General features: G+C 45.6%; 9 protein-coding genes across 9 annotated transcripts; 2 read left to right on the top strand and 7 right to left on the bottom strand.

Annotated features, from left to right (window-relative positions):
- Positions 1-8,300: 8,300 nt before the first annotated feature.
- On the bottom strand, positions 8,301-11,580 carry LOC117860657 (serine/threonine-protein kinase-like protein CCR4). Its single transcript, XM_034744027.2, has one exon. The coding sequence runs from the start codon at positions 11,345-11,347 to the stop codon at positions 8,744-8,746; it is 2,604 nt and encodes an 867-aa protein (XP_034599918.1). The 5' UTR covers positions 11,348-11,580; the 3' UTR covers positions 8,301-8,743.
- A 793-nt stretch (positions 11,581-12,373) lies between these two features.
- On the bottom strand, positions 12,374-19,357 carry LOC117860658 (uncharacterized). The gene is made up of 8 exons (XM_034744028.2): positions 19,159-19,357; positions 18,193-19,015; positions 17,997-18,074; positions 17,062-17,299; positions 16,541-16,619; positions 14,364-14,505; positions 13,554-13,856; positions 12,374-13,155 (listed from the first exon to the last, which is right to left on the bottom strand). The coding sequence occupies exons 2-8, from the start codon at positions 18,964-18,966 to the stop codon at positions 12,940-12,942; spliced, it is 1,830 nt and encodes a 609-aa protein (XP_034599919.1). The 5' UTR covers positions 18,967-19,015; positions 19,159-19,357; the 3' UTR covers positions 12,374-12,939.
- Positions 19,358-19,666: 309 nt separating this feature from the next.
- On the bottom strand, positions 19,667-22,901 carry LOC117860659 (auxin-responsive protein IAA25). Its single transcript, XM_034744029.2, has 3 exons — positions 22,791-22,901; positions 20,003-21,512; positions 19,667-19,902 (listed from the first exon to the last, which is right to left on the bottom strand). Exons 2-3 carry the CDS (start codon positions 20,632-20,634, stop codon positions 19,845-19,847), a joined length of 690 nt encoding a protein of 229 aa, XP_034599920.1. The 5' UTR covers positions 20,635-21,512; positions 22,791-22,901; the 3' UTR covers positions 19,667-19,844.
- Positions 22,902-29,507: 6,606 nt separating this feature from the next.
- LOC117861115 (adenylate kinase, chloroplastic) lies at positions 29,508-32,831 on the top strand. Its single transcript, XM_034744605.2, has 7 exons — positions 29,508-29,756; positions 30,011-30,106; positions 30,198-30,326; positions 30,419-30,553; positions 30,763-30,909; positions 31,492-31,566; positions 32,387-32,831. Exons 1-7 carry the CDS (start codon positions 29,565-29,567, stop codon positions 32,483-32,485), a joined length of 873 nt encoding a protein of 290 aa, XP_034600496.1. The 5' UTR covers positions 29,508-29,564; the 3' UTR covers positions 32,486-32,831.
- Positions 32,832-34,056: 1,225 nt separating this feature from the next.
- Positions 34,057-40,245, top strand: LOC117860693 (ubiquitin carboxyl-terminal hydrolase 27). The gene is made up of 6 exons (XM_034744069.2): positions 34,057-34,156; positions 34,632-35,255; positions 35,422-35,718; positions 36,214-37,284; positions 37,742-38,249; positions 39,010-40,245. Exons 3-6 carry the CDS (start codon positions 35,580-35,582, stop codon positions 39,251-39,253), a joined length of 1,962 nt encoding a protein of 653 aa, XP_034599960.1. The 5' UTR covers positions 34,057-34,156; positions 34,632-35,255; positions 35,422-35,579; the 3' UTR covers positions 39,254-40,245.
- Positions 40,246-41,232: 987 nt separating this feature from the next.
- Positions 41,233-43,963, bottom strand: LOC117861113 (uncharacterized). Its single transcript, XM_034744603.2, has 8 exons — positions 43,654-43,963; positions 43,147-43,282; positions 42,806-42,875; positions 42,623-42,716; positions 42,314-42,527; positions 42,011-42,152; positions 41,639-41,809; positions 41,233-41,560 (listed from the first exon to the last, which is right to left on the bottom strand). Exons 1-8 carry the CDS (start codon positions 43,901-43,903, stop codon positions 41,366-41,368), a joined length of 1,272 nt encoding a protein of 423 aa, XP_034600494.1. The 5' UTR covers positions 43,904-43,963; the 3' UTR covers positions 41,233-41,365.
- Positions 43,964-44,586: 623 nt separating this feature from the next.
- On the bottom strand, positions 44,587-47,067 carry LOC117861114 (DExH-box ATP-dependent RNA helicase DExH10). The gene is made up of 2 exons (XM_034744604.2): positions 46,882-47,067; positions 44,587-46,087 (listed from the first exon to the last, which is right to left on the bottom strand). Exon 2 carries the CDS (start codon positions 45,934-45,936, stop codon positions 44,980-44,982), a length of 957 nt encoding a protein of 318 aa, XP_034600495.1. The 5' UTR covers positions 45,937-46,087; positions 46,882-47,067; the 3' UTR covers positions 44,587-44,979.
- A 122-nt stretch (positions 47,068-47,189) lies between these two features.
- On the bottom strand, positions 47,190-53,732 carry LOC117861111 (phosphatidylinositol-3-phosphatase SAC1). Its single transcript, XM_034744602.2, has 16 exons — positions 53,562-53,732; positions 53,265-53,469; positions 52,557-52,722; positions 52,239-52,461; positions 51,998-52,074; positions 51,457-51,644; positions 51,108-51,205; positions 50,189-50,322; positions 49,970-50,104; positions 49,321-49,690; positions 49,001-49,122; positions 48,748-48,867; positions 48,345-48,575; positions 48,071-48,259; positions 47,833-47,944; positions 47,190-47,742 (listed from the first exon to the last, which is right to left on the bottom strand). Exons 1-16 carry the CDS (start codon positions 53,640-53,642, stop codon positions 47,491-47,493), a joined length of 2,703 nt encoding a protein of 900 aa, XP_034600493.1. The 5' UTR covers positions 53,643-53,732; the 3' UTR covers positions 47,190-47,490.
- Positions 53,733-54,411: 679 nt separating this feature from the next.
- On the bottom strand, positions 54,412-59,628 carry LOC117861180 (TOM1-like protein 5). The gene is made up of 10 exons (XM_034744696.2): positions 59,469-59,628; positions 59,068-59,285; positions 58,691-58,769; positions 57,319-57,417; positions 57,125-57,238; positions 56,577-56,734; positions 55,716-55,791; positions 55,465-55,550; positions 55,111-55,266; positions 54,412-55,034 (listed from the first exon to the last, which is right to left on the bottom strand). Exons 2-10 carry the CDS (start codon positions 59,166-59,168, stop codon positions 54,689-54,691), a joined length of 1,215 nt encoding a protein of 404 aa, XP_034600587.1. The 5' UTR covers positions 59,169-59,285; positions 59,469-59,628; the 3' UTR covers positions 54,412-54,688.
- Between the last annotated feature and the right edge of the window lie 604 nt (positions 59,629-60,232).

The raw sequence follows: 60,232 nt of genomic DNA, 5'->3' as shown, positions 1-60,232 counted from the left end.
TGGAGAAGGAGATGCATGATTTGGACTTAGATCGGTGCTAAATAAAGTGAAAATAAATCTTTCAATTCCTGACAAACAACGGTATTGTCCTATAAATAATACAGTTTAACTGAACTGGGACCTGTCATACAGTTTGTTTTTTCAACAGGATTGAACTGGATTGCATTGCAGCAGCTTCTTGTCACATGCAAAATAAGCATCCATATTGAATAGGATGTCTGGGTTCTACGCCATCTTGATCGTCTATAGTTGGCTCAGTCAGTCGCAGTCCTTCCGTCATTGTTAGAAACAAGAACACGAGCAGAAACAAGAACAGTCAGTGCTAGATGAATGAATGGACCGACTTGGTCGTGAAATACTGAAATGGAAGTGTTTCACATCACGCACGAGGCACGAACGGCTAATTTGGCACCTGGTTACGAGCGCTCAAGATTATCATATATTCATATGTAATCTAGCACATGGATGAATGCTCTCAGGCCGCCCGGCTCTGACGACATGAGTGGAGGAAATTCTAGGTCTGACAGCATATCACTGAAAAATCAATCCACAGGATGCAATTGTCAGTCCGTCAGAGAGTAGGGACTTGGATCGATCGGATGCATTACATTCATGGACGTTGGCATATATCATGTTCCTTCATCTTCATCATGCTTTGAATTTGGACTTGAGCTAGATCCATTACCATGTCCATGCATGATGTGTACATACGTACGTTTTCACACCCCAAATGGCTGTTTTATTTTCTGAGCTGAACAGAACAAGCACGTACGCGTATCGTTGAAATAGAGGGTACTCGATCCATCTGCGTATGCAACTCATCTTTGAATACATGGGGGGTTGGTTATAGGAAGCTTGCCCAGTTGCTCCTGTGCATGCATACGCGGAAGGACGACAAGCCGACGCAAGAGTTGACGTAAGCACATGCATGCGTGTTCGTCTTCTTTTTCCTTCGGTTTGGACTCCATGCGTCCATTACCATGCATGCAATTGATGCATGTACACACTCACGACGTACTCACCCAATGGCGCGTTTCAATTTTCAGCTGACCAGACTATTTCAGCCCGGAACAAGGGGGTCTTTAATCCCTGGAACCAAACACCCCTAAGTACCGTGTAGACCAGCACAACTTCCGCATGCATATGCAATTGCCAACTGCTCACATTGCTATTACAGCGTGAGTGGTGACATCATCAACACGATGCTACATCTGAGCTCTCCTAATTAACCCGGCACACTTATTTAGTTTCATAAATAATGGTAATTCCTCTAGCTATCAATTTGATGAAACCTAAAATATATATTTGACTTATGTTAATGATTTTTTGTAGAGATACCCTCCGATCCATATGTCATAAGGAGCTAGTAGTCATACATAAAAATATTTCCTTGGATCAATTCCTTCTGTGTTTGTGAACCTTCAGAACAGAGAGAAATTAAAAGCAGCCAGCCAGGGACGCTGAGATCAATGCAAAAGCTAGCTGATAGTAGTAGTAGTAGTATCTCGATGCACGTATCATACGTTGACAAAAGAACATTTGAATCTATCCTACGTTGACAAAGTCACGACTACAGTACTGCCAAACAATTGACAAAAGAACATTTGAATCTGTCATACGTTTTCACTATGTGGATATGCATGCACGTACCGATGCACGACACGAGCAGCTAGCAGGTGCGATCGATGTAGGTTGTAACTTGTGGACAGCACGCACAGTGCATACGTGTACGCATGCACCGTGTATGTGCAGGCATCACACAGATCGCTTGAGGTACATGTAGCTTTGACTGCTAGTTGCCTGTGGCATACGGGTACTTGGATGGCAACCGTTCGGCTCATCTACCACCAGCCTAACGGCTCGTCACAACTTTCAGTTCCCATGCATGATGAACCTCTCATCAGATTTTGTACGTCCTTTTCAATTCTTGTTCTTGTCGTAGCAGGGCGTTTCTTTTTTCTCCTACGCAACTAGCTAGTATGACTCGTGTACAACTTAGGAGGATCACACGACCTATGTATTGGAGAGTTCAACACGATTGGAGTTGCATGTACGTTTAGGGTTCGTGCACTGGTTAGTTGCTCCTTTTTCTCTGATACATTCCAATCACTTCCCTTGTGCTACACTATTAGCTAGCACACATCGTTACAAAAAAATAAAAACTATAGTATGCGACGGTTTCTTTTTCAAAGAAACATCTCACCTAATCATAAAGCCATGGAGCTGGCTATATCACTTGCAAGTTCGTTGCTACCTCCACTAGCAGAGAATTAGCTTTCGATGCGCCCCCTTTTGTCCCGGTTTAAAGTTGGTCCGGGATAAAAGGTTTACCAACCGAGACTAAAGCTCTGTCACTGGTGGGGGGCTCACCAACCGGGACCTTTTATCCCGGTTGCAAAGGCTAGTGTGAAAAAAAGATCCTGAGAGGCATTTTATCCCGGTTTGAAACACCAACCGGGATAAAAGGGTCGAGAGCCTTTTATCCCGGTTTGTAATACCAACCGGGATAAAAGGGGGTCATTTATCCCGGTTGGTGTTTCAAACCGGGATAAAAGGGTCCCCAACGAGGTCACTGGAACAGGACTAAATCCCTCGAACCCTTTTATCTCGGTTTGTAATACTAACCGGGATAAAAGGGGGTCTTTTATCCCGGTTGGTGTTACAAACCGGGATAAAAGGGTCCCCACGAGTTAATACAAAAAAATAGCATCCCCTATACAATCAGATGTGGTGTGTAGGTGGGATGGCAAGGAAGCTACGCGCGAGGTTGGAGGTTGTGGGTTCGAATTCCACGCAGCGCGCACGCGCATATTTCGCGTGTGGGGGGGCCTCCTGGGAGCTTGGATTTTTTTTTTTGCAGCGCCGGCCGTGGTGAACCCGTTTTATCCCGGTTGGTATTACCAACCGGAATAAAAGGGGGTCTTTTGTCCCGGTTGAGTGACCCGGGATAAAAGACCCCACCTTTTATCCCGGTTAGTTTATCCCGGATGGATTTTCAGGATATTTGCACCCTACCAACCGGAACTAAAGCCCAATTCTCTACTAGTGCTCGAACCCCATAGAAGTAGTTGGCACATCAGCCTGGATAGGTTGGAGTTAATTAAGAAGGCTGGCTGGAATATAATCTCAGTGCATTATTAGTAGTCTTATTCATGCTATCTCAATTTGTTCCAAATTAAATATAAGATGTTTCAACTTTGTCTTGAGTTGTTACATTTATTAAATTTTGGTTAAGTTCATAGAAAATATATATATTGACATGAATGTGTAAAGATGCCAAAAAATATAATATATTACCACCGATCCGTCGTCTCATGCAGTTGGTGACCCAACGGAGAAATGGTTCATGCATGCACACGGATGGAATTTGTTTTGAGGCGGCCAAGAGGCAACATGCATGAGTACCGGAGGCTGCTGGGGCTTAATAGTCGCGTGTGTTAGTTGAGTCTCACGGCTCCCTGCTGACGATGCAAGCGACGACGCAACAAGAGCAGGAGGAGCAGGACAAGACGCACTGCATGCATCAATGCCATGCAAATGCAAGCCTTTAAGTGTTACATCGCTGATGGAGATTATATTAGGAAATCACTAAGGCACCGTTTGGTTCTTTAGGAGCTCCTAAATTCCTATCACATCGAATGTTTAGATACTAATTAGGAGTATTAAATGTAGACTAATTACAAAACCAATTGCACAGATGGAGGCTAATTTGTGGGACGAATCTATTAAGCCTAATTAGTCCATGATTTGACAATGTGGTGCTACAGTAAACATGTGTTAATGATGGATTAATTAGGCTTAATAGATTCATCTCGAGAATTAGCCTCCATTTATGTAATTAGTTTTATAATTAGCTCATATTTAGTCCTCCTAATTAACCTCCGAATATTCGATTGTGACATGAATTTTAATCCGGACTAAAAATCCAAACACCCCCTAAATATATATAAAACCGCTGAACGTTGTGATGACCTGGCTAGCTAGCTAGCAGCTGACGACCAGCAGTTGCCACGTGGATGCAGGTAGCAGCTAGCCGAGGATAAAGCTAATGTGAAAGGACTGCAGCAGTTGCAGTCGGTAAAGCTAATAATAATGTGAAGAAAAGAAACTAAAGAACCTTGTAAGTTGCTTGAAACGGACAAACTGTCACACATCCCAACCAATACACATTTGCGGCAGTCTAAAGAACTTTTCGGCCCCAGCAGATTGCCATGTAGTAAATAAAACGCCAGGAAAAAGAATTAATTGTGTTGTATGTGTAGCTGTGATTGACATGAAATCCTTTTCGAGTTCTTGCTGGTCAGTACGCGTGGCTATAGCATGTACTGGTAGTAGTCGGCATGACCGGCAACCGCGTCGAACGACAAGCTAGGGAGAAGAACGGATCGGATCGGATCGGATCAGGTCAGGTCTCCAATTACAGCTAGCTTCGCGTTGACTTGATCCGTCTTGTTGCACCAGAGCTATGATAATCCCGGCTTTGCTTTGCTTTGCTCTGACCTGACCTTGGCCGGATGGCCCCAGGAGTTGACCATGTACTGTGTATCGTAAGTGCCCACGCACAAACACAAAGAAACTATCAACAACACAGCTTCTCGTTTTTTTTTTAAAAACGACCTACAATTAGCACACTACTCGGGAACGACCTACAAAGAAACATATATGCACAATTAAAGAAAAGTCAAAACGATCTGCAGTTTGGAACGGGGTGAATAAAATACTAGTGTGTTTTATGTTTGATATTTTCTCTCTTTGAAGCTACATCGTTTAATAATTAATTTTGTAAGCGGTAGTTAATTAGAGCCTTCCTTCACCGAATGATTAATTCATGTTTCTCGGAATAATGTGATTTTGGTCTCCCATGGAGCGAGTTTTGGAGAACCACATGTACATCTACCATCGGTATTCAATTCCATGCGTAAGCTGCAAGGAAATGAATTTGCTAGCTGTCACGACTTTTTCTAGACAATTAGCACACTATTAGCTAGGCTAGCATATTGATAATTTCCAATCAAGTGGACTTGAAAATTGTTATGAAACAAAAAGGGACCGCCATTCTCGTTTTCCACCCTCTTGTTATTTAATCTAGAAAAAATAGTGTACATCCCTAGCTACTACCTTCTCCCAAGAAAGAACGTCATTTCAGATATGCCTTTAGTCAAATCATTTTAAATTTGATCAAGTTTATTATGAAAGGTATCAATATACATGTCATTAGATTCATCATGAAATATATTTGCATGGCATACCTATTTGATGTCATATTTTTTAACGTTGATACTATTCTCTATAAATTTGATCAAACTTTAGATAATTTGACTTATAATAAATTAGAATGACACTCTTTTTGGGGCGGGGTGAAGTTTGTTTCTTGTGCCACAGGAGCTGCTATCATTCTCGTCTTGCCATAATTTCCTCTTAGGCCTTCTTTAGTGTGTCCCTCTGAATTCTTCGATCTAGAAGATAGTAACTTTCAACCTGCCTACTATTCTTTCTCATTAATATTAAACAATTGCAAATCTTGCCATTCTCAGGGGAGACTTGAGAAATTATCATTTAGATTTCCATGTGCCAAGTGCCGGCTACATAAAGAATGCATGCTCTTCCATGAAATTGGGAAAAATAGAGATCACATGACGTTGCTAATCGAAGAGAAAGCTATAGTGTTGTTGTCTGAATTTTGTCACATGATCCCCGTGAAAGGTTGAGGAGTTGGATGGTCAATTCCAGAGCCCGTGTGGCGAGTGTCAAGAAGCTAGTTGTGTTGCAAGAAAAGAGGAGGAAAGATTCGCACCACTTGATACCTCTCACATCTAGTAGAAGTTGGAACTGGAAGATGTCAATTAAGAGGCACTGAGCAAAGGACTAATCCTTGCCAAATGCAACAAGAAATCTAGAATGAGTAAGCTCGATGCTTACACTAGCCGGCGATTACCTAACCTGCCCCACCTTTTTCTTACTAGGCGAGGCTAATAATCGGTAACTGAATTTTTTTTGCATTCATTTCGAGATTGATGTGGATAGTTGAATTTTCCTTCAGATTTCGTTGCAATAATGTTGCCATTTGTCTTGCTTCCATCTGGAGGGCTTGTATTTTTCTTGTTGCATTGCATCCAGTTGTTGGTCCGAACGAACTCGATCAAGTCGGCAGAGTCAGTCAGTCGCCTTCGTTCCGTCCTTGTCGTCAAACAAGAACACGCGCGCTTGTTTTTGCATTTGGATGGAGAATTCGGCGATCGTGGCTTGTCTGTACGTCTGTGACTGACCTTGTCAGCTCTGAATAACCACCAAACTTAATAGTAGTAACAACAGCATATGAGAACGCAGGCTCTGCAGGACCCCTGTCATCTAATGCAGTCACGAGCAACAGGCCAACAGTTGGGAAGAACGCATAGTGTCAGTGAGACGATGCTTGGGCTGATCACTCACTCCATCAGGTATCAGCTATGGGTTCTGAAACCGGGCAGGCAAAAGGTTCTGGATCATCACAGGCCGGCCGGCCTTGTATCCATAACCTGAAGCTGACAGCAGACGAATGCTAGCTACAGTAGTGAAATTAGCTTGCATTGCAGCGGCACTGATGTTAACTTGATGGAACAAAGCAAGAGACGGACGGACCGGGGTTGGAAAACGACGCTGTCGCCAAGATCAGATTATAGATCAGCTTTCGTGTATCAGGAATATTGGAAATTTGCAACAGCAAATTAAAGCTCAGCTCCTGATGAGTGACAGAGAGCTATATAGCTTTTCCTGAAACCGACATCCATTCAGGAAAAAATTCCGCCATGGTGCTGACGTTTTTGTTTTCAGCTCTGAAAATATGAGTTCTTTTTCATCGTTAATTTTCCTACCTACTTTCCTAGAATTCATCATGAGCATGAGCATAGAACCGTGGGTGATGACCATTGTACGTATGAAAAGGACTGTTGATTGAGGGGTACTTACTTGTATAACAAAAGCCGTGCGTATTTGGGTATCTTCTGACTAGTAGATGTGAAACGACTGAAACAGTTGCAGCCGGTAACTAAAAGCTAATGTGAAGCAAAGAACACAAGGCCAGAAGCTAGCTTCCAATTACCGAAAGCGCGCGGAGAGAATTGATTGAATTCCGATCCCCTCTCGTCGATACGAGACGACAAAGTCTGAAATCCCAATACGCGGCAATCGATTCCATGGAACGCCGCAAAAAGACATTCTTTTTCTGTCCATCCCTCTCTTCTGTTTCCTTGGATTGGGGATTGCTACTCCGTCAGTGAGAGACAGGGACAGGCAACCGAATGCAACCGCGTTGCGAACCGAGGAGGAGCACAAGGGATCAGAGAGAGTCTCCGATTACAGCTAGCTTTCGTCTGGTGCGTGGTGGCGTTGACTTGCTCTTTGCCTGGATGAAACTGAATCCCGGCTTTGCAGGCAGGGCTCTGACCTGGCCCAGGAGTTGACCCTGTGTGCCCACAAATTGGAAACTACTTGTCACCTTGGCTGTATTTACGCATCTTTTTTTTGTTCAGCTATCTGTCACCTTCTCTTTGCTTTGTTTTGAGCCGGTCTAAGTGTGGATGGAATCCTAGCAAACTACCGTATTAGACTTGTTTTCACTTGCCATTGCCACCCTCTTCTCCTTTCATATTGCCAATTTCCATGGTGTTGTGCTAGCATGGTGCCACACCAGCACTTGCACTAAAAATTTTTCTTCTTCTTCTTCTTTTTTTTAACAAATGGTGTGTACGAACAAGCGTATTTACATGAGTTTGGTTTGAAATGTTCTCTGTACTTGAGGTGTATAGATGGTTTGGTGAGCGGTTAGGGCCTCCACCAAATGCCTGTAATTTCATTGACAATTTGACACGGATGTTTCCAGCGAGGTTTTGGAGAAACATGCCATCGGTATTCAATTCCATGCGTAAGCGTCAAGGAAAATTTCCTAGCTAACCTCCTTCCTTCCTTCCTTCTAGCATATCTCTTTCTCCCTCATTAGCTACCTGTCACGACTTTTTCTAGGCAATTAGTAGACTATTAGACTGATAATCTCCAATAAAGTGGACTTGATCCAGCTAGAATTCTTGTGAACATATTCTAATCCTTATGGAACAAGCAAAAAAAAATAAAAAGAGAGGGGGAAATGATTGCGGCATGGCCGATTCATTCAAATCCATTGAATTCAATTAGCTATCAAATTCTTGCAAACAAATAGTTGCAGGAGATAAGGAATTTATTAAATGATCAAATCCATATATAAACACAGCTCGTTGCTGGCAATGCGAAATTATTTGAACAGCAAATTAAGCAACAGTTGTGAGAAATTCAAACAAATGATTGTGAGACTGATGATTGCAACCAATCAATCTCCATGTATATAGCATGTTTGCATAACATCATCAGTTGGTTGGATTAAGTACAGTTGCTGCAACAGCTATACACATTTTCTTCTCTAACCTCTCTACCAACCCCAAGAAAACAAAAAGATTAGCTCCATCATCTACTTACAACTCACCCACTACTCCTATCTTCTTCTCTACTCTACATGTCAGATTTTGTCAAACGCTCACTCAGATTTTTCTCCCTCCTTTTGTTTTACAAATCAAAACTTTAAATTATAAACAATTAACATATATGAGACACATCAAATCGATGATCGGTCGGTCCGTCGATGAATTTTTCTCTCTGTTTTCCCTTTTAAAAATGTTTATGGACAGCAACTAATTCAACCTCCTATATCAATATTTAAAAAAACAAAAAAAAGATTTTACATTGTCGAGTGAGACCTGCCATGGCTGCCCGGTCGGCTCGGGCCGTGGCTGAAGCCGAACCCGGAGCCGAGTTCGCGCGTGTGGAACGGGCTCGGATCATCGGACTCGGAGCGCGACCGCGACCGCGACAGGTCGGAGCCGCCGTGCCGGGAGCCAGCGGCGCCGCCGGCGGCGGCGACGACGGACTCCTCGCAGAGCGTGACGGCCCACTCGAGCTCCGCGACGACCTCCGACATGACCGGCCGTGCCCGCCCGCGCGGCCGCACGCACTCCGAGGCGATCTTGGCCACCCGCGCCACCGCCTCCACCTCGTGGCCGCGCGGCGGGGGCACGCGGTCGTCGAGGATCCTGGCGATGCTCCCCGTCTCCACCGCCGGCACGGCGAACTCGATCACGTTCCGGGGGGACCCGCTGCCGTCCTGGCTGGTCCGGTGGATGGCCTTCCGGCCGGTGACGAGCTCAAGCAGCACGACGCCGAAGCTGTACACGTCGCTCCGCTCGGTGAGCTCCTGCAGCCGGTAGTACTCCGGGTCGATGTACCCGACGGTGCCGGCGGTGGTGGAGGACGAGGCGACGGCGGCCGCCGCCGCGCCGCCGCTGGCGAGGGAGAGGCCGAAGTCGGAGACCTTGGCCGTCCAGTCGCCGTCGAGGAGGATGTTGGACGGCTTCACATCGCGGTGGATGATGGGCGGCACGGCGTAGCAATGCAGGTACTCCACGCCGCGCGCCGCGTCCAGCGCCACCCGGAGCCGCGCCTCCCACGATGCGAACAGCGGCGATCCGTCGGTGGCGCCGCCGTGGAGGTGGTCGTGGAGCGCGCCGTGGGGCATGAACTCGAATACCAGGATGCGCTCGCCGCGCTCCTCGCAGAAGCCCAGCAGCTGCACCAGGTTCCGGTGGTTTACGCGCGACAGCAGCCGGAGCTCCGCTCGGAACGCGCGCTCCGCGTCGAACCGCCGCCGCCGCCGCCCGGTGCCACCGGCGCCACGCTCGGCGCGCTTGATGGCGACCTCGCGCCCGTCGGGGAGCTTGGCGCGGTACACCGACCCGAAGCTGCCGCTCCCTATCTTCTTCTCCTCCGCGAAGCCGCCGGTGAGGCGCGACAGGTCCCGGAGCGTGAACTCCTCGCACCCCAGCGGCTGCGGCCGCGGCCGCAGCGGCGACACCTGCGGCGCCGGCATCACCATCGCCTCCACGTCACGGCACAGCCGCCGCGACGACGACTCCCCGAGCCGCAGCGTCTTCTTCCTCTCCCTCTTCCTGAGCGCCACGAGGTAGAACGCCGCTCCGGCCACTGCGAGCACCGCGGCGCCGGCGCCGGCCACGCCGAGCGCGACCGCCAGTGTCTTCTTCTTCCTTGCTTCATCGTCGTCCCCCGGCGCCGCCGCCGGCTTGCTCATCCCGTTGGCGATCACGATCCTCGACGCGTTGAGCTTTAGCGGGCACGGCTGGCAGACGGCGAGCTCGGCGGCGCCCTCGCCGCCACCGTTGCCGCAGAGCGCCCCCGTCCCCGGGATGATGCCGCAGGTGCAGGTCCGCTGGGGCGCGCAGGCGCCGGGCATGGTGGCGTTGTAGACGAGCCGGCCGCCGCCGAAGCGGTCGCTCTTCCCCCAACACAGGACGGAGTAGTTGTACTTGGTGATGCCGCAGACGGCGTCGCCGTCGGCCTCGATCGCCACGAACTCCGTGCTCCGGTACTGCTCCGGCACCGGCGCGCCGCCCCAGCACCGCGCGATCCCGCGGCCGTCGAGGATGCAGGTGGTGTCGTTGCCGAGCGCTATAGCTGACATGCTCGCCGGCAGCTCGGCGGGCGGCACCACGGGAACGCCGTCGCCCCAGCAGGCAAACCCGCCCTCCGCGTCGACGGCGCACGCGTGGCGGGGGCCGGCGGCGACGGTCCTGAAGGCCGCCGGCGTCGGCATCGCCAACGACGGCGCCTTCATGCCGCCGTAGCAGGTCATGCTGGTGTTGTCGCGTTTGGGGATGCCGCAGAGGAAGTCCTTGCCGAGCGCGATGCGTGAGAAGTCGAGGCCCTTGGGGAGCGTTAAGTCCTTCCACTCCCAGCAGGTGGGGTCGTGGTCGTCGGAGAGGCCGCAGACGTGGGCGCCGCCGGCGTTGAGGGAGCGGAGCGAGGGGCCCCAGTAGAGGCGGCGGCCGATGGGGCGGGAGCGGTTGAAGGTGGCCTCCTCGGAGAAGGACCACCAGCGCATGGCGGCGTGGCCGCCGGCGGGGGCCATGAGGCCGCAGAGGAAGTCGGTGCCGGCGGCGATGGCGTTGTAGGGGATGTCGGCGGAGGGGTACTCGAACTGCTGGCCGTCCGGGAGCGAGGTGCAGTGCAGCTTGGAGCTGGACCCTCCCGTGGCCGCCGCATCGCCGCCGTTGGTGTTGGCGGTGACGAGCGCGCAGACGAGGGTGGCGTTGGGCGCGTGGGAGATGGCCACCGTCGAGAACTGCCGCGACGCCGAGCACACGCCGAGGGCGCCGGCGAGGAGGAAGAAGATGAGGGGGAGAGGAACAAGGCTCGTCGTCGGCCTTCGTGTCACAAGGAGGAAGGGGAAGGCAGAGCGGTGGCCGGCACGGGCATAGCAAGACATTGGCATCCGGAGGGAGAAGACGACATGAGCGGTTGAGGCAGCCGTCGCTTGGCTCCCGCGGTGGACGCCGGCGGCGGCGGTGGCCGTGGCGCGACGCGAGAGGGAGGGAGGTGGGAGAAGGAAGGAGAGAGTGGGTGCGGAGGTGGCGCTTTGCTTTGCTTGGATTTCGCTTTTTGTTTCTAGTAGGTGGATGGAGGGAAAGGAACGCGGTTCCGTGGATTTTTCTATCTGATAAAAAAAATTAAAAAAAACTGCTAGAGAGAGAGAGAGAGAGAGAGAGAGAGAGGAGATAATGAGTTGATGATGAGGTTGCAGGTTTTGGGGTTGGTTTGGTAGACTTGACTTGGTCCGTTGAAATTCAAGTGCCTCTACCTGCAAACCAGTGCTGATGTGAATCTTGTCCTATACTTGACAGAGGTTTCAAACCATTCAAACATTTCTTTTCTACTGTTAACACAATTGTAAAATCATTCATGAAGAGTATAGAACCCACGCACAATCAAATTGCGGATCGATACGGACTTCCCTTCCCCACGGAATATGGTGGAATCGACACGGATTTCCCATCTCATAGTTCCTTTTCCATTGGACGGTGGACACCCGGGTTCGAGCCCTAGACTGATGTGGTGCTGTGTCACCCTCGATCAACCCACCATGGAAACCCAGTGAAGGGATCATGGATGAACACACACATGCCCTTGGTTTCATTTCACCACCAACCATTTCCAGGAGGGGTCTTTTTTTGGCGGTTAAAATGGAAAGAAAGGGATGGAACATACTTGCCTGCAGTACACTGCACTCGAGGTTTACTACCTCAGCAAGCCAACTATCTGTACTACCAAGTCATTAAAAAAGAGAGTCCTTTTCAAAAAAAATTAAAAAAGAGAGATTCAGTGAGGATTACGGAATGCTTAAAACATCCTTCAAGGATGACACAAATTTCCTACTCGCACACTGGAAACCAAACCCAGCACAAGCGTAAAGCGATAAGCAGAGGCTTTATCGCCAGTGAATCGGAGAAACCATACAGGATGAACCACATATGCCCAGGCACCATTCACAATCTTATCAAAATGATATAATATAGTCTCACGGCACCTCATTGGAGTAGGTGACAGTTTTAGGACTAACTGATTCCACAAGTAATTGAATATTCACTGCAATATTCAACTCTCAATCATGTACCCCGATCAGACTTCTGTTTGTGTTTGGGGAAAAGAAGAAGCATCTTTTTTTCCCAGATCAGGTGGCGGTTGGGGAGAAGAATTTGTCCAAACACTAAACAAATCCTACAGATCCTCCAATTATAGGGGAAGTTCAGGCCAACCCTATGCCAGGGCGGCAAGGAATGGAGCCACATGTGGCTACCGCAATTAGCCCGATACAAAAATCGCAGAGAATTTCGGAATCCATGTTATAATAGACAGGCATGCCTCAACTAATCACACGCCTACATCAGACCAGATCCTGAGCTCAAAGAAAACGTATAGACTAATCGACCTCATCATCCCAACCAGTTTCCACGTCTTCAGGGTACAGCTTTGCCAAAGTCTGCCTTGGAGCGGCTTCTCTTGAAAGAAAACCAAGCGGTGAAATTCCTAACGACGCTTCATTAACTCTGCCATGGCTGCATGCAGGGGGCTCTCCTTCATTGGAGCTCGGCGCCGGGGACGGAACAGTGAATGGCGGACCCCGAAAGTGGAGCTCGGGTTGCTGGGGAAGAGGCTCGCACAAAGTTGCTGGAATGCAGGGTTCAGCTGCAGCATGGGATAATCCTCCTCCATCTCAACCTCTTGGCTGGTCTCTATCTGTGCCTGTGATGACATGACACAAAAGCTGAGCTTAGCCTTTTCTGCAGATTCATAAGCATACAACAATGACTGTGTGCCCACTATACTGATTGCTGCCTGCTGGTAGTACTTATTAAGATGTCGTGCGGGTGATAACAAAGAGAAACAGAAGAGAGTGCAGTAAGCTACTAACAGCTGTACCGACAGGGCATGTGAGTGGGACCAAAACTGCCCAGATGACATAAGAGCGGACAGAGGAAGAGATGATGAATGAAGTCAAACAGTTAATCAATTGATCCCATCCACTACGCGATATAGCTTAACTTTTTTCCCCTATTAATCCTAGCATATTATCAAACAATAGCAACATATACATGGAAACAAAATGCTGAGGCTACCCTGGAAGTCTAGCTATAGTTTACCTTCTGTTGGTGATTCTCAACATCAGAGTACTCATTAGGCTGAGTGGAAGTATGCTCTCCATTACTGTTCATATCTCTATACTCAACCTGTTCTTTTCCCTCAAAATGTTGTCTAGAACCCTCATCATCATAGTCAGGATGCGGCAAACTAGATGGCCGATCACTGGAGAATTTTCCAACATCTTCCATCCGAATCCCAGAATCATCTGCTTCCACTGTCTCTTTGTACACATCAGTCCTTGGTGGTTGCTCATGGCTAGAGGAAGTATCATGACTGCCAGGATGATTAGCACCAGAGTTTCCCTGACATGCAAAGCATATATTAGCTCAAGGAGAAGATGGTCTGCTTGCCCAGAAACACTTTTAGTCCTTTATACACTGAGAATGAGAACATCCAATACAGAAAAAAAAACACATTGACAATGCCATAACTAAGTCAACGGTGAGAAAAGCTCTCATTACACAAGCCAAAGATGATACTTTGAACAATTCAAGCAGACATAATACATACAGAGCATCATTTCGATATGTAAGCACTAGAAACATAAAATTACAGATAACAGAGGCATGGTTGTTTCATTGAACAGTGTTATATGAGTGTGCTACTCTCATGCTATGTAAAATTGCAGATAACAGAGACTTCGTTGTACTATTGAAAACAGTATGATATGGGACTATCACGACACCACAGTGGCAGCAGAAATATGGAGAAATAAAAACTAGCGCACAGTAGGGAAGACCCTTGACCAAAAAGCATAAAACATGCACAGTCCAATGTATATGCAAACCAAGGATTTAGATCATGCTAACCTCCATGTCATGCTGGTCAGAAGTGTTACTATCCATCGCAGCAGTTTCATTATCTACAACAGCCAATATTTCATCCCTTTCCTTCTTACGCCGTGTAACTTGACAAACCGCACATATGCAGTCACTTTTGTGGCGATCATTCCTGCATTCATAGACATCATGTAAGAACACCAAACAATATAGTCACTAGTTCCCTACTGTTCTCCTTAAAAAAAGGGGGGGATAAAATAAAATAAAAACCACTAAATATCTTCTGTAGTGTTATAGTACCACTGCACTTTCTCAATAGGAACACCATTGGGAAAACTCCAGTGTAGAGAGGAACAAATATATGTGCTTAGTGTTGATTAGTGATGGTCTAAATCAAGACTCCTTTTCAGTGGCCATGTTACAAGAGAAGTATAGGTTGGCTAGCCAGCTAGGTAACAATTCTCATTGATCCACTATCAGAAATGCAAATGGAATAGCACCAGAAGACCCAGAAGTCCTGATTCAGTGACCATGTTAAAAAGAAAGAAATGCATAGTTCTCTTATGCTCTTTGAATATCACAGTTCTCCACCTATCCTTCATTAAATTACTAGCCAATGTGCTCATGCATTGCTTGGATTTTTACATAAAAGACTATTCTAAAAGCCAAATCATGCAAGTTTTCTAGGTTATCAATAATGCTGTAATGGAATAGTGAGGCAGTTTACTCTTCCCAGTTTATATAGAGATTTGTAGTGCATATTTTAAATGTTTCCAAGTAATATGTTGCAATGCTGCCATTACAAACAAGAGCAAAAATCATAAATCATTCTCCACAGGAAAGGAAAAATATAGAAGTGCTCCCTTGCAATGCTTACTCTCACATTTTCTTATCTACATAAATAGCTCCAACACCTAACATATAAACTCATGACACCTTGAAGCATTCTAACCTGGACGCGGGCACGCGCAAAAGTTACCAAAAAATTAATTCAATCTCACAAAAATGTCGTTGAAGCAAAATAGGAGCACCACATCTAACATAAAGTAGAAGCACTGATATTTCCACCAAACTAAACCTGGGAGGAGGTGGGCCCACTGCTAAGTAAACAAATCGAAAAGTCCCTGAAACTGACAGGGATCCAGTAGTTTTCTTTCTACCTCCTTCAGTCCCTCTCCCCTGCAATGGAACTCATGCCACTGCTGCTAAATCCACTGAAATCAACAGCGGATCTCATCACCCACCATCAAAAATGAAAGCCCGCCATTACCCCTTTGCCATGCATCCCATTTTCCCCCTTGATTAAGCTTTTACGTTTGCCCAATGTTAAAACCTAGCCTGTGCTTACATGCTCCTCATCGCCAGTTCAACCGCCGGCATTGCCGGCTGCTTGGCCAGCCGAGTGCTGCGGCGGACCTTCGACATGTCGTAGGTGCGGCGCCTCATCAGGTCGGCGTCAAGGGCCGCAGAGGATGCGACAGACCCCGCGGCAGGTGGGATTTAGAGGGGGGGGGGCAGTGGTGGCGGCTAGGAGTCCTAGGGTTGTGGTTTATAGAAACAGAAACTTCCTTACATATCCTTGCCTAATGCGCTCGCAGCCTGACAGCACATTGCGTGTGAGCCTAAGCATAACCGAAGGAACAAACTGCCTATCTAACAACGGCGCTATCGTCAGGACCCTCATTTGACCACCTCAAACTTTACTATTTGGGGTAGCATAACAAGGTGAGAGAGGGAAAAGAGATGGACTGAGAGAGGGGACTGAGATTGCTCGCTCGGAAGGCGTCACAAACAATTCACACGTGAGGGTAGCGCACCTGTTGGTGCCAGTTTCATGTGAGGGGATGGTGATGTAGAGCACCATGACAACCCCCACCACCATGGCTGAAACTATTAAAGTAAAAGACATCCAAAAGCATCCCAACCCAAAAAGGAAATTTCATTCCAGCACTTGACACAGGACTAACAAAGCTGCTGACAAACCGTTAATGTTGCAGAATTCCTATCATTCATGCTCTAATGGGGTGGTCGTCTTTTTTCCCTGTCAAATATTTTCCTTAATTCCAACCTCTCATTATCAACAAACTATACATCGCAAATACTCCACTCTATATGAGTGATGAAGTTGCATGGCATATCAGCTTCCCATAGTTTAGCCTCTAGTTGAAAAACTTGCATGCAGATGTCAGAATAGATTAATGACGTACCCTGGCCGTCGCCTTTTGTTCTTAGACTTGCTTTTTGAGTGGCCTTTGGCATCCTCATCTCCAGTATTGTCATTGCCACCTACACAACATTTGGGTTATTACATATTTGAATACATGCACATGTAAGTGTAAGAGAACTATAGATGTGTCGAAATAAATGACAATTGAGTGTAAGAATAGTTTTCCATTGCAACAAATTGTGTGCAAGAACTATAGATGGGAGTGCAAAGATAGCATCATCAATTCATTGTAGTTAAAAATTTCCCAAAATTTTCTGGCTACATGCACATTAGATGTGTCTAAATGAAGCAATAAGCTTTGTTTTCCCCACAGCTCACTGAAGGTTTCAAAATAACTCATAAATGCTATGCATATGAATCAATGATTAAATAGACATTGATGGCATATATAAAAGATTTCAAAGTTGAAATCGCAGCAGTTGACAAGAATCAAATCAAGTCAAACATTGAATGGAAGTGAATTAAAGACAAACTGGTAGCTGTCAGATATCCAATACTTACCGCTGTCTGGCACATCAGAATACAAGCCTGCTGCCAACCAATTTTTCATGAAGCCTTTCTTGACCCGTTTCATAAGCTCGATTATGTAATCACCTTTACTGTTGTACTTGGTACAGTTATCCCATATGAATTGCACGTCCTTATATACATCCTCTGAATTCATATACTTGTCACCACGTTCCAAATTTTTACATATTGTGCCAAAATCCATAGGAGTATCAATAATATCAAAGTAATCCTATAAAGTTGATAACTGTTAGGGTTGGGAAACAGGTAAGCGAAAGAAGAGGGAAAAATATTGTTCCAATTGCAGTAGATCTAGAAGCATATGCTTATATAGCTACGTACTTGGGTTAAGACATAAAGTAGAGAAATCCGTGAAACAAAATGAAAAGAAAAACTGCAACTGAAGTGATCTACATTTGCAGTTGCAATAACTTCTTGCCCTCTTATCTATGTTCCATATATCACAATATGCACCTGGGGTGCAGGACTGTTGTTACAGGCAATGCATCTACCCCGCAGGGTTTTGCTTGAAAAGTCATTAAGAATAGGTAAAGCTTTCGTCCTAGCTAGATAGATAAGTATTCCCATGATAAAATTCTTATTACCAGTACTGAGAAAATAAAATCGAATGTACTACACCAAATTTAGATTTCCAAAAATAGAAGTAGAAATACATGTAACACAGGCAAGAGAAACTCAGGGAAAACGACAAACTGAATACACTTTATGGAAACTGTTACGCCATAACTTCTCGGAGGATGAGACAACTAAGCGTTTCATTTCACATGTACTACTTGTGCAGGCTAAACTACTCAACGCCCTGAGGTGGTTTTGCAGGGCAGTTTTGCCACGCTGGACAGGCAAGCCATGCTTAACAGATGCGGCATTATGGTACATTTGAAATGAAAGAAATAGCACAAAATACTCACAGGTATTCCTAGTGCAACAGGATCCACTGGAATGTTGAACGGCTCAGCAGCGTCCATCTTCATGACTTTCTTAATAGCCTGAAAAACAAGTGCAAACAAACTCTCAGTATAACCTTTATGCAGATTCAGCAGATCTCTCATAGGTAAAACTTGGAGGGTCAATAGACCTAAAAAAGGTAAGCCGAATTCTACTCACTTCAAGTGCAGCAGACAGCTCTTTCTCATCACGCTGACGCTCTGGTGTAGACTGCTTTTCCTCCAACTCCTGCGAGCTCCTCGGCTCCACCGTCTCCTCAGTTCCTTTGTTCTCCGAAACAGCTTCCTGCTTGCTCGGAGGAGGCTCATCCACCGGATCAGCTTTCCTATCCGGGGTGTTGTTCCCTATAGAAGCTAACCCCACCGACTTGATCTTGATGCCTCCCACTCTCCTCACCACCTTTTCCTTGTCCGCATCACTCGTCTCCGATCCCTGCCCGTCCGCTTGCTGCTTGTCTGTAAGGATAGCAGCCTTCTCCGCTTCAGCCTCTTTGGCTACCTCGGGGACGGTTGCGGTTTCAGATTTCGCAGCGTCAGCGGCCGGCGCCTGAGCTCCCGAAGAACCCTGCTGCTGCGGGGGCGGTGGGTCTACCACCTTGGACGACTTGAACTTGAGCTTCACGCGGCCGTACACGGCGCCCACTTTGGGCTTGGCGTACGGTATGTCCACCGGAGGATTAACTGGGGCGGCGGGCTTCTGCGGTGGCTCAGAATGTGGAGGAGGTGCTACTACTGCCGCTGGTTGTGGTGGTTCAGGCGCTGGTACCGGTGCTTGGGTGGCAGGCGGGGCGCTATCCTCCTCCGCCTGATCTGGCGTGCTGTTGGTCGCCTCCGTGCTGGGGCTGGACGGGGTGTCCGGCGAGGGGGACTCCGCCGCGGCGGACGCCGGAGCGGCCTTCTTCCCCGCTGGCTTGCGGCCGCGCTTGCGCTTCATCCTTGCTGGTGACCAACAGCGATCGAGACTGGGATCGACGGGCGCGGCGCTGCAAATCGACGGGGAGAAACAAACATTCGGATTCAGATTGCGCGCGGAAGGTGAAGGAATTCCCCCCCGGAACGAAACGGATTGAGAGGTGGAGACACCCGTCGAAGAGAAGAGAAGAGAAGCGAAGCTAGGGTTCCTTACCAGGGGAGGAATCCGATCCCGAGGCCGAGAGGATCTCGGGTCGGCGGGCGTCCAGCAGCAGCAGGAGAGCTCGGAGAGTGAGGTCGCGGCGGTCGGGGACGGGCGCTGCGCGGGAAGAGGAACGGGTCGGGGGCGCGCGCGGGGCGGAGGTGAGCAGGCGGAGGCGGAGACGGGGGGAGAGAGAGAGCCCAAGCTTCTTTTCTGTGTGTCAGACGGCCGGGGAGGGACGCGTGTGTGTGTCAGCGAGTAGGCAGGCCGTCCTGTACAGTTTTTACTGGGCTGCTAGGCCGTCCATGGGCCTCGTGGGCCTCGTGGGCCTTGATGTGCCTCATGCATGGTTGTATTGTTACAGTTTCGTTTGGTGAACTAAATTTCGAGTCACATTTTTGTACGGGGTTGAGGTTTTTTTTTTGTAACAGGGGTTAGGGTTAGACAGCCGGTAAACATGATTATTTGGGGGAGAAAAAGTGTTTGTTGTCTAAATTAAACAGCTTTGCAAACATCAACATGAGCTAATCGATTAATAATTCCTTCACCAAAGTCTGAAATATTACACAAGCAAAACTTCCTATACGTGCCTACTGCACTATATGAACTGCTAGACAGGGTTACAGGAAGAAGAAAGAGAGGCAGTTAAAACACTAGCAGCATGCAGTGTTGCTAGCAACGTCTCTCTGTCTCTCTAGCTACTTGTTCCTTGAGTCTTGTGCGATGTAGAGCCTCTTCACCGAAGCCATGAACAGCCTGCAGCAACAACAAAACAATAAAGCTCAATCACCATCAACGACCTCAACATCTCTACCTATCAGTGTGCAAATAACTAAAAACAAGAACAATCACTTACTCCCATGGCACGTCGCCGACGAGCATCCGGTCGCCCTCGTTGTCCTCGTACAGCAGGATGTACGTCTTCCCGTTCTTGGTGGGCCCCTTCTTTCCCAACTCCGGCCGCCGCCGCCGCTCATCGTCATCGTCGTCGTCTTCTCTGCCTGCGATCCTCCAGTGGCCATCCGACAGCACGAAGCCGTGGAACATGCCCTGCAGCGCGCGGGACAGCGACGCGTACCCGCGGTGGGCCCGCAGGTCCACCTTCCTCCCGACGGCGCACCCCTCCAGGTTCACCTTCACGAACATGCTCGCCGTCTCGCCGGAGACAGCTGGCTTCGCCTTGCTCGGCTCCTCGGCGGCCTTCGCGCCGGCCAGGTGCAGGCTCTTGCGGAACGCGCCCACCGGCGGCCATCCCACCGGCTGCGGAGGAGGAGGAGGCCGCTGGTGCGCTGCCTGCTCCAGGGTCGCCTTCTCTTGCCTGGAGGCCAAGCTCCAGGGGTGCGCTCCGACACCAAGCCATGGATCATCGCCGCCATTGTCCGAGGAGATGCCGAGCCTGAGCTCAAGGCTTCCCTGCATCTCGCCTCCAGCGCTTGCCTGCTCCTGTTTCAGTTTCAGACTTAGTGCATCTGAAGAGCTCTTCTTCATGGCTGGCCTCTCTGATGATGGCAAGCTGCACCTCTAGCACATACTACTACTGCTACTACTCCACTAGTGTTCTGTTTGTGTGGTGTGCAGAGGAGGTGAGTGTTGTTTGTGGGAGAGAGGAGCCTCAGAGCCTGTGGGTCTTTATGGTGTTGGTGGTAACTGTGAACTGTGATGGATGGAACATGGAACAATTAAAGGGAACAGAGATGATGAGAAAAAGGCAGGTGGCTTTCTGCTTGCTAAGTACTCCTAAAGTGAACTAGCGGGGGACTAACAGAAAGTATGAACAATGAAATGATAGCCTTATGTGCATGTAAAAGTTAAACATCCCTCTAAAAAATTTGTGTAGGACTTATTCATTCTCTGAAGTACATGAATCCTCTAGTACTAAACTTTGAATGCATGGCTAAAGTTCTGAGCCTGCAGATACAGATCATAAACTCTTAATGTTTCAGAAATTTAGTAGTACAGTGAGAAATAAAATGCGTCTTGAATTGAGTTCATCAAATAATTCAGGACACCTTTTTCCCGGCCCTTTCTTCTGAAACAAATGGCATATTTCAGGTCATGTTGAAGCGCAGGAGGGGAATGTTTGAAGCATGAAGAGTACAATCACAATGGGCGACACGTGCCCGCAACAGTTTTTATACTTTCAATTGGAGAATTGAGTGCATGGAACTGCTCAATATGCTGATATGCGAGTGCTTCAAGTGGATGGACATCTCCTTATCGTTTGCAAGAGTTGCTTGTGTAGTTTTGTCTGACCTTGTGTTGCGTGGGGGACACAGTGGCTACTGGACCTCCAACTGAAAATTCAGTCCACTCACCTTCGGTCTTTTTCCTGAAAGCGATGCTTGGAGCTATTCTTTTCCCTTGTCCTGCAGAAAATTTGGCAGGCACTTATAGGTAACTGTAACACTGGGCATGAACATGTGTCTCAAGATGCTTTCTTTCTTTTACTGTACTGCATTATGTACAGCTTTTAAAGGGCCAAAAGGTATCTACTGTGTTTAATTTGTGAGCTTATGCCTGTGAATAATATTACAATATTTGATTTCAGAGTTTCCCCAACGCTGCTACTTTGTGCCCCCAGTATAGTGAATGTCATCTTCATGATAAGAAAACTTGAAGTAAGAAGTTAGTTCTTTATGCGGTGAAATGTACTGAGAGAGATGCTGATGTTACTGCACATGGTTATCTAGCAATAAATGAATTATGCAATAGTTCCTTATCTAGCAGCATATTGTCAGATTACCTATCAGCACAGTAGTCACTAGTCAATAAAAAAGTTGCTCACATTTGCAGAGAACCAAAAAAGGCCGCAACAGTTTCCAACCACAAGAACAATATCACTTTGGTTGCCAAAGTGAAAAGGACATTTCTCATTATAAATAATCTTGATTATTCTAACCAAGTATTTATCGCTATTTATTTTCTTGGAATCCAGCAGGCAAATATGTAGGCAGTTGTAGATAACTGTAACTGTAACGCTGAACACGAACATGCCTCAAGAATGAAGCCACTTCCTTTCTTTTGTTTCACTGCATTATATAAATATTCAAGAGAGCTGGTAACCCTACAATCATTTGCTCAGTGCCATGGGCTTCAATCCAGATATCCATGAAACAGAGAAGACTAATATTATTTAATTCCACATATATGTCTGTCTAAAGAGATGATCCTTCTGCTACTGCCACCATAGTGAATGTCATCTTCACATAAGTGGTTATCCATACGCAATTGAACTGTGCACTAGTTCCTAGTGTGTCATACTTACCAAACTATATATTCTGAGCTGCTAGTGTAGAGGAGCTATCAGTATATTAGTCAACCAATCAGTTTTTCATAAACTTTTGAAATGAAGAAATTTCTCATACTTAAAGAGGCCATATGAAAGGCGTAATTCTATCGAAGCATCAGAAAGTTGGTGGTTATTGTCCACATTGAAAAGCGTATATCTCGTTACAGCAGTCCTTTATTCAACTATCGTAGGAATAAAGTCAGGAACATTTACAGTCGTGAAAAGTAATAACAAACTTCAGGTAAACTAATTTTGCATGATTCTTGAGGTCTACTCCACAAGACAAGAACTTTCACCAAAACAAATGAATCTGTATCTAATAGATTGGACCAATCTACCTGAGAAATGGGGTTACCTATTCTTACTCCGTTCACTTAAAATAGCTGTAGAAGCAAGGCATATGGTTCCATGATGCCTACATATGCTTCAAAATCCCCATTTGAGAAAAGGAGAGCCCTAAGAATCGATCGAATCGTACTATCCCTTATATAACCAAGGAAAGTAGGTTGTAACTATTACGATTGTTCTTGATCCTCTCAACACAATGACAGCTCCTCACATGCCATGTTACCATAATAATGTTCAGAATCTGTTCTTTACATGTAACACAAGAAGCTTTACTAGAAAGACAGTCAACTTTTCAGCAATCAGCTTTACCCACTTGCATGCATCTTATCTTCTTTATCAGGACATCTCATATACCAAGGATCTCTAACCTATGCATCGGTGCAAAGCGCAGACCTATTAGGCAGCTAGTAGCCCCATGTAAGTTCCATTCTACCATGATTGGCCTGCCTAATTGCGTATCATTATCGCTTGTTAACTCTAAGAGTATCTTGTCCCATCCGAAAACCATAGTATAATAGTAGCCACTGGAATAACCCTTTTCCCTTCGGCACAGATTTCTTACTTAGTGCTTAAGGAGTAGGCAGCTTGATAGGTGATGCAGCAACATGTCCTGTCTGATGTACATGCTATGCCATTTTCAGGACATTAGTGGACCTGATGAGAAGCTTTTGTTGACTTGGTGTTAAACACCGCCGCACACGATTCAGGCTCACAATGATGATGAGTCAGTATCGCCTAGCTAGCTGCTCCTGATCTGATTTGTTGTTGATCTTTATAACTGTGAGACTACAGGAGCCACCAATTATTGGGACATGAGAAAGATTCAGGTACTAATTGGCAAGGAGATACCTGTTGCATAGCCTCCTGCAGAAGCTCTTGTCACCAATGTCCATCCTGATTGTACAGTATTGCTATGGCAGGATTGGCATCCGCGTTGTGCCGCGTGGCCCACTCCAAGAACGTCAAGAATCCTTCTCTGAATTGTATTTTCTTTAGTTTGCGACGGCATTTTAGAATTTCTCAAGTTTATTCTTATCGATAATGACGAGCAATAAAACGAAGAAACTGGAAAAAAGAGAAGGAATAGGAAACGACGTACATGCTCTGTTCGAGATTGAGCTGCGAACTCTTCTGCAATGGGGCCAAGCGGCCGCAGTCCGCCGGCGCCGCGCTCGACGCGCCGGCGCAGCCGCAGCAGCATATCCGTCGGAACAGCTCGCGCTGTGGGCTCCGGCAGCGGGTGAGGGGATCCGGAGGAGGCGTCCGAGTTGGATACAAGTGTTAGATACAAGTGATAACGGGTGAAAGTAATAAAGTATGCATTAGTTTATCTAAACGGGAGATCTAATGGGAAGGTTAAACTTTAGCCACTTTAAAAATATGCAAAAAGCATTAGTTGGTGAGGAGTAGTTAATGGGTGCTAATGGTTTGTGAAAAGATCAAAATGGGGAGAGAGAAAAGAGAGGTGAGGATATAAAGGGACAAAAGTGACATTTTATAAATTTTAGCTCTATCCATTAGCCATATCTCCAAACGGGAGTGTTAGTGGGTGGAAGTGCTAAACTTTAGCAATAGCACATTCAAATAGTCTCTTGCGCAGGGAAGCACGGGATGGATGGTGGCAGCCGCTGACGATCGAGGGTGATCCCGCTGTCTGGAATATTTTCAAATAGGCTCTTGATTTGGATCGCGATCCAAATATTTGCAGATTACCCCTACATTTTTGCAAATAAATTCTTAATTTGGATCATGATTAATAATCGCGATTCAAATATTGCATATGGACCCCTTGTTTCGTTTTGGATGGGCCTCTCGTCCTGCCGCGCGACCGGCACCGCCGCGCCGCAAAGGCTGAACCCACAGCCACTAGCAGCCTCTGAAGCCGGAAGCAATGAGAGCAGTGGAGGCGCGCCCAATTCGACGAATCCGAGACGAACAAGCCCACTTGGCCCGGCAATGGCGTCTTGGTTGGTTGGTAGCCAGCCGCGAGCGCTCCTCCCGGTCAGGCAACCACGGCTGTGAGAGTACGGCGACTGGCTCCGCCCTGGGAAGGTATATTTCGTCGAGTTCTGTCAGGCAGTGTTGGATCGGATCCCCAAAACGGAAGGCCCCAATCCAGCGCTGAAACATGCATCCTGCTGTTTCTTTTGTTCAGTTGGAGTGATCAGCACTAGAACAACTTGCAGTGTCATCCCATCCTACCGATCTTGTCTGCCGAGATCTGCGACAAGGATTGGGTTAGCATCTAGCAAAGATTTTGTGCAGCTCCCTTTTTTCTCTTTTCCTCAAAGTCAACAGCTTTGCAAGTTTCAACTGCACAACTGCTGCTGCCAAATGCATATGTATAAATTGGATGCATGCACCTTCCTTCCAGCAATGCAGGCTGTACAGCGACCTGCAATACATTGTAGAGTACACTTGGAGCCTTGGAGGAGGCAGGCTTTGTTGTTGTAGACAGACATGTACTGCCACTCAGCTCAGTGCTCAAGAGCAACTGTGAAAGTGAAACAGGTAACAGGGACAGGAAGAGATGATAGAAGGCAGCAAGGGTTGACTTGCAGCGATGATCGGGCATTGACACATGGTTTCGTGAGGACTGAAGCATCAGGGCCTGATCAAAAGGAAAACATTGCAGTTTCAGTTCAGATCATCATATCGATATAGCACTAGCAGGTACAGTTGTGGACTTGTGGTGCTCTGAAGCTCTTGTTGGTTGTAGTTCCTCGCAAAGAACCCTGGCACTGAAGCAGGATACAGTTGTGAATCAACTATTGCAGGATCCTACCAAGAATGCAGATGCCTTCTTTTTTACTTGAGCTAAAATGCAGATGTGGCTATTTTGTTTGCTCTGTCAGGATAAGCATAAGCTGGTAGCTGGACGAACCAAGAAGCAGAGGAACACGTGCTCTCTTTTTTCTCCGATCCGGGTAATAAGAAAAGAAAAGAAACATGTGCTGCTTGACCAAGGAAAGAGAAGCAATTTGCTGACACGTGCTGCAAACGCTGACTTCAATGGGAGGGCCACGCCATCGCAGTCCGCCGGCGCCTCGCACCGCGAGCTCTCGACGCGCCGGCGCAGCCGCGGCGGCATATCCGACGGAGCAGCTCGAGCTGGGAGCATCAGCAGCGGGTGAGGGGATCCGGAGGAGACGGCTGAGGTCGTGGAGTTTGCGGAGGGCGAGGGCGGGATGGATGGCGGCGGCCGCCGGCGATCTCGCCGCTCGGGAGTTTTGCCAATATTTGCATATTGACCCTCTGTTTTACATACGCCCTCCTGAATTGGATCGCGATTAGCAGTCACCGATCCGAATATTTACATATTACCTCCTATGTTTTTTCATTTAGACCCCTGAATGGGATCATGATTAATAATCGCGATCCGAATATTTGCAAATTGACCCCTGGTTTTCGTTTTGTATGGGCCCGTCCTCCCGCGCGACCGGCGGCGCCGCCACCCTTCCTAGCCGCCGCCGCCGCCGCCGCCGCCATAAAGCCTGAACCCACTCATACCGTCGCCCCCTCAGAATCTGGAAGCAATGAGAGCAGTGGAGGCGCGCCCGATTCGACGAATCCGAGACGAACGAGCTCACATGGCCGGGAATGGCGGCTTGGTAGCCAGCGGCGAGTGCTCCTCCCGGTCAGCCGCCGGCAAGGCACAACCGCTGCTGTGAGAATACGGCGACTGGCTCCGCGCTGTGAAGGCGAGGTAGAGAGCCTTTCACGTTTCGTCGGATTCTGTCAGGCCCAGACAGGCTTGCCATTGCTCTTGCTCTTGCAAGATGGTGATCCCATGATCTGCAATCAGACTACTGTTGTTGAGTTGGTGGGCATGCATCCGAATTGTAGTTAATCCATGCGATGCAATGACATGAGAGCTTGTTTTGTTCTTCGCCCACCCAAAACACATGGCAGGGAAAGCATCCTGGTCTTCTCCTTTTCTTTTGTTCAGTTGGATCGCCATCGCCATTGTCCGAAGAGAAGCCGAGCCTGAGCTCAAGGCTTCCCTGCGTCTTGCTACCATCAACTCCCTGCTCTTGTTTCAGTTTCAGACTTAGTGCACCTGCTGAAGAGGAGCTCTTCATGGCCAGCCTCTCTGATGATGCCAAGCTGCAGCTCTTGCTCTAGCACATACCACTACCACTAGTGTGTTGAGTTTGCGTGGTGTGCAGACTGCAGAGGAGGTGGGTGTTGTTTGTGGAAGAGAGAAGCCTGTGGGTGTTTATGGTGTTTTTTTCGGTGTTTATGGTGTTGAAAGGTATTTGCTGTGTGTTTGAGCTTATGCCTGTGAGGAAGATTGCGATGTTTGATTTTTTTTTTGAAAGTTACAATATTTGATTTCAGAATTTCTCCAACACTGCTACTTGTGCTCCCAGTATAGCGAATGTCATCTTCGTGACAAGAAAACCTTGAAATCAGAAGTCAGTCAAAAAGTTGCTCACGTTTGCAGAGAACCAAAAAAGGCGCAACAGTTTCCAACCACAAAAACAATATCGTTTGTTGACTTGTTGTGAACCAGAGGAAAAGGCATTTCTCGTTATAAACAAATATTGATTTTTCTAACCAAATATTTATTTTCTTGGAATCTTGCAGACAAATTGGTAGGCAATTTTAGATAACTGAAACTTTGAACACGAACATGTCTCAAGAATCTAGACGCTTTCTTTCTTTTTGTTGCATTCAGTTATATAGACATTGAAAAGAGATGGTGGCCCTAAAATTATTTGCTCAGTGCCCTGAGCTCCAATCCAGAAATAATCCATGAAACAGAGAGGAGCTTATGCTGTGACAAATATTTATCTAATTCCATATGGCAGTCTGGCATCTACAGAGATGATCCTTCTTGTGCCCCCACCATAGTGAATGTCATCTTCTTGAAAAAGAAAACCCCCCAAATTAGCTGGTAATTCTTACTATAATGTGCGCGCAGTGATATAGATTTTGACGTTACCTCACGTAAGTGGTGCTGTGGTGATCCAACTGCAAACGAACTTCGCACTAGTTCCTAGTGTCTCAAGTTAAATATCATAACAGCGGTCCTTTATTCAACAACTATAGGAATAAAGTCAGGGGCATTTGCAGTTGTGAAAAGTAATAACTAACTTCAGGTAAAGTAATTTTGATGATTCTTCAGTTCTACTCCACAAGGTAAGAATTGACACTAAAACAAATGAATCTGTACTTACATAAATTGGACCAATCTACCTGACAAGTGGGTTACCTATTCTTACCTCAGTTCACTTAGAATACATGTAGAAGCAAAAGGCATATGGTTTCATGGCAAGAAAACCTTGAAATTAGATCATGAACTGAACATCTGCAGGAAACCAGTAAAAGAGGGGATCCTGTGGGCTGTGGATGGCTGGATGGCAATCAGGATTTTCTGCAGCTCCCTTTTTTCTCTTTTTCCCGAAAGTCAATAGCTTTGCAAGTTTCAACTGCACAGCTGCTGCTGCCAAATGCGCATAGAAATTGGATGCATGCACTTTCCTTCCAGCAATGCAGGTTGTACAGCGACCTGCAATACAATGTAGAGTACACTTGGAGGAGGCAGGCAGGCTTTGTTGTTGTAGACAGACAGGAACTGCCACTTAGCTCATTGCTCAAGCTCAACTGTGAAAGTGAAACAGGTAACAGAGACAGGAAGGATGATAAAAGGCAGTACACAGTTGGTAGCCTCAGATTAAAGTTGTGTTCCACGTATGCAATGCAAGAGGTAGATTGTTGAGACCACCACCTATCAATACACGTCTAGTTTTTATGGTCCCATCACCACTGACTTGCAGAGCAGAAAGGAGGTGCATGCTGGAGCAGAAAGTCTCTCCGAGCACCTGCGAGACCACCACTGACTTGCAGAGCAGAAAGGAGAGCACCTGCAGTTCAGATCATCAAATCGGTAGCAGTAGCAACTACTGGTGCTCCTCACAAAAGAAAATACAAGTTAGTGCTACTGCTATCTGTTGCTGCTTCAAAGCTCTTGGTGGTTGCATTTCCATGCTCTGAACCCTGGCACTGAAGCCACCCATGATTTTCTGCAGCAGATGAGCAGGATACTGTTGTGGATCAGCTATTGCAGCATCCTACCAAGAATGCAGATGCCTTTTTTTTATACTTAATTTTTCAGAGCTGAAATGCAGATGAACTCTTGGTAGAGCTATTGCAGCATCCAATACCAAGAATGCAGTTGTGGATCAGCTTTGTTTGGTCTGTCATTTCTCTCCGGTCCGGGTAAAAAAGAAAGGAAAATAAACATGTGCTGCTTGAGCTTGACCAAGGAAAGCGAAGAAATTTGCTGACACGCGCTGGAAATGGGCACTGACGGATGCGGATTGCAGTCTTCTGCAAACGCTGACTGACGACCATGAGGATCGATCGACATCGAGTCGGTTTCCGCTTGCACCTTTGCTTATCCCATCAAGCACGCTATCACTTCCGAGTGGAGAAGAGCATCCATCAGGAGCCTCCTTCATTTCTGATCACATACCCCTGAACCTGATCACATAACTCTGTATTTTTCTGAAGAAGCGCCATCTGAAGAAGTGCCCTGGCCTCAGGCATTGCTGTCGGCGTTTGTCCTAGTTTGATCTCCTCCTTCCTTCCTATTGCCACAAGAAGAACGAGCCGCAGTTTGAGGCCTCAAAAAATTCCAAAAAAAAAAACCAAACTGATTTTGTTTGATGAAACTAAAAAAAAGGGGGATTACTAAAGGCCGCAACTCCCTTTGTTTTCTGTCTACTGTCTCGTCGTCTGGTCTTCTTCTGCCTCCGCTCCGCCGTCACCGCCCATGGCTTCCTCTATGGCCGCCGCCTGCGCTGCCGCTGCGGCCTCCCTCTCGCCGCCGCAATCGACGGCCCAGAGGCCGGGTTCCCAGGGCCGACTCCTCTTCCCCGGCGCGCCAGCCAGCTCCCGCTCCCTCCGGCTCCGTACCGCCGGCCGCCGCTCGCCGGCGACCCGCTCCTTGCGCCGGGCGAGCAAGGTGATTGCTTTCTTGCTCCGTATTGTTCACTTCGATCTGGTTCCGTTACTAGCTAGCGTAGCACAAGGGGAGGTGGAGCACATGGATTGCTTGCTTGCTCAGGTTTGGAGGATTCTCCGGACATTCCTTGGGGGTATTAGGCAACCTCGGCATAGATCTTGCTAAACCTAGGCAATCCATCTCCGTGGAGTTTCCTGGATAATTGCACGAGTTATTCCACGGCAGAATTCTTACTCTCTGTATATTCATTTCAGGCTGTGGTTGCAGCGTTGGCTGACCCTCTCAAGGTCATGATATCAGGGGCTCCCGCGTCCGGCAAGGGCACGCAATGTGAGCTCATCAAGGCCAAAGTATGTTGTAGATTCAGTAACAACCTTGTATGCTAGTATTGCAGAATTCTTCGCTTCAGGACGCCTCATGTTGCACTTGTGGTTTTTGCAGTACGGTTTGGTGCACATCTCTGCTGGAGATTTGCTACGGGCGGAGATCGCTGCTGGGTCCGAGAATGGGAAGCAGGCCAAGGAATACATGGAGAAGGGCCAGCTGGTGCCTGATGAGATTGTAGTCAATGTAGGCGACCTTTTATTTCCAAATTCTCCATTGTTGTGATTTCAAGTTGCTATCAATGCTCCTAAAAATAAACAAATTTTGGTTTCTGACAGATGGTTAAGGAACGCCTTTTGCAACCAGATGCTCAAGAAAATGGTTGGCTATTGGACGGGTATCCGAGAAGCTATTCGCAGGCCATGGCATTGGAAACTCTTGAAATCCGACCTGATACTTTCATTTTGTTAGATGTAAGTGTCCAGCTAGATCAAATTAATGGCACATAATCCAAATCATTTTCGGCCTTTAGATTATTTGTGACATTGCTCTTACTAGTAGTTCAAATATATTTCGTTAAATACTGCTATTGGCTATTTTTAGCCCAATGAACAGGAATTTCCTGAATTAGCTTTGTTTGATCAGAAAATGTGTAACTTTAGCTCATTCTTTGCCAATCCAGGTTCCAGATGAACTCCTTGTTGAAAGGGTGGTTGGAAGACGGCTTGATCCTGTCACAGGGAAAATATATCATTTGAAGTATTCTCCACCAGAGAATGAAGAAATTGCGTCAAGGCTTACACAGAGATTTGATGACACAGAAGAAAAGGTACATATCTGTACTGGCTATTGGTAAAAATATTATCAAAAGGAAACGGGAATTTATCATTAAACAGGATGTAATTGCTTATTAGGTGTTGCAGTGTTACTGCAAAGTGTCTTTCTTTGGTCTTCTACTAAGTCAACAAGGTCAATGTATTTTATCATGCCCCTACTGGCCATATCTAAAGTATTCAGTGCATATATATTCGAGCCCACTGACACACTTAACATTTTCTTTTTCGAGGTGAAAGCACCTGACATCAATGCTTTAAAACTTGTACATTTCTAGTGTGCAATCATTTCCTCTGATGGTGAAGGGCTTTTCTTTTTGCTGTCGTCTGTTAGTGTGCTGTAGTTATTGTTATGTTATGTAATTTTGATTCATGTGGTAGACCTGCTGATATAGGATACTGCTACTTCAACTGTGTATTATGATGATTGAATTTCATGTAGAGTGTATATTGAGTTTGCTTATTCTTTGTTCCACCAGATATTTCTCATCAACTGCAACTGTTTATTTAGATTGTGAGATCAATAAATATGGTTAGGGAATCCACTTCTAACACATGTTGTTTTTGCTGTTTTACAGGTTAAGCTGAGGCTGCAGACTTACTATCAAAATGTTGAGTCATTGCTATCAACATATGACAATGTTATTGTCAAAGTAGGTGCCATCTCTTTCAATTGAAAACTCTCTGCTCCATCAGTTCTCTCAAGACTGATACGCATTTCTGCTTGATGTTGTCATGAAGTTATCCTAGGACAGATTAATCTGATGTCCTCATTTTCAGTAACTGCAGAGATATATATTTTTGTTTTGGTTCTCGTAGTTAGATGGAGTAACGCCTGCCATTGTTAATTCCTCTGTTGCCTCTGTGCCACTAGTGTTGATATGGCTAGCTTATTGGCTAAGAACACAATGAGCAGATTGATAAACAACCCGCTCGCCCTCCCTAGGAGGCTCTGAGCTTAGAGGTTTATCTTCTGCTTAACCCGAGATGAATCTGGGGTCCTAGTACATATAGAGCTCTAAGCTCCCTAACAACCTTTGGATAAGATCTCTAGCCACCCTAAATAATCTGAGCCGGCGCTAACAAACCAAAACTGAAACAAAGCAGATCTCCTAACTACTAGCTGACGCCTGGGCCTTCTTGCGGTGGAACTTCCTCCCAAAGAAGGTGTCCACAACAAGTGTATTACCTATTTCTCAGTCGCTTCTTGGTATGTAGTTTCTAGTACTAGTGTCAGACTGTCAGTGTAGTATTCCGTTGTGCCTAATTTGATGTGTCATTGTCAAATTTGCATGCAGTCGTAACCTTGTATGTTATATCATGTAGAATGGTGACACACAACTTGTTAATTTTCTTCATGTGATGCCAGATTATAACCATTCAATGATCACGCTTTTCAGTTAGCTATCTCTGCAATCAAGCAATCAGCATTATATTCAAACAATTGTTTTGTCACTGACTTGTGTAATTTAGGTGAAAGGAGATGTCACAGTGGACGAAGTGTTTGCCGAGATCGACAAGCAGCTGAGCTCTATCCTGGACAAGAAAACAGAAACGGTGGCCAGCGCTTGAGCGGGTAAAATCCGTGCAGGTCAGGCATGCTCATGTAAGATGGCTCGCATGATAGCGAACTCCTCCATTTAAATGTGGTTGAAGCATAGGAATTTTGTACCATGTGTTGTTGTACAAGAATGGAGGTGGCGGATCATTCATCGGGACGAGGACTTTAGAGATCCTTTTTAGCATGCGCTGCTGTACATGGATTATTGCTGTCCTGCGAACATGCACGTGTAATGTGTTGTTTCTCAACTGGAGAAATGGATGATGCATTCATTTTTTTTTTGGTTTGTTGTATCATGTTTTCGCAGTGTACTCTTCTAGTTTCAAAGAAAAAGCTTTGTCATGATTTCAGCTTTCAGGGATGTTGCCATGATGGCTGCTGGAGTTTTCCACTTAACAGGTCTAGTTCTGGGCCCAGGCACGGCCTCAAATAACTAGCAGGTTTGCTAGGGATGTTGAAGAAATATATTGCTGGTTGCTGCTTTGAAAAAGCTCTTTTGAGATCATTACAAATTTGTATTTTTTTGACAAGCAACCTCGACATTACATCTGTAAACATTACAACTTGGCACCAAAACACATATATCTTCAAGTAAACCGAACCTCAACAGGTATGGTAACTCAAGAAACAAAATATCCTTCATCCGGAATTAATTTAAATTATTATCCAAACGAGTACAGTTCATCTGACAACATTTAAGAAACAAAAGCATTACCTCACTGAAATTACATTAAAATTATGATTATACATTGCACGATTACATCTTATTATGGCGACCATCTGTCCTACCATGGCACTCTCTGCAGGGCCCTAGAACAGTCAACTTAACTGCAGAGGGAACCTTATCCTCGATGTATGTTCTGATGGCCATGGCCGCTCTGGGAGCTTCCTTGAGAACACCGTTGCTAATGGGGTGGCATCCTTTACAACCTTCATCAGAACACCTAAAACCATATACAGTATTTAATGTAAGACATTCGAGTGACACCGCATTATTGAGAATATAACATGTTAGCTCAACCAAGCTCTTGGCAGAGCTGATTTTACCGCGAGATCTTCACACTCTTGAGGCAGGAGTGACAGTGTTGAGGCATCTGCCTGAAATGTGACAAATCTCCAAAAACCGATTCATGGTCCATACTATGCTGAGATATCAGCATTCGCCTTACATTCAAGGTCAAAGTTTCCAAGAAGGAGACGCGTCAAGGAAAGAAACCAGAGAGAAATAATCATAGGCCGGGGAAAAGCTCAATCCTGATCCCATATCAATGGATAGGTGCTTGAGGTAGAGGAACTTGGTAGGCAGCATTGGTGTATTGACCACCAAATGTCCTGCATATATGCCCAAACATCAGACAAAAGTTAAACAGCAGGAGTGCAGGACATACAATTCGGCTGCCTCTCAACTGTCAACCTCTGTGAAGAGAGGCTCTGAGCTCGATTTAAATCGTTACTTCGGCCTGGTTTAAATTGTTGGGCTTTCACTCACGATTACCGGCCCAAGAAAGCGCCACTCCCCTCGAATGGCGGGCACCGCCACCGCCGCCGCCGCTGCCTCTTCCTCCTCTCCGATCTCCGCTCGCCGCACCATGTCCCCGGCCTCCCCGGCTCCTCCTGCTCCCCACCGCCGCCGCTTCTTGCCGACTACTAGGCAGCTGTGCTCCATGCCTCGAGAAACCAAGGTCCGCCCCTCCCCTTTCGGACTTGCTCCATTTGGTTTTGGTTCAGTTATTATGCCTAGGACAGCAAAAGGGGAGAGACAAGGTGGTTCTCTAAACTGCCAAGTTTGGATCGCGCTTCAGGATCAACGTTCGATTTGCCGTTGGGCGAAATTTAGATGCTGTTTCTCTCGAATCTACCATGTTCAGTGCGTATGTGCTCTTGTGATGATGGAGAATGGTGGTGAATTCGGAGGGGAGGGGATAGATTTCTTTCCGACCTGCAATTCGGGTGATAGTGCTGCTGGTATAGGATGCTAGCTCGCGAACCGTGCATTATCCATTGTTTTCATTGTTTTGTGCAGTGTCTATTGAGTAGAGTTATTCCATTGTTTTCTCATCTGTTGGCTGTTGCCTACCTATTCATATGGATTGCGAAGATTAATGAACATGGCATTGTTATTATCAACCTCTCACACACGTGTTTGTTGTTTTACAGGTCAATCTATATCCACTTATCAAAATGCTGAGCCCTTGCTGTCAGAATGTGAGTTTGTTGTAGTCAAAGCAGGCAATCTATCTCTCAAGTCTGATATGCTTTTCTTCTTGGTATTGTGTACTGTATGTCATGAAGTCATTCTGTCACTGGTAGTTTCAGACAGGCTTCTTATTCTGATACATAGACAAAGTAATGCTTACCGTTGCTAATTTCTTTGTCGCTCCGCATCACGCTAATGCTCACTTGCTTATCTGAAGTCTGAACTGCTCTAGTCATTGTTGAAGCTACATGTTGTTATTGTTGGTTGGTATATGCTGGTGTTAGTATGATATTCAGTATCTAGTTTAATGTGGAAATATCAAATCTAGATGCTGTCAGAGGTCTTCTGTCATGTAGAGCAAGAAGTCACATGGAATTCAGCAATTTCTGCTAATGACATCAAATGGTCCTAGATAGTATCTCACTTTCAGTTACCTATCTCTGTAACTGATAGACCTGCATCTTGGTGTTCTAACCTGAAATCTTTCTTTGCCAATGGAAGGTGTGTTCGCCGATATTGACAAGCAAGCTGCTCTGCTGGTGGATTAGATATGTCGTTCAGGAAGCTCGAAGCTGTCTCACATGGTAACTGACGAGTCATTGCTAGGATACTTCTATCATAATTTGTGTACATCGTTGTTGAATACTGATCATACAAATCTATCTTGATTCTGGAGTAACACAAATGCCCACATTGTAATCATGTGCAATGGCTGTCTGAAGTTTGCATTCCTGATTCTTGTTGAGACAGGTTCGGTCTGCCTGCTGCCAACAGTCACCAGTCAGTCCTGGGAGCAGCCTCTTCCTGGGCCGGTTTTTTCACGTGGTCTAATTTTGACATACCTATTGGGCTGGGCCGGGCCGAAGTAGAATTTTCCGTGGACCGGAGCTATTTCCCCCCACTATAAAATGGACTCGAACAGCGATCGGCCCAAGGCCAGGAAAAAGCTTCCTCCCGCTACACCACCGTTCCAACTGCTCGGCGCCTCGGCCTCGCCGCGGACGCCATTCCCGCCGCTCGCCCGCGCCCCGCCACGCCCGAATCGAGGTGAGATTTCCTCCCGCATTCCCCTCCTCCCGATTCTGTGTTGTTCTTCGCTTGATTCCGGATTCCGTGGCGCTGTTCTTGCTCTTCTCGGTTCTTGTCTGGTTGGTCGGTGGGTTTCTCGGTTTCTGTTGCTGCTGCTTCTTCTCCGCTTCGTTGGCTTTCTTGGCTCATCCCTAGTCGGTGCAGTTGCTCTTTCTTCCCCCGACATGGTAGTCTGCGCAGACGTGCAGTTGCTGCGCGCGGTTCTTGATCATCTCCAGCCTCCGGGATGTGCAATTTCTTGTTTTCTTGGTGGAATTTCCCTGCTGCGTCTCCACTTCATTGGCATCTCTTGGGCGTCCTCGCCATAAGGTCTTGCTTGCATTGCTGATGGTATTTCTTGGATTTTCCGCTCCTTTGGCGTTTCTTGCTCATGATGCATCCTTCTCTGCTTCTTTACCTTTCTTAAGTTCTTGGTTCTTTGAGTTCTGACTCGATTCTTTCTTGTGATTCCAGTCCACGCGATGGGGAAGGAGAAGAAGGGAGCGAGGGCAGCAGAGATGGACAGCAGCCTTGGCAAAGCCCGACTCCTGGAGGCCACGGATTCTGTATGTGGTGGCGCGGAGGCGGATGTCACCAGCGATGCCAGCAATGAGTGTGAGCACTTCTACTTTGATACAGAGGAAATGTACAAGTTCTCAGATACTATCAAGCGCTTGAAGGCCAACCCACAGTGCATGGATTGCAAGGCCCCCAATGGGAAGCTGACGCTCGAGGAAACGAAGTCTCGTTTCGTGATGTGCTCGTGCTGCAGCCAGTGTTTCTGCGCCGGGTTGGTGACCAATGAGGAGGGTCCAATGAGCCAGAGCCACGCACGGAGCCATGCCAACTCAAAAGAATGTCACCCGGTTCCAGTTGTTCTGTGGATAGATCAACCCGATGCTGCTTACTGCTTTCAGTGTGACCACAGTTTGAGCCTCAAAGTGATTGCCTCAGCGGCACGTGCTCATGAGCCCTATGTTATCAGAGGGATGCAAAATGAAGGGTACACGTGCTTTGTGAATGCATTGGTGCAGTGCCTCCTTGCACTTGGTAAGCTGCGGATGTGGATGTTTGGTCCTGATGCTCCAACAGGGCCCCTTGGTGTGGCACTGAAGGACCTCTTTGTGGAGACAACGGCTGGGAATGATGCAGTAGCACCGCTGAACCCAGCTAAACTCTTGGGCATAGGCGCATTGAATGCGAAGTACAAAGACCGTAGTCAGCAAGACAGCCAAGAATTGCTTCTCGATCTGCGTTATGGTTTGAATGAGGAGGAGCTGCTGAAGATGCCTCCTTACATGCAGGATGTTCCCACAGTTGTTGAATCCATTTTCCAGGGTCAGGTGTCTGAAACCTTGACCTGCAAAACTTGCTCAGAAGCGTCGCTTAAGACAGTATCATTCTGTGAGCTCTCACTGACAATGCCACCAGACGGGTGGTATCCAACCAAAAGTGAAGCACCACAAAGGAGTGGCAGAAAGGCAAGGAAAGGTATTAGAGACCTATTTCAACAAATTAGGGATGAGAGTAAGTTCACATGCTCCCGTACCTAATCAATTGCCTGCTGCAAATTGGTTAGCAGATCTGCAAATATGCAGGGGCGTCCCAGATCTTAACTCTATTGAGAAATGCATGCAAGAAACTGTGGAAAACACTCTTATACAGCAACTGCTATTGCCTATTTTGCTGAAAACAAGGATACATGCCATTTGTCAGAGTTGAGTTTGAACCACTATCTAAACGTTCAAACTTGTTAAAGGACTAGTTGCGTGCATGGTTTGAAGAAATGTCACCAAAACCTTCAGGATGGCTACATAAAACTGTGCAGGATGTTTGAGCAGTCTGAACATGGCAAGCTGTTTCTTTTAGTGTGGTAGTTCGAATTGCTTTACGAGCATAGCTCAGGGTTTTGAATGCTTATCTTAATATCACTGCAAATGGTCTGTTAAATTAACAGTTTTGGGTATTCTCAGAAAAATTACTGCTAATGTGGAGGATTGAAATTCTGAAAAACTTGTACAAGTTGATAGCATCTGGATGCATAATGTTGTTTTTGCAGATAAACATAAGAGCGCAGATGAACATAAGATAGATTCTCTTCCATCAATTGAGGAGTGCCTGGAATATTATTTTGAAAAAGAGGCCGTGATAAGGAGCTGTGATAGCTGTACCAAGCATGAGGAGCCAAGCACCAGCCCAAGAAAAGTTGGTGGGCAGATGATGGCAAGCATCAAGAAAAGATGGTTGGCAGATTGGGTCCAAACTGAACGTGACCACAGAAAAGCAAAGAGTGACTTGTTCGGTGCGCATGATAACCAAAATGCCAGCACACTAAATGTGGGAGAAGCCCCAAATGAGCAGAAAGGCATACATGCAGATAAAACGCTTGTTCTTAGCAAGCTGCCACCTGTACTAACTCTTCATGTGGTGAGATTTGAGGGCAAGGATAAGAGACTGGGACATGTGAAGTTTGAGGAAAATCTTGATGTAGGAAAATATCTGGATCCCAGGTACTTACATTACTTACACATTAACAACTTAATACTTCTATGCAATTTTGTGAAAGCTTGAAGAAGACATGTCATTTAGCTCAAGTTATTGTTTAGACTCTTATGTCCCTAGAAGAGTTTCCACTTTCCAGTGGTTACTGCTTATCCTGAAGTCTAATTGAAATGAATTGTGTTTTGAGTTTGTTGAGGATCAATTGAATTTGAATGTTGGTCTAAAAATTGAATTTGATTGTTTTTTTTGACAGTTTGATTTGGATCAAAACCCATTCTATCTAGTGGTAGTGATTTGGTTTGGATCAAAACCCATTCTTTAATTGGTTGAAAACTGCTTCAATGCATATTGATTTTATTGTGTTTGTAGGGGAAAAATAATCTCCTGTCATAGTCCATTAGTCACATACATATGGAACACAGTGTATCACAATCCCTGAGCTGGCCACTACAACACTGTATCACCAACTACCTGGTGTATATTCCTTTTTCCCGCTTCAGGCTGTGCATTGAAACGCCTAACCTGACAGCCCTTTTACATTAGGCTTTTCTCTATAAGGGCCAGCATTTTCTAGTGTGATTTTGAAGTAGTTGTGGTGAGGTTACATGTTGAAACTGGACTATATGCTGATTTGTCACTTGATATAAATTAAAACTGCTCATGCGATAGTGGTTTCTTGTTAATGGTGTTCACTTACACGTTGATAGCTAGCCTAGTATTTCCTTTACGTTAGTTTTATTTATTTTTTATTATTTCTCAAATCTTCAGGTCCGAGGACAAAAAACATGCCAGATATCGTCTAGTTGGTGCCATTGAGCATTTTGGGAACTCCTTGAAGGAGGGCCACTATGTTGCTTATGTGAGAGGAAGCAGGACTGGAACAGAGCAGCAGCAGAGCAGTGGCTCTTCCACATGGTTTAGGGCAAGTGACTTGACCATCATAGAAGTCTCGCTAGCCAACGTTCTCACGTGTGAGGCCTACCTTCTTTTCTATGAGAGGATAGAAGATTGAGACATGTATGGCAGTATGTCCAAGTAATTGGAAGAGCAATGACAAGGGATTGGTGAACATGCTTTAGTTGGCCAAGGATCCAGTCAGTGTAACACTACCATTGAGACTCTTGCTCAAGTCCATTCGTGTTGCTTTTGGCGAGGCATCACGGGGCTTCTGACCTACTGCAGCATGTACTCAGTTGGGGAGATTATCTGCTCATCTGGTCATACACATTCAGAGCTGCTTTCTTTTTGTCCTTTTATTAGGGGTCTAACTAGGAAGAGAGTAGGAGCTAGCTGTGACAACACAGGCCTTGTCCTGGTTTTGTTGGATGGTACTCAATCTTACATGCTCATGCTTCACAGTTAATGATGTGTTGAAGCATCTGCGGCATGATAGATGTATTTTCTTCATTCTGTGGCTCCAGCCAGCGTAAGTTGATTGGCTATGGAAGCTTTTCCTTGTTTTGTGAATGGTTGCAGAGTTTTTTTTTTCCTTTTTGGTTGCCTAGGAAGATGATGATGGAAGGCATTCTGGTGTTACTGATTGATCAAGATGACCTAGTTTTGGTGTTCCTGACTGTCTGGTCCAACAATAGTTTTTAGAATTCTGCCTGGTTGGGAAAATTTGAATGCTGACTGCAAATGTGTGATCTATGTTTTTGTGCTGAGCCTGAGAATTCAAACAGTTTTTGCAGTGGAATGATATGGATCAAGTGTATGTGGAAAACACCTGGTGAATATATCGAAGAAGTAGAGTATTAGTCAAAAGACAAGCTGCATTTTTTTCTCTTTTATCAGAGGACGGCTGCCTCTGAACTAATATCAAGGAAGACCAAATTTCATGTAAATGCGTTGTCATGGACTAATTTCAAGAGGCATGGACAAGGGATCATTTCTAATGTGGGTGTCCTGCGTTTCTGTGGTCTCAAGTAATTTCTTGGAAACTAGTAACAAATGACATGGATTGAACCGTATGTTGACTGGCTATGGAAGCTTTTCCTTTTGTTTTGTGATTGGTTGCAAAGTCTTTTCGTTAACGTTGCCTAGGAAGATGTATTGTGTACCGTAAAGGACCTTCAATAAAAGGAGGGGTACTACGTCGCATATGTGAGAGGGGGCAGGATTGTAAGTGAGCAGGAGCCAAGCAGCAGCTCTTCCTCATGGTTGTTCTATGCAAATGGTGATAACGTCAGAGAAGTCTCTCTAAATGAAGTTCTCAAGCGTGAGGCTTTCCTTCTCTTTTCTATGAGAGGATAGGAGGTTGAGGCAATGCCATGCTTTGGTTGGCCAAGGATCCAGTCAGTGTGTACATACTATCGTAGAGACTCTTGTTCAAGTCCATTTGTGTTGCTTTTGCTTAGGCATTGCAGGGCATCTGATCGACTGCAACGTGTGCTAAGTTAGAGAGACTGTAAGCTGATCTGGTCATGCACATTCAGGCCACTTTCTTTTTGTCCTGCTGCTAGGGGACTAACTAGGAACAGAGTAGGCCAGTAGGGCATGTTGTATTGGTGGAACAGAGTAGGAAATCGATGGCACAGGCCATGGGCCCTGTTTTTGTTGGATGAGATACTCAATCTTATACATACTAATGCTGCTACACAGTTCATGGCTTGCCGAATTGCCTGCTGATATGATAGAGATGTTCTTTGCTTCAGTTTCAGCGTTGATTGGTTATTGAAACTTTACCTGGTTTGTGATTGATGGATGCGGTTGTTCTTATTTTGGCCAAGGAAATTGATGGTGCAGACCTTTTTGCTTTTCCTGGTTGATCAATATTGCCTAGTTTTTAGATGTCGTTTGATTTGGAAGATTTTGATTGCTGGGATCTGAATGCTATGGTTTTTGGCCCAAGAATTCAATCAAATCAATGTAGCATGATAATTTGAGTGTGAAGATTCCTAACTAGAGCTGTTTATCGGTGTAGGATCAGGAACTGGTGGAAGATTCAAGTTAATTTCTTTCTAAACAGAAATAAGAATATGCTAGTTCCAGTGACACTGAAAGGCACGCAATGCGCATCTCCGATTCTCCATATATAGTTTAGTCATCTTCTCATCAACAGATTTTGACAATTCCAGGCGATTATTGTCCGACCCAGGTTTGGAACCATATGATCATCTGGTCATCACTCCATGATCTCAACCACAGCTCGGCCAACAATCTTGCCCTGATTGAGATCCTCATAGGCGCCATTAGCCTCCTCGAACTTGCATTTCCTTGATATGGTGTTCTGGAGGTTGAAGGCGCCACTCTCCGCAAGCTTCACAATCTGAGGAAGATCTTGCCTGGCCCTCGCACCGTATGACCCAATGATTTTCACCTGGTTGCAAGCAAACATGTAAGGATCAACAAGGAACCATGCATTCAACACAGATGTGGAAGCCAGTCAAGTTTGTACCTGTCGTCGGACGAGACGGGTTATATCAACCTCCCCAACTACGTCTGTTGCAGCGAGCCCAATCATTACAGCTTTGCCTCCATCTCGTACGCTCTTGGTACACTGGGAAAATGTTAATGCCTTACCAAGTGCCTCTACAGCCACATCCACACCCCTTCCACCAGTAATTTCCTGTGAACAGCATGACAGTCACATTTGAATGGGATCAGCAGCTGAGAAATTCAAATATGCACATTTGAACGCAGCCCACTTAGACATTGAAAAACCAGGACAAGCAACCTTAGCACCTATAACGAAGTAGATATGTAGGACTAGTTTCTGAACTTCAGGGGTTATGTTGATAAATCACAAAAATTGACAATCAACACATACCTTTATCCTTTCAACAGCATCCTCTTTTGCTGCATTTACAGTATGGGTTGCTCCAAGTGTTCTAGCATTCTGGAGTTTCTCATCAAGGACATCCACTGCAATGACTTCAGAAGCTCCAAAGGCTTTTGCTATCTGTAAACAGCTGCAAAATTTGACTTATGAGGAGATGTGAACAAAAGATCTAGTTTTAAGATACTACTAGTAATAAAAGATAAGAAGCATACTCACGTTTCTGTTTTTCATTGTTACAATTAAATGGAGAAACATGGATGCCAAGCATCCTTAAATCAGGAATCTGCTAACCTTGATCCGACCCCTCCAACTCCAATCACAGCTACTGAATCACCCGCGCGCATTTCAGCAGCATGCCTCAGGGCACCATACGCAGTAAACACTGCACATCCTAAGATTGCTGATTCCGTGTATGGTAATGAGTTAGGGAGAACTGCTAGTGCGTTGGCTGGCACGACACAGTACTCTGCCAGCCCACCCATGCTGTACATGTACACCGGTTTCCCTGAAGATGGAAAAAAAAGTTTTTAATACTTTGACAACGCCCAATTATATTGTGGCATTACTGATGAATAATGCAAACAAGTATACTCAGGTTACCATTGCTGCGTAGAAACAGGCGTGTTTCACCATCATATAGAGTTCCTTTAGCACGGTTATATGCAAAGAAAGATTCGCACAGATCCTCTTGGCCCTGAATTAATTAATGCAAATGATCATAAGCAAGAAAACATTGGAAACACTAGCACAAAAGGGATGTCATTATCCAAGATGATGATGTACCTTAACACAGTAAAAGCAGTTCCCACAGGGCATTATGAACGCACCGACGACATGACTTCCAACTGGGAACCTGAAACATTTTCGTATAAAGGATTGATCAATTCTGAAACAACACATTGTCTGAAGTTTGATAAACTGAATTAACAGCTCTCGGTATCTGGCAACAACAAAATTTTCAGCCTAAATAGTGTTCGAAGTTTGACAAACTGTCTGAAGCAACGCATTGTCTGAAGTTTGACAAACTGAAGTAACAGCTCTCGGTATATGTTACAAACAACTCTGTCAGCCTAACCAGTAGCAGATCTTTGTGAAGCATATGAAGTGTGGTTCCATGTACATACCTATTGATGATTTCAGCAGGAGTGTGCGTGCCATGGTCGACAACCTCCCCGGTGATCTCATGGCCCACAACACAAGGGCTGGAGAAAGGGATTTCTCCTTTCATGACATGGAGATCGGAGTGGCACACCCCGCAAGCTGCAGAAGTTTGTCAACACCATATGAGATGAAGGCGTAAGGAATCAGATGAGTTCTTGGGAATAATCCCCACAAGACTCCAATCTGCCACACTCCCGTAGTGGTCACAGAATGCAGGCACTTAAGTGAATCATCAGAGTCAGAGCAGAGCAGAGGCTGCGACCAATCAGGTCAACTGGCTTTGGCATTTGATATCCACCCCTTACTACTCGCATCTAGATTAAGTCAGTTACTGAAGCAGTCTAAGAGTTTTACACGCCTAACCACCATTAGAACCCACCCGGCAATTCCTTGTGGAATCAAAAGAGAAGGAAACCGAATTCATCTCGATCGAAAGCTGGAACAGAGCGGCAGTGAAGAAAAGGCGGGACCTTTGGTCTTGATGAGGAGCTCGCCGGCCTTGGGGCGCGGCATCCGGAACTCCTCGAGCGTGAGCGGGCGGCCGGGCTCCCAGAAGACGGCGCCGCGCATGTAGCTGGGCCCGCCCGCCACGTGGTACCCCGCGGCGGCGGCGGCGGAGTCGGTCCCCGCCGATGCCGATGCGCAGAAGGAGCGGCGGAGGAGCGCGCCGCCGATCCGGCGGAGGAGGGCGCGGGAGGAGGAGGAAGCGGACATGGCCATGGCCTCCGAGTCGACCAACCCAGCTGGAGCAGGCAAGCAAGTGACTCAGCTACTGACTACTCCATCACTCTTTACTTCTTCAGTCTTCAGCCGCCGCCGCTTTTCTTTATCTTGATATCATGATATGATATAATATGATGGAAGATTATTCGTAGCAACATCCAACTTGTTCATTTGTTTACAACAAAAGTTGATCTCGTTTTGCAAAGAGTAAATATACCGAGAATTGCTCTGAAATTTCAACGTGATGTCCGATGTGCAGTTGTTGTTTCGTTCATGCTAATTTCCAATTCAAGACCAGAGGTGTTAAAATTCTGTTAAAATGCAATACTCATTTCGTTCCAAATTGTAGATCGTTTTGACTTTTTTCTATATCTAAAAGTTAAAATGATCTATAATTTTTAGAACAGAGGAAGTATATATCTTGGATGCGTCAGGAGGACGCAACTGGCATCCAAATTATATAATGGTGGAGATGAGATAGTGACGAAGCATCCGGCTGCTAAACCACATTCTTTAGCATATGTACAAGTAGTTTGATTATCCTAGTATTTGTTCGTGTGACTTTCTTGGAGCATGGATAAGGATACAGGATGAAGGACAAATCCCCCAACCACTGCCACATCGGACCACCAGTTATGCTTCAGATGCCTTGGACTTCTTCCAGTACCATGTCTAAACAATGAAGCAAACATCAACCACTTCTCCTTCCACAAATACAATAGCTATATACATCCATTGTGATACATGAGCATTCATGTCACAATTGTGCTTGCAACTTGTAACAAATTTGGACTGAAGTAAGGCATACACATTTGCAGAAGAAAACAGGATCGACAGATATGCATGACATGACCAACGCATGTCTCTTGCCTAGCTCAAGCACACCACGTTACACATTGTAGCACCTTGCTAAAATGGTTAAGATGACTTCTGACGACGCTGACGACGCTCCCTCAGCATTTGCAGCACCTTGGAAGGTCCGTATTCATCCATTAGAATGGAATGGCACCGCGTGCAAGGCCCCAGAACAGTCAGTTCAGCTGTGGCCGGGAGTACATCCTCAATGTAATTTCTTATAGCTGTGGCCGCTCTAGAGGCTCCGACGAGCACAGCCTTGCTGAGGGCCCAACAAAATGGATCCCTGAGTTACTGCTATTTTCACCGGAAAACCGATTATTTTGCTTAGTGAATGTATCCTGCAGCTTCACAAAGTTATCCTCTCTGAGCTGACCATCTTCATCTACGATGAGATGCATTTCAGAACCGCCTACTGGAAACACATAGTGCTCTAATGGTGTCGACCTGAAGTCCGTAGATACAGCGTGACATGGCTGTTTGTGCAGTTTGCAAATCCACTCAGCAAACTCGGTTGCATTTGACACGGGAGCTGAAAGAAAGACCATCTTGATTTCAGGGGGCAAGAAAATTATACTCTGCTCCAACACAATTCCACTCTCAGGATGGTCCAAGCAATGTATCCCATCAAACACAACCCACCCAACATCAAACACCATCGAACCACAGCAGAGCCTCGCCCTGAGGATCTCCGTCATCATGACCAGGCATCTAGCCTCAGGATGGAGTGTGACATCGTCGGTCATCAGTCCAACACTGTCGAACACCATGCTGAGCTCCCTGTACATCTGGTCGCTGAGTGCTTTGAAAGGGGATGCGTAGATGATATTCTTAGTCTCCCTCAAAGACATGGCAATGGCGTATTCGGTAATGGCCCTCTTCCCCTCCGATGTGTGTGCCGACACCAGCATGGACTCGTTCCTCTCTAGGCACGTGATGGAGACGCTCTGGAAGGGGTCGAGCTGGAAGGGGTACTTGTAGGCCATTTTCCCATGGAACACAGGGTTCTCGAGGGTCCCGTGCATGGCCTCATCCTTGGCTGAGGTGTAGCCATCCGGGACTACCACCTCGTGGTTGCACGGCCAGGAGTGGTTCCGCCACTCGGCACCCGGGTTTCCCTCCAGCTGCAACAACGCCGGAGCCAGCGGCTGTTCCTCCACTAGTAGTTCCCCCATGGTCACACTGAAGAAATTCAGGCGATCTTCAAAATTACCTGGCAATGCTCAGGTCCTTGCCTTGGTTGCCGGCTTGTGGCTGCTTTGCTTGCTTGGCCGAGGAGCAGTGAGGAGAGGTGTCAGTCCAGCAGGTAACCTAGATGAAAATATCCTGCAACACAGGCAGTAAATCACCACTGTATACACAGCTAGCCCAACTCAACGTGTTCATCATCACAGAGCAATTAACAATACCTCGAGCATGCAATTTTCCACAAGATAAACAGTATACATGCAGAATCACAACTCGGTTTGACAATATTGAGCAGCCTGTTTTCAGTCAATTAATAGTAGTAGACAATAGTAATTTTCTTCCCTCGGCTAACAGAAACGGGGCAACAAGAATACGGCTCCTTCCATTGAAATCTAAGTAATCAATTTTAGCCCAGTGAGATCAATTTCTCACTGAGCTCATTGTGCAGTATGAGGAAAACACTCCAAAATGAGGAAGGCATCAACAGGAACTATTATACAGACAATAAAGTAATCAACATGACCAAAATAATTCCATCATAGCAGCTTGACATAATTCACACCAAACTAAAGATGGTTGTGAGCTAAGAATTATACAGATCATCATGCTCCTTGTGCAAGTGTGATGGCCCTTATATCAATTAATTGCTCAACTATCAGCAGCAAGTACCTCTAATGCTCAGTGAACACATGTTCCTAATCTGCAAGTTATCAACAGAACACTGGCCCCATTACCAAAAATTACTGAAGGCCATGAATGCATAGGCACAAGCATGATTGAGTTAACTAGATTCTTCACCGTACATCTATTTCACGCGCATTGCAGGTAAAAGGCTTGACTACGTTAACTCTAGAACCCTAACCCACTCTAAAAATGTAGACCTCTTTGCAGTCGAATCCAGTAGCACAGAGAGAGGAACGAGGGATCGGTACCTTGCGGAGGCCGGTGCTGAGGTCGCCGCGTGTGAGGTTGACGGTGGCGGCGGCAAATCGATGGAGCCGCAGCGCACGAGCTGGAAACGGAGGCACGGCTCGCCGTGAGGCCACGCGGCGCCGTCGCCCCTCGGGCCTTGCGCCTGCGGAGCAACCGGCGGGGAGCGCTGGGGGCGGAGGCCGGCCGACGAAGGGGAACACAGGGCCTGTAACGGGATACAGTATGCAGATAATATTAATTAATTCTTTTTAGGACATGATCTCCAGTGGATGAGCGGAGCAGTAACATAGCAAGAGAATTCACAATCTGACTCAAAAGTGGATTTGATTAATTTGCAAAATGGTACGATACATCAGCTATAAGTGCATACCCTTCTCATTTCAACATCATTCTGAATCCACAAAACAGAGGCTCAGCTTACCACCAACAATGGTTTTACTAATTTCAAAAAAAAAAACAATTGTTTTACTCCTGTCTGCTCCCAGAAAAAGAATGGCTAAATACAGAGACCGGACAGTATACATCACTTCTATTATTTACACAAACACTGAGTCACAAGTTGATCCAGCAACCTTGTACTGTACTGAACAGCCCTCAAAAAACCCGAGCTATTGTGCAGTACCAACACGCAGCTTCTCGTCTCCGATGATCCACCTCGTCAGCTGGCTTGGATCCTCGGCGAGCGCTCCGCATGAAGGGATGATGCTGAGGTCCGACCCTATGACCTGGTACTCGTCCAGTGCGGCTTGCATTTCCGCCGCTACACGTGCATCGTTTGAAATGTCAAGATCCACGCTGAGGGCCTCCGCATAGTGCCGTTCTTTCTCGGGATCATGCTCGAAAGGATCCATGACGGCTCCCTGCAGTATCACAAATATAAATATGCAACCTTAGTCCAGAAGCAAGCTGAATAGATTATGTTTAGCATTGCATAGGCATTTGTTGTTTACCTGGCAGAGTTCAGAATAATGCTTGTAAGCCCCACTGTTTTCATCTTGGTCGTATATAAGTGTCCCACCATACCAGCCATTCTCCACGTCTGCTGTTGTGAAAGCAAGATACCTGCATATTTGAAAGGCACCAAAAAATTCAAAATTATCCACAATGAGATGCGAAAATGATAGGTATCAATCACACTGACTCACAAAGGAGTCATTTGTAAAGAGCTATAGCAGTTCATGTAATCACCTTCTGAAAATGTCCTCCTCACATGATTCCGATGAGGATAGCCAATTCAGCTCCCCACAAAGAGAGACATTCAACTCATCTTTGTTTGCCTCATTCGCATTTTCAACCGGGACAACTCCTGCAGTTGGAATTGTCTCTGTGTGCTTTCTTTGACCAAAATACCAGTTTGGGCTTTTAAGCTGTATCTCACTGAATCATAAATGCATGATATAAGGACATCAAGATAATAAGTTCAATCAATAATAACCATGTGTGAGAAGGGGAAAAAGCATACGCCGCATCTGGAGCCATTCCGGAAGTTCCAGCACCTCCACTTAGTTTTAGATCAGCATCACAGTGAAAGCTTACACTTCTTATCGAACTACACGTCCTTTCCATAAGCTTCTCAAATGAAGTAAGTTTCATCCTTGAGAAATCCTCTTTACATGCTGGAACAGGGCTCAATGTGGATCCAGGAATCAATGCGGCTCCAGATCCCAGAAATGCATTATTTCCAGGTGTGCAACTGTGAGTTAACATCTTGTTAAGGAACTATGTCATAACAACTGAACATGGGTGTGAGTGTGTGTGGTTGTAAGTGTGTAAGGGTTATCTACCCTTTTTTTCTCTTCTTAATATAAAGATATGCAGTCTTTCCTGCGTGTTCAAGGAAAAAAAAAAGAACCACTAAAACTTGCCTCGAGTCGTAGCTATCGGACGTAAGATCATCCCCAGCTGTTGTTACATGAAGATAGTAATCAGTATCCAGCTCCCAAAGAGCTGGTTTTCCTTCTTGTGGTTGAAAATATCCCAGAAATCTGATAATATCACCAAACTAAGGATCAGTGGAGTAATCAAATTGCATCCACTGGCAGTAACCAGCTCAAGAGCTCATCCACTACCTTGTCTGGTTAATATATATACAATGATAAAGGAACACGATAAACTTACAGATTTATAGCATCTTGTTTCTCACCATCAGTGTAGGCATTACTGTAATACCGTTTAATTGATTTCAGGAACTCCCGAGACTGAGTAGTAGCCTTCCACTTCCCTTGCCTCTCAGGAAAAACCTGAAAAGAAACAAATAGATGCAGTTTGTGTTCATTGGAGAGTATTGAATGTCTGAAACCAGGGGAACTGCCAAAGAAGCAATAGGAGATAGCGCTGCCTGCCACTTCACCCCAGCCCACACCCTCAAAAAATCGACCCTCTGAACATTGCAAATGACTAATGATTTTCTTAACATATAATAAAGAATATCTACTGACCGTGTTATGTGCCGCAGACCCTCCATACTGATGAGCAAGAGCATCACCCATGCTCTGGTACATTTCCATCAAAGCTGAAGCAATGCTGCTATCAGGGTGAATTTTTGAAACATCTGTCACTCCCATTGCATGAAGTTGCCTCCCCAAAGCAGCAAGGCCATAAGCATATTGTGCAACATTTGTGCGATCAAGGCAATCTATGCAATTTGTACGAAGAACTCCAGTTTGGTAACTAGGAGCATCACCTAGAGGCTCTTGTTTGTTAGCCTCATTTCTCATATCCTGAAAGCCTGTAGAACATAGTGCATCAGCGTTACTCGAGAGCCTTGAAAGATCTCCAGAACTAGCCCTTATATCAAGGGAACCATCCCTGTGCAGAAGAAAGTGGAAAACATTGTCAGTACACAGTTGAGTTAGGGTATGTGCTACTACGCTCATGTTTGTTAGGATAGCTACTATTGGTACTACCCCTAGTTACTAGTGTTATAGTGACAGATCATTACGTACATACGAAACTGCTCATTCTTATATCCAATTTCTCAATTCTCGGATATAAAAATCTACAGGATTACAATAGTTCTGTTTGCTGTAAGCAATACATATTTACTTAATGCAAAATTCTATTCTTTCTAACAGATTGCATGTTTACCTTGCAGTGCTAGTTCGACTAAGCTGAGTTGTCCTTTTTTTCTGAACTTTTGGCTTTCCGCTGTAGTAGAAGCCAGTAAGGTCCAGTGCTTCGCCCGCAACTTTTCCTAAAACACCCAATACATTTGCAGATTTGCTGACAAAGCAGAGTGCGAAACATTAGCATGTGAGCAAGCACAAATTTGTCTAAATTCAAAGGTAGCAAAGATAACTTGAAAACCTTTTAGCAAACTTATGAAAATCCCAGTGGATGAATCTCAACTTCTTCTCTTCCGGGACATTTTGATTAAGATATCCAACTGCAGCAAAATATTCACGTCTGAGCATCATTTCACGTGGCCTTTTTTCAACAGTCTACATAAAGAACACAAAAATATAATGAGTAACATGCTGAGGACAAAAGGTTGGTTATCAGTACAAACAAGTAAAAGTGGAATAGCAACTACTAACACAGCTATACCACAAATTGAATGAACTTATTCGTGCTGTACTTAGAAAAAAAGATACAGCTTGTTTAGTTCAATTTTGACTCCACAACGCATAGTACCTAATTTTTTTTCTCGAACACGCATGAGAGCTGTGTATCATTTCATTAAGAAGAAGAAGAAGAAAGTACAGAGGGCAGGGCAAAGAAGATCCCTACTCCAGACATAGCCCACACACACACCCTCTACTCAGACTCACCACAAAATAGAAATAGGCAACCAACATACTCCCAAGGACAAGGCTAGCTGTCAATAAAAAGCGCCCGCAGGAGCAGCTCACGCAGTGATACTGCTCCAGCTGAAGCATAGTACCTAATTAGTGTAACTTGTAATGGGGAAGCATGAAGAGTTAATAAATACAAGTGCAGTGCACACAAAACGAATATTGTACTTCTCGACAGATATCAATGTGGTAGCTGCAGCAATCAATTCCTATCACCTTATGTCCAAAGCAGAGCACCAGTTATTAAAGTCTCAAATAACTGCATGAAAAGAAAGTAAAGTACATTTGAAAATAAAACGGGTATGATCTTTCCGCTGTCTCACACAGAGGATTCATTAGCTTCGCCTTGAAGATACTCATTTGGGAGAATCAAAACAAAATCAGCAAATGAAGATAATTTCAGATTGCAAAATGAAGTTTCAAGTGTGTACCTTTATTAAATTGAGTATTATTATAGGATGTCCATATCGCCGGGCGAGATCATCAAAATGTAATTTGGTTGCTTCATATGTGGGATCATATCTCTGCACTGCAGTGAAATTTTAAGGTGAGAAAGCACTGAGAAATTTTATGCATTTCAAGGCTAGAAGCATGGTCAGATTAGAAGTAGAGTATGACAAACATGTAATAGCCAAAACTCAGAACTATTCTCAGATGTGCAAGTCTGCTATTCTTCCACAAGGAAATAAAATTTTGAAGATTTTAATACATCAATATCCTGCAACCATACTATGTCTGTTGGTCTGAGATTATAAGCAATTGTTCACAAAATATACTAACCAAAAATGTCAGGCTTAGGACTTAGTCGTGAAGCCTCCTGTGACCAAAAGAGAGGGATGGATCCTCGCATCTGTACTACGGCACTCATTCTTCCCTTCCAGGAACCAGCTTCTTCTTCAAATACTATCTGCTCTGTTTCAACATCATTAGCAACTTTTCCATGGTCATTCACGCCTCTTTTCAAATACCTAGAGAAACCATGTGAGGGTAGTAAATTTTCAACTGAACAAGAATAAGGTAATGTACAACTTGCAGAGCATAGAGAAATGGTGCCAAGTTGTAAGTAAATGAAAGATGATAGGAAATAATTGTTAATTTGAAAGGTTTTGCGTGAGCATTGATTCACCCAAATAAAGATCTTAGATATACACATTCTAAGTTTTTGAAACAAGGCATGCATGTGATAACTCAACGGCCATAAAAAAAATGATATGCTCAATGGAAGAGGGCATAAGCCTCAAGAAAGAGTTGATGACTTCAGCTTGCACAAGGCAAAGGGACATCAAGAAATATGGCATGAGTGCAAAGCAACAAGGCCTACCGTGTCCCAGCAAAGTGTCGGGATCTTCTAGAGATGAGAACGACATTTATCTCCCTGCCAAAAAATGAGAGCTTGACCTGCATAATAAACGGGAAACACTTAATTAGGCAATATGCAAGATTTCCCCCAACAAGAGGTTTGACAGGAGCTCATCAACCAAGCAAATTTCCAAACCTCATGCAACAAAAGAAGTTAAGGTAAAAAGAAAAAGGAAAAATGTAGCAGATAGTTTATAACTAACCTGCTTGAAGTGCCCATGGACAAGAGCTACTGTCCAAAGAGTATTGCGGCACCTTGAACGTATTGGCTCAGTCAGGAAAGTGTTCCAGACAAACAAATTTTCATAAGGCATTTCCTTCATCCCAGCAGAAGTGACATTCTGCTGCAGGCTCTGCATGATGGGATATGTGTAGCTATAGAAGAAATCCTTGGTGAGATCAACACTAGCCAAGAGCTTCTTGTACCTATTGTTGCAGAGGGTATAGAATTTCTTAAATTTAGTAAACGTACACTAGTATGTGCAAGTGTGAAACAGAGAAGAAAATTCTGTTTCTTATACCTCAGCTCATTCTTAGATGTGGCGACATCCGTCTGCACCGATGAGTGAGGGATGGTGATCATCTGGCTCTCATCTATACAATATATAGCATGCCCACAAATGCAACCGATTTGGCGGCGCTTGGTGACTAAAATCAGGTAATATGACTCCAGGAACTTGATGCAACCTACACAGCAAAGGAAAAAAATGACAAAATATTGAGAACAAACCACACAAGGAGAGAAGCCTTCTGTTGAAAAAGGTAGCCGCCACGTGGTTTATACAAGCCAATCTCATCTACAGTTGTACATTATCCAGTCCTGAAGTAATCCCAGCATCTGGTTGGGTGACTCCTATCAGCAAGCAGCAATCGAATTGCTGGCAAGAGATTCCAGTTGCATTCCTAACACAAGAGTATCAGAGGTACCTCTATTTCTAACGGTTTGTCCAATCAAATCAAACCGTGCCAATCACTATTAGCATTTATCCACTGAACTAGAACATTTCCGGAAATCCCACATAAGGGCAAAAGGTTAAATAGTCCCAACAGAATAGGTTAGAAGAACAACATATCCAAGTTAATTTTCAAGAGAACGCAAGCTACCATGGAAGAAATAGAGTTAGCAATCCAATTATCCAATCCGGCGTCATAGAGGTAGGTGAACAAAGGAATGTAGACTGCACCGGGCGGGTAATTGATCATCAGTGAGAAGAAGGGACGGTAGTGACCTGCGATTCCGTAGGCCTTGGTGACGAAGGTGAGGCCCCCGGTGGAGCGGTTGCCCTCGTCGATGCGCTGGAGGAGGCTCTTGACCTCCTGCAGCGAGTACCAGACGGGGTCCTCGCTGACGTTGAGCTCGGAGGGCTCGGAGCGGTCGATCTTGAGCACCCGGAACCAGCGCTTCTCCCGCGAGCTCCCGATCACGTAGAACCTCTGCGGCCAACCAAGCCACCCGCGCGGATTCGTTCAGCGAGCAATTCCAATCGGATGGGGGGAATGAGGAGGCGGGTGGGGGAGGTACTCACGGCGCGCGTCTCGTAGAGGCGGAACTTCTCCAGGGTCGCCGCCAGCGACGGGTCGTCCGCGTCCGCCGCCGCCGTCGCCATCTCGCGAGACGCCCGCCGCCCTCCCGCTCGCGGAGCTCCTGCGCGCGCGAGGCAAGAGAGATGGATCGAACGAACTCCAAGGAAGGAGACGAGAGGAAAGGCGACGGAGGAGGCGTACGCTGGGAGGACGTAGCCGATGCTGCAGGCGTCTCCGTGACTCGACAGTGGTGGCGTAGTACGGGGAATGCGTGACCGTGAGCGAGAGGCGAACTGAATGGGCCTGACTGGATCGTCGAGATCCTAATCGAGTGGGCCGTAATTTTTTTTTTGAACGACGAGTGGGCCGCATTGGGCCTCGCTGAAATAACCAGGTTCTTTTTTAATTTCTTCTCTGCTGTTGAGTGCTGACACTACAGGTTCTTTCGTCTGTTACATTTTGTATACAAAGTGCCATCGTGATTCACTCATTTTGTACACGATTGTGATGCTGAACATTGGCCTGTCTCAAAACCTGCACATCAACATTCAGCTAAATTTGCGCCACATATTAGTTTTGCTTTGCAGTTTTCCAATGTAAAGAGCACAGGAACTCCGACCTACAGGCAGCTCAAGGTGGGCTTCTCGCATGCGCTGCATAGCACAGTAGCTTTCTCCCAACGACAAATGACCGACCACTTTGCTGCGCTGCAGGACCGGGGCTGCAGCAACCTATAAAGCTGAACAGCACACAGCAGCACGCGCGCCTCTGGCACGACCACAATACGCGGCCAGAAAGCCGAAAAGGGAAAGCACGAGAATGCTTCAGACAGAAGCACACCCCATGCGGATAGAAAGATCACAATCATCTCTATAGATCTGATGAAAAAAAGAAACCCACAACACCACACCAACGCAACGGTCTCCCAATAATGTCATCAGGCAAAGGACAAGGAGAAGAAGAAATATCAGCTACCAAGCCAAGTGTACACAGGTCAGCATGAGGAGGAGGAAGAAGATAAGGCTGAGGCCGAGCCGGCCTCGCCCAACATCAATGTATCGCCTGGTCACCAGGCGGGAGACCAACAACCCCAAGGAGGGAACCCTATATGTACTGCTGCCGCTCCCCATCAGTCGCCGTAATCAGTGCTGCCGCTACACGAGCTGCTGCCATCCCGGCTGTGCTGCGACAGGCCCCTCAGGTGGCCTGGCAGGCTGGCCAGGCCGTCTATGCTCTTCTCTCGGAAGAACCGCTCCCTTTCAGCGTGCTTCGCGGGCGGCGGCGGGATCAGTGGAGCAAGTTCGGGTCTCGGCTCCTCCCGGTCTGGTGAACGGATGTTCAGTGCACCCAGCTTCTTGTCGGGGAGAGGAGGCTGGATGGTCAATGGCCGCCGCATCTTGTCATCAGGTATGGATCGGAATGACGGCACGGAATCATCTGTGTAATCTTGAGATAGAGCTTTCCCCTTCCTTAGTCTGTGTCAGTAGGGAAGAAGAATTCGGTAAGAGTCTGCCATCCAACATTGTCAGAAGAAAGAGTGAAAGATCGTACCTCCGATAGAGACTTTCAGCATCTTCTTCCTCCTCTTCCTCCGGATTAGAAGCTACTGCTGTGGTCGGTTGAACTGAAAGCAATGCATCATGCCGCACAAGGACCTTATGTAGTTCTTCATTTAGCTCTATAGCCTGTGATACCAATGCTTCATCCCTAGAAAATAGTGACAACACAAATATAAGTGCAAAAACAAGTCGGCAGCCTGACAAAAAGGAGCAAATTCAAAAGAAAATGTCCCACATCCACAGAGAAATATAAACCAGAGAGATTTCCAACAACCACAAACACTGGACACAACTCCATGCAAAAGCGACAAGAAAACTGAAACATCTAAAAAAACCGAACCCATACCTTGATGTCATGACAAGGTGCATTATTCGTTGCTTCTGAAATGTACATTGCTCGACAAGATCCAACACAAATTCATCCGTTGCTCCCTACAAGAACACAGAACTAGATCATTAGACAACACAGTATACTATCTTTACAGAGGAAAAGCACTTTGGCTACCACAGAACAAAAAAGATACAAAGGTTTTAAATAGAAAATGATACAGATATCAATAGCATAACTGATGTCGCAGTGAAGGATTTAACGCATACCTCAGGGTGTCTAGGATCCATAGAATTTAGCACATCCCTTAAAACTTCCATGACACTAGAGGCTTTCCGGACTATACTGAAAAACACACAAAAAAAATGCACTGTTAGAACATTGAAAAAACAGCCAACACATATGAGGCAAAGTTTGTTGCATTGTCCAGTTGTCCTAAGTATGCCTGGACTGAAAAGATACTAATTAAGGCATCGTAAGCATGCCTGGACTGAAAAGAAATTGCATGCTATAAATTTCCACAGGAAGAAGTGAAAGAAGATTAATACAGGTAAAAATGCACGTGTAAAACATGTTTTGCTCCATGCAGTTCTATTTTGCAATCAACAACTGAAAACCTGTGTTTAGCTCCTACCAAAGGTAATCAACAAGGATAGCTTAGAGGAAGCAAAAATGGAAAGGATCACAGATCATGATAACACGAGGTGATACACCCATTATAAAAGGAAATTTAAAGTTACACCTAAGTGCTTAGCTATTATAAAAGGAAATTTAAAGTTACACCTAAGTGCTTAGCTACTCCCCCACATGCTGGAACACCAGAGAACAGGCCGTATATCATCATAGGTGACTCTAGAAATATAGCAGCAAGGCATGTACCCAGAAAGCTACAATTCTGTTACTGTCATGAGAATGGGTGTTATATATCACTTTTCACCAGGAAAGCAAAACAAAAGGTCACCATGTAAATACCGAAATACTGGAATGTTAACATGCTAGCTTAACTTGTAGCACAACTGACATCATATTTCAGCCAAAAGAACCAAAATTTCAAAAAGAATCTTGAGAAATGAGTAAATCTAAATGTAAAGTACGGCTCGAGATGGTCACTGACAAGGGGAAGAAAGAACCTTGTGTCAGAAGCAGGCTGAGCATGCACTTCCTGCTGCGCTTCATTCAATCGGGTAGATAAACTTTCATTATTTGGTTCTGTTCTCGTTTCTGGGAGTGGCACTTCTGTTCGCGTGACAACAACGTTTGGGCAATTCGAAAATTGCACACCCGCAGACTATGGAAGCAAGATAAATTGTAGCTTCAGCTATATATCATAATAAACATTACAGCAACCAAAGCAGCTACTTTCTATTTTAAGGTAACAACAAAAGATTACGCAAAGAGAAGAAATTTTGCTACACATATTGGAGTCACAGAAGCAGTTAAGCAGTAAATCTTGCAACTACCAAAATAAAGACAGCATCACAAAAGTATTGAGTGACATTTATACAATTTTTCTCACATAATTATCTAGTTTAAAAGCATTTTCCTTGAGCAGGTAAAGAATTCTAGTTAAAAAAATCCACATACCAACAGGCTGGCATAACACTAACAGAATTCTCAATACAATAAGGAAACTAAGGAAAGCAAGCGAAAGAAATCTAATGTAGAATGTGATACCTACCACCAGCTCATAGTATGCCTCATAGTACTGAGGGAATCTTGCTTTAGCTCCACCAAGGGATGTTTGGGTAGCATCTAGCAAAAGAAAGATTTTTTCTCGAACTGGTAATTCTGTCTGCAACCAAGATAGTGTTCTGTCAACATCAATCAGTAAAGGTTTCACGACTATCATCCATATTCAGCAAAAGAAGTTACCTTTTTCTTCACTATCTTCACTAGTATCGGAAGAAGCCCATTATCAATGACCTGCCTGTGGATAGGCTCTCCACAGTTATTCATGAGCATCTCCAATAGCTGAAACAAATAGCAATGAATCTGAATCAAGACTGCAGGTTAATCATATTAAACACAGATGCACATTTCATAAGCTTATTGAAAGTCTCAGTTGAAAATGATAGATCATTTAGGTACAGCTGTAGCAGAAAATTTATATGCCAGTCTAAATTAAAATAAAATCCAGATATAATGCATAAAGCACAGAATTAAGCCTGCAGACAAGGAGACATCCGATGTACTTCCATGCTCCCTTTTAAATCAAATGAATAGTAACCATTAGGAAAAGCTAGCCTGCGCTGCGTCGCGCTCGCGCCGGAGCGCGCGACCCGCGCGGCCTGCTGCGGCCCATTTGTACTGCTGCGGCTCACATACCTTTTATTTTCCTTTCCCCTTTTAAAATGTGATAACTTTCTTCTCAAGTGTTCGTTTTCGATTCCGTTTGCACCACTGCGTTCGTTTTGATGACGTCTATAAAACTAGATCCATGATGGATATGTTTTAATATATTTTTTATATTCTAGCAACTTATGTTGAATACATAATAGCTAGTTATGCATGAAGTGTGTAGCAACTTATGTATAAATCTATCAACACATTATATACATAAATTGCTACATTTTTTCACCCAATATAGTTACGTATTTGAGGTATCTATTTAAGCTGTCTCATTTGTCTCTGTATATATGGATACATTAGCTCCGAAGAAGCTATTACATTGACTCTGTGTGAGTTATAATTAATACAACATATAAGTTATCACACGTTCTCTATATAAGTTACTCCATATAAGTTGACTGATAATACCACTATTTTGTTTATAAGTTGCTACACAGTTTGTCCATAAGTTGCCAGTCGTATAAAACAGCATCGAAATATATCAGGTATGGATCTTGCTTTGTAGATCTCATCACTAGGAACACAATGGCGCAAACGGAATTAAAAACGGACACTTGATGAGTGAGTTATGCTCATTTAAAGAAAATGAGCTAGCATTTCCCCTAACTGCCATATCACTGACATCATCTGGACCCAGCGCGGCAGTAGAGTGGTGGAGGCTAGGGTTGCGCGACCCATCGCGGGATAGCGCAGTCCTAACCATTAGCAACTAGCCATTTTTGGATTCATGGAGTTTTCTTTTGTGCGCGACTATGTGTGCAAGTCTTCTTAGATGTCTATGGTCTATGAACAAATACAAGGAGTGTGTTCCTGTGTCTAATCTAGCTACTTATAGTGCTGGGGTTGATGCAAGAATCAGGACACCAGAGGGCTACTTCAGTGAAAAATAACTCACCATAACAGCGTGGAGTTGAGTGCTCTTGCTCCTGCCCCCTATACACTTCTTTATAGACTTGATCACATCCTTAGCTTTTCTGGCGACAGCAACAGGAACAAAAAAAAAATTAACAAATCATCCAAGAAAACAAAATACACTCTTTCCAAATGGCAACCTATGAACCACTACGTGCGTAAACAAAATCGTAGCCAACTGGCAACGAAGAACTGATAGCTCCTCCAGATAAACTCGCCGTGCACTCAAAAGAAATCGTGAAACAATAGTGTCCACATCGAATTCGTTGTCCGAACCTTCAGCCAGCAAAGTTGCAGTGCTGCTTGCTAACCAATGATTCCAAACGACAAATCTAGGGGAAGAGGGAATGGCAACCATACCCAGGATCCTGCGCCACGAGCTCGCAGATTTCGATGTTTTTTGCCCAATCCATCTCCTTGAGCTTGTCGCTCGTCGCCGCCTTCACCATTTCCGACGCCATCTGCTTCCCCCGCGTCCTTCACTCTATTATCCTTCTCCTCCCAATCCTCAGCAAATCCAAGCCTGTATTCCTCAACACAGGCTGAGGGGAAAAAGGCGAGAAAAAAATTCCTCCTTCCTGCGGAAACGCCATTCCGAGCGTAAAGATCGCGCCTTTCGACACAAAACGCAACCAAGCGAGCAAGGAAAGAACATTCTGCCCGGGCGAAAAGGAGGAAGAGATGCAATCTGCAGCCGGAAGATCACACATCGACGGTGTGATGAGAAAGGGGTGGATAAGCAAGCGGTCGCACGCACAAACCTAGATCGGCCGGAGCTGCCTGGAGACGCGTCGCTAGTGTATTGCGGGCAGCGGAGACGGCGGCGGCGGCGGCGGCGGCGGTGTCGGGGCCATGGCGCGGGCGGCACGCGCAGTGATCTCAGTTGGAGGGGAGAACACGGCCGGGAGAGGAAGAGGAGTCTGGAAGCTAGGGATTAAGGAAAAAATTTCAATGTACTAAAAGATTGTCCTTTTTACAGATTACACCCTGAAGTTTTGTAGCATGGCCTTGTCGCTACCAATTGAGTGATTGACCATGCGCCTCTACCACCACTGGCTAGAAATTCCCTTAAAACCTTATCTAGGTTTCGTCCAATTTCCGAGTAGTGTATCATAATGATTATAGATCACATCATTAGCTGCACGATGTACAGTTTATATTAACTTATTCTAAGAAAGAGCAATTTTTTCAAAAAAAAAATGCACACCAAATAGCAACAAAAATACTACATACTGGCAGCAAATACACCACGAAGAGCTATACAGTTCCGAGCTATGATGAGTAGAGTCACTAAGAAAATGAATGAATTACATTACATGTGGAAACAACTTTCAACTCCATTTGCTCATCCCCCCCAACCCCCACCCCCACAACGAGTCCCTCTCCATCAATCGCTCAAAAGAAGAAAAAAGTCTCTCTCCATCGAATCAAAAGGGTCCGAAGTTGGGTCCATTCCATTAACCGTGTGCCGGCCACCACAGTCAGCATTTCAGCAAGAAACGTTGACCGACGGCCATCTGGACTT

This window comes from Setaria viridis, chromosome 6, assembly GCF_005286985.2.
Source record: "Setaria viridis chromosome 6, Setaria_viridis_v4.0, whole genome shotgun sequence".
Lineage (NCBI taxonomy): Eukaryota > Viridiplantae > Streptophyta > Magnoliopsida > Poales > Poaceae > Setaria > Setaria viridis.
The sequence above is the reverse complement of the archived record's forward strand: the minus strand, read 5'-3'. Positions and strand labels throughout refer to the sequence as shown.

Bases quoted from the DNA above. Each gene is read 5' to 3' on its own strand.
- LOC117861115 (XM_034744605.2), top strand. From the start codon at position 29,565: ATGGCTTCCTCTATGGCCGCCGCCTGCGCTGCCGCTGCGGCCTCCCTC. The intron at 30,107-30,197 runs GTATGTTGTAGA...TGGTTTTTGCAG, and splicing joins GTGAGCTCATCAAGGCCAAA to TACGGTTTGGTGCACATCTC. The intron at 31,567-32,386 runs GTAGGTGCCATC...TGTGTAATTTAG, and splicing joins ATGACAATGTTATTGTCAAA to GTGAAAGGAGATGTCACAGT.
- LOC117860659 (XM_034744029.2), bottom strand. From the start codon at position 20,634: ATGAAGAAGAGCTCTTCAGATGCACTAAGTCTGAAACTGAAACAGGAG. The intron at 19,903-20,002 runs GTAAGTGATTGT...TTGTTGCTGCAG, and splicing joins GTCGGCGACGTGCCATGGGA to GCTGTTCATGGCTTCGGTGA.
- LOC117860693 (XM_034744069.2), top strand. From the start codon at position 35,580: ATGGACTCGAACAGCGATCGGCCCAAGGCCAGGAAAAAGCTTCCTCCC. The intron at 35,719-36,213 runs GTGAGATTTCCT...TTGTGATTCCAG, and splicing joins CCCGCCACGCCCGAATCGAG to TCCACGCGATGGGGAAGGAG. The intron at 38,250-39,009 runs GTACTTACATTA...TCAAATCTTCAG, and splicing joins GGAAAATATCTGGATCCCAG to GTCCGAGGACAAAAAACATG.
- LOC117861114 (XM_034744604.2), bottom strand. From the start codon at position 45,936: ATGGGGGAACTACTAGTGGAGGAACAGCCGCTGGCTCCGGCGTTGTTG.
- LOC117861111 (XM_034744602.2), bottom strand. From the start codon at position 53,642: ATGGCGACGGCGGCGGCGGACGCGGACGACCCGTCGCTGGCGGCGACC. The intron at 52,723-53,264 runs GTCACTACCGTC...TTTGCTGTGTAG, and splicing joins CAAGGCCTACGGAATCGCAG to GTTGCATCAAGTTCCTGGAG. The intron at 52,075-52,238 runs GTTAGTTATAAA...TTTATTATGCAG, and splicing joins TCCATGGGCACTTCAAGCAG to GTCAAGCTCTCATTTTTTGG.
- LOC117861113 (XM_034744603.2), bottom strand. From the start codon at position 43,903: ATGGCCATGTCCGCTTCCTCCTCCTCCCGCGCCCTCCTCCGCCGGATC. The intron at 42,717-42,805 runs GTACATCATCAT...TAATTAATTCAG, and splicing joins ACTGCTTTTACTGTGTTAAG to GGCCAAGAGGATCTGTGCGA. The intron at 42,528-42,622 runs GTAACCTGAGTA...TTCCATCTTCAG, and splicing joins CCTGTTTCTACGCAGCAATG to GGAAACCGGTGTACATGTAC.
- LOC117860658 (XM_034744028.2), bottom strand. From the start codon at position 18,966: ATGAAGCGCAAGCGCGGCCGCAAGCCAGCGGGGAAGAAGGCCGCTCCG. The intron at 14,506-16,540 runs GTACGTCATTAA...CTATGAATGCAG, and splicing joins AACAAAAGGCGACGGCCAGG to GAATGATCGCCACAAAAGTG. The intron at 13,857-14,363 runs GTTAGCATGATC...TTTGCATGTCAG, and splicing joins CTGACCAGCATGACATGGAG to GGAAACTCTGGTGCTAATCA.
- LOC117861180 (XM_034744696.2), bottom strand. From the start codon at position 59,168: ATGGCGTCGGAAATGGTGAAGGCGGCGACGAGCGACAAGCTCAAGGAG. The intron at 56,735-57,124 runs GTAGGTATCACA...TTGCTTCCATAG, and splicing joins AGGCATACTATGAGCTGGTG to TCTGCGGGTGTGCAATTTTC. The intron at 55,792-56,576 runs GTTCTTTCTTCC...TGTGTTTTTCAG, and splicing joins CAGCCTGCTTCTGACACAAG to TATAGTCCGGAAAGCCTCTA.
- LOC117860657 (XM_034744027.2), bottom strand. From the start codon at position 11,347: ATGCCAATGTCTTGCTATGCCCGTGCCGGCCACCGCTCTGCCTTCCCC.